The sequence below is a fragment of the Lethenteron reissneri genome, chromosome 71, assembly GCF_015708825.2.
Source record: "Lethenteron reissneri isolate LAM-NWPU_2019-01 chromosome 71, ASM1570882v1, whole genome shotgun sequence".
NCBI lineage: Eukaryota > Metazoa > Chordata > Hyperoartia > Petromyzontiformes > Petromyzontidae > Lethenteron > Lethenteron reissneri.
In genome coordinates, this window is record NC_083849.1 from 1,815,209 (window position 1) to 1,886,531 (window position 71,323).

General features: G+C 52.4%; 4 protein-coding genes across 5 annotated transcripts; 2 read left to right on the top strand and 2 right to left on the bottom strand.

The window, feature by feature from the left end:
* Window positions 1-1,968: 1,968 nt before the first annotated feature.
* Window positions 1,969-10,252, bottom strand: LOC133361189 (nephrin-like). Its single transcript, XM_061580073.1, has 8 exons — window positions 10,159-10,252; window positions 8,855-9,049; window positions 7,485-7,608; window positions 5,280-5,411; window positions 4,468-4,549; window positions 2,717-2,820; window positions 2,022-2,094; window positions 1,969-1,981 (listed from the first exon to the last, which is right to left on the bottom strand). Exons 3-8 carry the CDS (start codon window positions 7,567-7,569, stop codon window positions 1,969-1,971), a joined length of 489 nt encoding a protein of 162 aa, XP_061436057.1. The 5' UTR covers window positions 7,570-7,608; window positions 8,855-9,049; window positions 10,159-10,252.
* Window positions 10,253-23,423: 13,171 nt separating this feature from the next.
* LOC133361119 (cytochrome P450 2F2-like) lies at window positions 23,424-44,798 on the top strand. The gene is made up of 10 exons (XM_061579975.1): window positions 23,424-23,561; window positions 30,268-30,824; window positions 34,244-34,406; window positions 34,928-35,077; window positions 35,526-35,686; window positions 36,238-36,414; window positions 39,915-40,056; window positions 41,761-41,948; window positions 43,276-43,417; window positions 43,897-44,798. Exons 2-10 carry the CDS (start codon window positions 30,597-30,599, stop codon window positions 44,085-44,087), a joined length of 1,542 nt encoding a protein of 513 aa, XP_061435959.1. The 5' UTR covers window positions 23,424-23,561; window positions 30,268-30,596; the 3' UTR covers window positions 44,088-44,798.
* Window positions 44,799-48,991: 4,193 nt separating this feature from the next.
* LOC133361144 (uncharacterized) lies at window positions 48,992-49,757 on the bottom strand (the record flags this gene model as incomplete). Its single annotated transcript, XM_061580012.1, has 4 exons — window positions 48,992-49,125; window positions 49,199-49,238; window positions 49,300-49,336; window positions 49,474-49,757. Coding segments are annotated over 4 exons (495 nt in total), but the record flags the coding sequence as incomplete, so codon positions are not given.
* Window positions 49,758-55,411: 5,654 nt separating this feature from the next.
* LOC133361137 (proline-rich transmembrane protein 1-like) lies at window positions 55,412-67,370 on the top strand. 2 transcript variants are annotated; one of them, XM_061580007.1, is made up of 3 exons: window positions 55,412-55,595; window positions 64,387-64,835; window positions 67,030-67,370. In XM_061580007.1, exons 2-3 carry the CDS (start codon window positions 64,404-64,406, stop codon window positions 67,207-67,209), a joined length of 612 nt encoding a protein of 203 aa, XP_061435991.1. In that variant the 5' UTR covers window positions 55,412-55,595; window positions 64,387-64,403; the 3' UTR covers window positions 67,210-67,370. The 2 variants fall into 2 exon arrangements, with proteins under 2 accessions (XP_061435991.1, XP_061435989.1); XM_061580005.1 differs by having other exon boundaries at window positions 55,417-55,585; window positions 67,030-67,367.
* Window positions 67,371-71,323: the final 3,953 nt, after the last annotated feature.

The window sequence follows — 71,323 nt, forward strand, 5'->3', positions numbered from 1 at the left end:
GAGTGTAGATGAGTGTAGCGGTGAGTGTAGTGATGGTGAGTAGTCGTGAGTGTAGCAGTGAGTGTAGCGGTGGTGAGTAGTGGTGAGTGTAGTGGTGAGTGTAGTGATGGTGAGCGTGGCGGTGAGCGTGGCGGTGAGGGTAGAGTGTTGGGTGTAGTGGTGGTGAATTTGTGGTGGTGAGCGTGGCGGTGAGGGTAGAGTGTTGGGTGTAGCGGTGGTGAATTTGTGGTGGTGAGCGTGGCGGTGAGGGTAGAGTGTTGGGTGTAGCGGTGGTGAGTTTGTGGTGGTGAGCGTGGCGGTGAGGGTAGAGTGTTGGGTGTAGCGGTGGTGAGTTTGTGGTGGTGAGCGTGGCGGTGAGGGTAGAGTGTTGGGTGTAGCGGTGGTGAGTTTGTGGTGGTGAGCGTGGCGGTGAGGGTAGAGTGTTGGGTGTAGCGGTGGTGAGTTTGTGGTGGTGAGCGTGGCGGTGAGGGTAGAGTGTTGGGTGTAGCGGTGGTGAATTTGTGGTGGTGAAAATGGCGGTGAGGGTAGAGTGTTGGGTGTAGCGGTGGTGAGTTTGTGGTGGTGAGCGTGGCGGTGAGGGTAGAGTGTTGGGTGTAGCGGTGGTGAGTTTGTGGTGGTGAGCGTGGCGGTGAGGGTAGAGTGTTGGGTGTAGCGGTGGTGAATTTGTGGTGGTGAGCGTGGCGGTGAGGGTAGAGTGTTGGGTGTAGCGGTGGTGAATTTGTGGTGGTGAAAATGGCGGTGAGGGTAGAGTGTTGGGTGTAGCGGTGGTGAGTTTGTGGTGGTGAGCGTGGCGGTGAGGGTAGAGTGTTGGGTGTAGCGGTGGTGAATTTGTGGTGGTGAGCGTGGCGGTGAGGGTAGAGTGTTGGGTGTAGCGGTGGTGAATTTGTGGTGGTGAAAATGGCGGTGAGGGTAGAGTGTTGGGTGTAGCGGTGGTGAATTTGTGGTGGTGAAAATGGCGGTGAGGGTAGAGTGTTGGGTGTAGCGGTGGTGAGTTTGTGGTGGTGAGCGTGGCGGTGAGGGTAGAGTGTTGGGTGTAGCGGTGGTGAGTTTGTGGTGGTGAGCGTGGCGGTGAGGGTAGAGTGTTGGGTGTAGCGGTGGTGAATTTGTGGTGGTGAAAATGGTGGTTAGGGTAGAGTGTTGGGTGTAGCGGTGGTGAATTTGTGGTGGTGAAAATGGCGGTGAGGGTAGAGTGTTGGGTGTAGCGGTGGTGAGTTTGTGGTGGTGAGCGTGGCGGTGAGGGTAGAGTGTTGGGTGTAGCGGTGGTGAATTTGTGGTGGTGAGCGTGGCGGTGAGGGTAGAGTGTTGGGTGTAGCGGTGGTGAATTTGTGGTGGTGAAAATGGCGGTGAGGGTAGAGTGTTGGGTGTAGCGGTGGTGAGTTTGTGGTGGTGAGCGTGGCGGTGAGGGTAGAGTGTTGGGTGTAGCGGTGGTGAATTTGTGGTGGTGAGCGTGGCGGTGAGGGTAGAGTGTTGGGTGTAGCGGTGGTGAATTTGTGGTGGTGAAAATGGCGGTGAGGGTAGAGTGTTGGGTGTAGCGGTGGTGAATTTGTGGTGGTGAAAATGGCGGTGAGGGTAGAGTGTTGGGTGTAGCGGTGGTGAATTTGTGGTGGTGAAAATGGCGGTGAGGGTAGAGTGTTGGGTGTAGCGGTGGTGAGTTTGTGGTGGTGAGCGTGGCGGTGAGGGTAGAGTGTTGGGTGTAGCGGTGGTGAGTTTGTGGTGGTGAGCGTGGCGGTGAGGGTAGAGTGTTGGGTGTAGCGGTGGTGAATTTGTGGTGGTGAAAATGGCGGTTAGGGTAGAGTGTTGGGTGTAGCGGTGGTGAATTTGTGGTGGTGAAAATGGCGGTGAGGGTAGAGTGTTGGGTGTAGCGGTGGTGATCAGCGGTGGCGAGTAGCGGTGGCGAGTAGCGGTGGCAATCAGCGCTGGTGAGTAGTGGTGGTGAGTAGCACTGGTGAGTAGCGGCGGTGAGTGTCCTCACCTTGCTCCACTGCAGGGTGGCAAGGGGGTTGCCCCCCTGAGACTGGCACCGCAGGTTCAGACCGTCGCCCTCCCTCAGCGGGCGACCCTCCAACCCCTCCACCCAGGGCGGGCTCGGGGGGACTGCCGGGCAAGAGTGGACGGAGAGGTCAGCTCACCTGTACACTCCTCACCTGTACACTCACCTGTACACTCACCTGTACACTCACCTGTACACTCCTCACCTGTACACTCCTCACCTATACACTCACCTATACACGCCTCACCTGTACACTTACCTGTACACTCCTCACCTATACACTCCTCACCTATACACTCCTCACCTATACACTCCTAACCTGTACACTCACCTGTACACTCCTCACCTGTACACTCATCTGTACACTCCTCACCTGCACACTCACCTATACACTCCTCACCTGTACACTAACCTGTACACTCCTCACCTGTACACTAACCTGTACACTCCTCACCTGTACACTCCTCACCTGTACACTCACCTGTACACTTCTCACCTGCACACTCACCTATACACTCACCTGTACACTCCTCACCTGTACACTTACCTGTACACTCCTCATCTGTACGCTCACCTGTACACTCACCTGTACACTCCTCACCTGCACACTTAGCTATACACTCCTCACCTGTTCACACTCTCTCCCCCCTGTTCACTCTCTCCCTTGTTCACTCTCTCCCCTGTTCACTCTCTCCCCTGTTCAATCGTGGGGGTGGGGTGACTCACAGTGCACGTTGGCACGTAGCGAGGTGACGCGGGGTGCGTCCAGAGCCGTGTTGATCGCCGAGCAGGAGAAGGACACTCCGTTGTCCGTCGCCTTGGGCACGAACCTGGACACGGCCAGCACCGTCCATCAGCGTCGCCACGGCCACGGTCGTCATGGCCGCCATCGTCATGGTCGTCATTGTCATATGGCCATGGCTGCCGTCGCCAGCGGCATCTACATCTACAGAACGTGATGAACCAGTGCATCTACATCTGCATAACGTGAAGAACCAGCGGCATCTACATCTACAGAACGTGATGAACCAGCGGCATCTACATCTACAGAACGTGAAGAACCAGTGACATCTACATAACGTGAAGAACCAGTGGCATCTACATCTACAGAACGTGCAGAACCAGTGGCATCTACATCTGCATAACGTGAAGAACCAGTGGCATCTACATCTGCATAACGTGAAGAACCAGTGGCATCTACATCTACAGAACATGAAGAACCAGTGGCATCTACATCTACAGAACGTGATGAACCAGTGGCATTTACATCTACAGAACGTGAAGAACCAGTGGCATCTACATCTGCAGAACATGATGAACCGGTGGCATCTACATCTGCATAACGTGAAGAACCAGCGGCATCTACATCTACAGAACGTGAAGAACCAGTGGCATCTACATCTGCAGAACATGATGAACCGGTGGCATCTACATCTGCATAACGTGAAGAACCAGCGGCATCTACATCTACAGAACGTGATGAACCAGTGGCATCTACATCTACATAACGTGAAGAACCAGTGGCATCTACATCTACAGAACGTGCAGAACCAGTGGCATCTACATCTGCATAACGTGAAGAACCAGTGGCATCTATATCTACAGAACGCGATGAACTAGTGGCATCTACATCTGCAGAACGTGAAGAACCAGTGGCATCTACATCTGCAGAACGTGAAGAACCAGTTGAATCTACATCTGCAGAACGTGATGAACCAGTGGCATCTACATCTGCAGAACGTGAAGAACCAGTGGCATCTACATCTACAGAACATGAAGAACCGGTAGAATCTACATCTACAAAACATGAAGAACCAGTGGCATCTACATCTACAGAACGTGAAGAACCAGTGGAATCTACATCTGCAGAACATGAAGAACCAGTGGCATCTACATCTGCAGAACATGAGGAACCAGTGGCATCTACATCTGCAGAACGTGAAAAACCAGTGGCATCTACATCTACAGAAGGTGAAGCACCAGTGGCATCTACATCTACAGAACATGAAGAACCAGTGGCATCTACATCTACAGAACATGAAGAACCAGTGGCATCTACATCTGCATAACGTGAAGAACCAGTGGCATCTACATCTACAGAAGGTGAAGAACCAGTGGCATCTACATCTACAGAACGTGAAGAACCAGTAGCATCTACACCTGCAGAACATGAAGAACCAGTGACATCTACATCTGCAGAACGCGACCAACCGGTAGAATCTACATCTACAAAACATGAAGAACCAGTGGTATCTACGCCTACGCGAGATTATACAACTTTCAAAGTCATCCCCTGTGTTTAGTATACATGCCGTACAACGTTTTTAGAATCGAGTTGGACTTACAAACATTCGACTTACGAACAGACCCCTGGAACGTAATCCGTTCGTAAGTAGAGGAGTCCCTGTACTCGGACTCCTCACTCCCAGTGGCTCCCCGTGGCTCCCCGTGGCTCCCCGTGGCTCCCCGTGGCTCACCGGAGGATGGCGACCGAGTCGAAGAGCTTGGGCTGTGACCCCTCGGACACGGAGACCTCCACACCGGGCAGGGATTCCGCCCCTGGGACACACGCACAGACACGCACACACACATAAATATACATACATACATATACATACATACACACATACACACATACAATACTTATACACACACACACATACACACATACATACATACAATACTTATACACACACACACATACACACATACATACGCACATACATACACACATACACACACACACAACAACAACAACAACCGCCATTCGCCACTAAGTGGCGGTGACGTCACCACGACGCTTGTGCCAGGCCATGTGCACCTTGAGGCCACGTGAAGTGTCGAACGCCTGATGGCAGGAGGTCACGGGGCAGACCCAGCAGGTGCCACGGGTCGACTAACCGAGATGACCGAGATGACTGGCTGATGCACCACCTGTGCCCCCTACTGTGCCAACTTGCTGCGTTTTAGCCACCCAGCGCTCCGCTCGTTGTTGTGAGCGTCGCTCCTCCACCCTCCGTTGTTGTTGGAGGGCGACTGCCTGCAACTGCCCAGTAGCGTCCTTCACGAGCCTCCTCCACAGAGGCCGATCTTGACACCGCTGGTACCAGTCATCGGCAAGTCCACTCAGCTCCACGTCCTCCTGTACCACATCACTCCATCTCTTCTCTAGCCCGTGCCGCGCCCGTCTAGCCCCCTCGATCCGTCCGAACAAAAGCTGTTTAGGCATGCGGTGGCTGGGCATGCGGCCTACATGACCCACCCCACCCCACCCCCTCTCCACGCTCACCTCTCATCCACTGCACCTGTGCACGTGGCTTGGCATCTGTGGCCGTGCAGGTGAGCGTGACCTCGACCCCAGCAACCCAGGTCACGGAGTCGCTCCCCACGTGGTCCGAGATCACGGGACGCTGGGGTGGGACTGGCGCAGGGGTCGGGGGGGGGGGGGTACAGAGCCAGCGTCACTGAGCACACAACGCGCGCTCTCAGATGCTATATACACTACACTATACTACTATACTAGACACTACACTATAAACTACACAACATACTACACTACACTATAGTAGTCACTACACAACATACTACACTACACTATACACTACACTATACTACTATACTAGACACTACACAACATACTATACACTACACTATACACTACACTGCAACACACTACACTGCAACACACTACACTAGACAATAATAACGATACTATAATACACTACACTATACTACTATACTAGACACTACACTATGAACTACACAACATACTACACTACACTATACACTATAGTAGTCACTACATTATAAACTACACAACATACTACACTACACTATACACCACACTGCAATACACTACACTAAACAATACACAATACTATAATACACTACACTATACACTACATTGTAATACACCACTAGACAATAATACACGATACTATAATACACTACACTATACACTACACTACACAAGATGATAATAACGATACTATAATACACTCCACTATACATTACACTATACAATAATACCGATACTATATTACACTACAATATACACTACACTGCAATACACTACAGTAGACAATACACAATACTATAATACACTACACTATACACTACACAGCAATACACTACACTAGACAATAATACACGATACTATAATACACTACACTATACACTACACTGCAATACACTACGCTAGACAATAATACACAATACTATAATACACTACACTATACAATAATAACGATACTATAATATACTGCACTATACACTACACTGCAATACACTACACTAAACAATACACAATACTATAATACACTACACTATACAGTAATACACTACACTAGACAATAATACACGATACTATAATACACTACACTACAACACACTGCACTGTAATACACTATACACTACACTATACACTACACTACTATACACTACACTACACACTACAACACACTACACAGTAGCTCAGAAGGTGGGGCCTTTACACCTGGTAAAACACAAAAACAAGAGTTCAAACACTGCCACATGGGGTCCCCATAAGGGCAGCAGTGGTTTGCAGTTGTTACAAACATGCACAATATTAATAGCTACATAGCGTGTAGTGTATAGTGTAGTGTATAGTGTAGTGTAATAGCTACATAGGGTATAGTGTATAGTGTAGTGTATAGCGTAGTGTATAGTGTAGTGTATAGTGTAGTGTAATAGCTACATAGGGTATAGTGTAGTGTAATCACAACATAGGGTGTAGTGTATAGTGTCGTGTATAGTGTAGTGTAATAGCTACATAGGGTGTAGTGTATAGTGTAGTGTAACAACTACATAGGCTGCAGTGTATAGTGTAGTGTATAGTGTAGTGTATAGTGTAGTGTAACAACTGCATAGGCTGTAGTGTATAGTGTAGTGTAACAACTACATAGGGTGTAGTGTATAGTGTAGTGTATAGTGTAGTGTGTAGTGTAGTGTATAGTGTAGTGTAACAACTGCATAGGCTGTAGTGTATAGTGTAGTGTAATAACTACATGGGGTGTAGTGTATAGTGTAGTGTATAGTGTAGTGTAACAACTACATAGGCTGTAGTGTATAGTGTAGTGTAATAACTACATAGGCTGTAGTGTATAGTGTAGTGTAACAACTACATAGGGTGTAGTGTATAGTGTAGTGTATAGTATAGTGTAACAACTACATAGGCTGTAGTGTATAGTGTAGTGTAATAACTACATGGGGTGTCGTGTATAGTGTAGTGTATAGTGTAGTGTATAGTGTAGTGTAACAACTACATAGGCTGCAGTGTATAGTGTAGTGTATAGTGTAGTGTATAGTGTAGTGTATAGTGTAGTATAATAACTACATATGGCTTGATGAAACAAAGTAAGTTGCAACTCATTCATGTCTCGCAACTCTCCCCCCCCCCCCCCCAGAGAGAGGGGGAGGGGGGCACGAGCCAGACAGCCGAGCCGTGGGTGAGCCAGAGAGCCGTCTCACTCACTCAGCACGCTGAGCCACGCGGTTAGGCGAGGCGATGGGATGGCTGGAAGGGGATCGCCCCGCCTGGCACTGGAACCAACCATCATCCTCCAGCTCCACGCTCTCGATCTGGAGGTTAAACTGCCCTGGTGGGGGAGGGGGGGGGGGTGAGGGGAAGGGGGGGTCAGAGGTGTGTGTGTTAAGGTGTGTGTATGTGTGTAGCTGTGTGTGTGTGTCGATGTGTCGACCCGTGGCACCTGGGTTTTCAAGTTCATTTATTCAAGTTCAGGGGAGGGAGGGGAGGAGGGGGAGGGGAGGAGGGGGGGAGGAGGGGGGGGAGGAGGGGGGGGGAGGAGGGGGGGTGGTATGAAGGGGGGCAGGGGGTCAGAGATGTGTGTGTTAAGGTGTGTGTATGTATTCTAGATTTGAAGCTTTCGTGACTGCAAGGATTCATATTCTTAAGTCACGTAGGTAAAAAATTAGAAATTAAAATTAATAAAAGTAAAATAAAATAATTTTCATTTCTATTTTTTTACCGACGTGACTTTACCGAAAAAACCTAAGAATGTGTGTGTATGTGTGTAGCTGTGTGTGTGTATGTAGCTGTGTGTGTGTGTGTAGCTGTGTGTGTGTATATGTGTATATGTGTGTAGCTGTGTGTGTGTATGTGTGTATGTGTGTATATGTTTGTAGCTGTGTGTGTGTATGTGTGTATATGTTGTAGCTGTGTGTGTGTATGTGTGTATATGTGTGTAGCTGTGTGTGTGTATGTGTGTATATGTGTGTAGCTGTGTGTGTGTATGTGTGTATATGTTTGTAGCTGTGTGTGTGTATGTGTGTGTATGTGTGTAGCTGTGTGTGTGTATGTGTGTATATGTTTGTAGCTGTGTGTGTGTATGTGTGTATATGTTTGTAGCTGTGTGTATGTGTGTGTATGTTTGTAGCTGTGTGTGTGTATGTGTGTGTATGTGTGTAGCTGTGTGTGTGTAGCTGTGTGTGTAGCTGTGTGTGTGTAGCTGTGTGTGTGTGCGTGTCGGTGGTGAGCGGTAGTGTAGCGGTTAGCGCGGGGGGGGGATGGAAGAGGAGGGGGTGGAGGTGGGGGGTGGAGGAGGGGGGGGGGGGGTGGAGGGGGGGTGGAGGAGAGGGGGGGGGGTGGTGGAGGAGGGGGGCGGGGGGTGGAGGAGGGGGTGGAGGAGGGGGTGGAGGAGGGGGGAGTGTTGGAGTAGGGGGGTGGAGGAGGGGGGGGTGGCGGACAAGGGGGTGATGGAGGAGGAGGTGAAGGAGGAGGGGGGGGGAAGGCAGGTGGAGTGTAGTGGAGGTAGTGGCGGTATAGGAGTAGGATGAAGCTGATGACGATAATCATCATCATCCGCCTGCCACGACGGAGCTGACCGCTGGCCTGCGCCCCCATCATGGCGTATCTCGGGAAGCCCGGCATGTCTCGCTGCGGGCCCAGCAGGAGGCCGTCCTTGACCCACTGCACGGCCCCGGACGCGGCCTGCACCTCGCAGCGCAGGGTCGCCGTCGTGCCCTCCGGCACCGAGCTGTTTTCGGGTCGCACGCGAAACGTCTGTTGCCTGCACGAACCTTTACGGAGAGAGGGAAGGGGGGGGGGGGGTGGTGAGCCAGAGTTGAAAATACATGTATTCGTAACTATAGTCTTAGGTTTTTTCGGTAAAGTCACGTAGGTAAAATATTTTTAATTTATAAAAGTAATATAAAAATAAAATAAAAATCACGACGTTTCGGAGGCAAAAAAGCTTCTCTCATATTCTTAGGTTTTGTTCGGTAAAGTCACGTAGGGAAAAAAAATTTAATTTATAAAAGTAAAATAAAAATCACGACGTGTATCAAGTAAATGATTTTTATTTTACTTTTATAATTTTTTTTACCTACGTGACTTTACCGAAAAAAACCTAAGAATATGAATACTTGCAGTCACGAAAGCTTCAAGCTTCTCTCACTTGATACAGCTGTCGTGATGTGACTGTTCCACCTGAAGACGGAAGCTTGTGTTGCCTCCGAAACGTCGTGATTTTTATTTTATTTTTTATTTTACTTTTATTAATTTAAAATTTTTACCTACAAACGAGTGAACGAACGAACGAGTGAATGAAGGAACGAACGAGTGAACGAACTAATGAACGAATGAACGAATGAACGAACGAGTGAACGAACGAATGAACGAACGAGTGAACGAACGAATGAACTAACGAATGAACTAACGAATGAACGAACGAGTGAACGAACGAGTGAACGAACAAGTGAACGAACGAACGAGTGAACGAACGAGTGAACGAACGAGTGAACGAACGAACGAGTGAACGAATGAACGAACGAATGAACGAACGAATGAACGAACGAACGAACGAGTGAACGAACGAGTGAACGAACGAACAAGTGAACGAACGAGTGAACGAACGAACAAATGAACGAACGAGTGAACGAACGAGTGAACGAACGAACAAATGAACGAATGAGTGAACGAACGAGTGAACGAACGAATGAGTGAACGAACGAGTGAACGAACGAAGGAACGAACGAGTGAACGAACGAACGAGTGAACGAACGAGTGAACGAACGAACGAGTGAACGAAGGAACGAACGAGTGAACTAACGAGTGAACGAGTGGACGAACGAAACGAGCGAAACGACCAAAACGAAACGGACATCGATCTAGGACGTGGCCCGCTTACCCTGGTGCAGGGCGCAGAGCAGGGCGCAAAGCAAGGTTCGTGGAGCCATCCTCATCACCATCATCCTTCTCATCATCATCAACATCATCATCATCATCCTCATCATCATCCTCCTCCCACTGCCGCACGTCCGGCACTTGGAACGTCACCTGGGGGGTAAGGGGGGAAATAAACACAAACAAAAACAACCCTTCCAACCCAGGTTATATATATGCTCCAAGCACGTGGGCTGTTTCATTCAGACGCTGTCGCCTCGACAGACCTGGTCTTCATCTGAGGACGGCTGCTTGCGTTGTGGCCGAAACGTCGTGAGAATTGTATTTTATTATGTTTTATTTTTATTATTTTATTACTTCCCTTCTACGTGATGACTTTACCGAAAGAACCAAGAAGATGAATCCCTGCAGTCACGAAAGAAGCTTTAAATCGGAAAAAAACAGCAACCTAAAAATGTAACTAATTATTTTGTTATTTTATTTTTCAGAATCAGAATACATGTCTTTATTATTGCATGAGGAATCCGATGAGCTATGAAGCTATTTTTATTTCTAGATTGATACAGCTATTGTGCTGTGACGGTTCCACCTGAAGACAGAAGCTTGTGTTGCCTCCGAAACGTCGTGATTTTTATTTTATTTTTATTTTACTTTTATTAAATTTAATTTTTTAAATCCTTTATATTAAGTTCGCTTGCTTGCTTGCTTGCGTGCTTGCGTGCTTGCTTGCTTGCTTACGACCGTGCAAATCTTTCAGTCGTTTTTTAACCCACTTCCCGTGATCCAATCGAGCTGACATTTTACACACAGACTCGTTGTGCGAGACAATTAATGTTCGTGAAAAAATTTTTCCAAAATTTTACACTGTTTAGGGAAAACAAATTAAATATTTAATTACCAATTGCTTAATACTGGCAGACAATCATCTGACCCATAGGTGGCAGCCATCTCAAGCCAGAGGACGAGAGGACTCTAGCCGCCATGCATATAAAGGATTTATAGTGAAAAACTTTGTTTTTACGGGTTATACTTATTACCTACGTGACTTTACCTAAAAAACCTAAGAATATGAAGCTATTTTTACTCACGTGCCAGTAGGGGACACACGCGGTGTTTGTGTTGTGTGTGTCTCTCTCTGTGTGTCTCTGTGTTGTGTGTTTCTCTGTGTGTCTGTGTTGTGTGTCTCTGTGTGTCTCTGTGTTGTGTGTTTCTCTGTGTGTCTGTGTTGTGTCTCTCTCTGCTTGTGTTTCTCTGCGTGTGTCTGTGTTGTGTGTGTCTCTCTGTGTGTCTCTGTGTTGTCTCTCTCTGTGTGTCTGTGTTGTGTCTCTCTCTGTGTGTCTGTGTTGTGTCTCTCTCTCTGTGTGTGTCTCTCTCTGTGTGTCTCTCTCTCTGTGTGTCTGTGTTGTGTGTCTCGCTCTGTGTCTCTGTGTTGTCTCTCTCTGCTTGTGTATGTCTGTGTGTCTCCTTGTCTGTGTATTGTCTCTCTCTCTCAAGTGTAGTTCTACCTGATGACGGCTGCTTGTGCTGCAATCGAAACGTCGTACTCTATTATTTTATTTATTTTATTTCTACGTCACTTTACCGACAGAACCAAAGAGTATGGATCCCCATTCTGCCAGGCCAAGGCCCACTGACCTATTAACTTACTTTAGACGCCTTTCTGAAATGATAGCCAGCTCAACGAAGTGTCCGATTACACTGGTCAACGCACTTTTTCTGGCATAAGGTCTTACAACGGTTTTAAGGTTAATTTATGGGTGCTGATTCCACCAAATACAGCACCATATTTTAACACTAAAGCAGTCACTGACTCGCAACAACTTGCAATCTTAAGTGACAGAGTGAATTTCGGGTAAAATCAATGAAAATGGGGTATGCCGATAGCATAAAAATGAGATGTGATGGAGCAAATCTGAGACCAGATTTGGAATCAGCACCCTGAAATTAGTCTAAAACAGCTGCAAAAGTCCAGGCCAGAAAAAAATGTTTAGTTTTTTGTTGACCAGTGTAATCATCACCCTGTGTACATGTGCATGAGCAGACAACTCATTTACAGTAGCAGCCAAATACTCTGAATGCGCGAAGTTAATTCTATGGACTCGGAGGTCCAAAGTCCCACAGAGACCCACAGAGACCAATAATTATTATCAGAGACCCACAGAGACCCAGAGACTCATATTAGAAGCAGAGAGACCCACAGAACCCCAAAGAGACCCAAACTCCAAATATACAGCAGGCATTGTCATGGTCGGGATTGAACCGATGAGCCTCGTGCATTGCAGGCGAGGTATTCAACATCTCCTAGACACAGTGATGATGATGAGAAAAAAAGAGACGCATACTCCAAATATACAGCAGCAGGCATCGTCAGGGTCGGGATCGAACCCACGACCTCCTGTATACTCAGCGAGGTAGTCAACATCTCCTAGCCACCGTGATGATGATGAGAGAGAGAGACGCAAACTCCAAATCCACAGCAGGCGTCGTCAGGGTCGGGATCTAACCCACGACCTCCTGTATACTCAGCGAGGTAGTCAACATCTCCTAGCCACCGTGATGATGATGATGAGATAGAGACGCAAACTCCAAATATGCAGCAGGTGTCGTCAGGGTCAGGATCGAACCCACGACCTCCTGTAAACCAGGCGAGGTAGCCAACATCTCCTAGCCACCGTGATGATGAGAGACGCAAACTTCAAATATACAGCAGGCGTCGTTAGGGTCGGGATCGAACCCACGACCTCCTGCATACCAGGCGAGGTAGTTAACATCTCCTAGCCACCGTGATGATGATGATGAGAGAAAGAGAGACACGCAAACTCCAAATACACAGCAGCAGGTGTCGTCAGGGTCGGGATCGAACCCACGACATCCTGCATACCAGGCGAGGTAGTTAATATCTCCTAGCCATCTTCTTGGTTCTTTCGGTAAAGTCACGTAGAAGGGACATAATAAAATAATAAAAATAAAACATAATAAAATAATACAATTCTCACGACGTTTCGGCCACAACGCAAGTAGCCGTCCTCAGGTGAAGAACAGGTCTGTCGGAAAGACAGCGTCTGAATGAGCCGTCTGAATGAGCCTCATTCAGACGCTGTCTTTCCAACTTTACCGAAAGAACCAAGAAGATGAATCCTTGCAGTCACGAAAGCTTTAAATCGAAAAAAAACAGCAACCTAAAAATATAACTAATTATTTTGTTATTTAATTTTTCAGAATCCGAATAAATGTCTTTATGACTGCAGGAGGAATCCGATGAGCTATGAAGCTCTTTTTATTTCTAGATTGATATAGCTATCGTGCTGTGACGGTTCCACCTGAAGACGGAGGCTTGTGTTGCCTCCGAAACGTCGTGATTTTATTTTATTTTACTTTTATTAAATTTATTTTTTTACCTACGTGACTTTACCGAAAAAACCTAAGAATATGAAGCTCGTTTTACTCACGTGCCAGTAGGGGACTTCAATTGCAGATACCTACAGCGGTCGCTCCACACGAAGTACCGTCGGAGACGAACGCAGACAACGTTTCAAACCCGCAATGTGTCCTGGCTGCAATTGATTGAAGACCACGATGATGATGACGATGATCGGGCCGATGGGAAGTTGGGGAAAAGAGACTGCGATTGTGTGACTCAGTCGAATGTCATCACTTGAAGCCAAACTCCCACCACCACCACCACCCCCACCATCATCTCCACCACAACCCCACCACCCCCACCCCCACCACCCCCACCACCCCCACCACTATCTCCACCACCACCACCACCACCACCCCAACCACCACCATCTCCACCACCACCCCACCACCATCCCCATCACCACCCCCCACCACCACCACCCAACCACCACCATCTCCACCACCACCCCACCACCACCACCATCCCCACCCCCACCACCACCACCATCCCCACCCCCACCACCATCCCCACCACCATCCCCACCACCACCACCACCATCCCCCGCCACCACCACCACCATCCCCCGCCACCACCACCATCCCCACCACCCCCACCACCCCCACCACCATCCCCACCACCATCCCACCACCACCACCACCCCCCACCACCACCCCCACCACCACTACCATCCCCACCACCACCCCCACCACCATCCCCACCACCACCACCCCCACCCCCACCACCACCATCCCCACCACCACTACCATCCCACCACCACCACCCCCACCACCACCCCCACCACCACCCCCACCACCACCCCCACCACCACCCCCACCACCACCCCCCACCACCCCCACCACCACCCCCACCACCCCCACCACCACTACCATCCCCACCACCACCACCACCCCCACCCCACACCACCCCCACCACCATCCCCACCACCAACACCCCCACCATCTCCACCACCACCCCACCACCACCACCATCCCCACCACCACTACCATCCCCACCACCACCACCACCATCCCCACCACCACCACCACCACCCCCACCACCATCCCACCACCCCAACGCATCGCTCAGCCCGCTCACTTGATCAACCCCATCCCACCCAACTCATTCGCCCATCGAAACACTCCCACGCGCAACAAAGACAAAGATCCCCCGTGTAGCCTGAACAGACTGTAGGGGCAAGTGCTGTTAGCGAGCAGCAGCACCTATGAAGGCTACCGGCACTGTGGCACACGAGGGGGTGGGTGGTCAACACCACCACGCCCGGCCGCCTTTGTCTCCCCCAGTGGCGATGTTCTACTACACATCGCACCAGGTAACTCATTTGAGGCTGAGTCGACCTAGGGGAGGCCCAGGACCTGTTCAGATAATCGTCACTGGTGATGGCCGTGAGCGGGAATCGAACCAGGGTCGCCGGGTTTGTAGCGCAGCGTAGCGCTAACCACTGCATCACCGCTCCCCACACAGACACAGACACACAAAGACAAAGATTCCCCGTGTAGTCTGTGACAGACTGTTGGGGCAAGTGCTGTGAAGGCTACCGGCACTGTGGCACACACGAGGGGGTGGGTGGCCAGCACCACCACGCCCGGCCGCCTTTGTCTCCCCAGTGGCGATGTTCTACTACGCATCGCCACCAGCGAACTTATTTGAGGCTGAGTCGACCTAGGGGTAAGGGAACACAGGGACCGGTTCGGATAAAATCGTCACCGGGCGTTAGGTGGGAGTCGGACCTCGTGTCTCCTACACCCCCCCCCCTGGGTTCGTAGGGCAGCCGAGGCGCTAACCGCTGGGCCACCGCTCCCCACACACACACACACACACCCAGCCACACCTACACACACACACACCCAGCCACACCTACACACACACACACACCCAGCCACACCTACACACACACACACCCAGCCACACCTACACACACACACACACACCCAGCCACACACACACACAGCCACACACACACACCCAGACACACACACACCCACCAGACACCCACACACCCACCCACCCAGACACACACACACCCAGCCACACACACACACACACACCCCCACACCCCCCACACACCCCCACACACCTCCACATCCCCACCCACACACACCCACCCATCCACACACACACCCACCCATCCACACCTCCACACACCCCCACCCCCCCACATACCTCCACACACCCACCCAGCTACACACACCTACACACACCCAGCCACCCACACACACACAGCCACACACCCACACCCACCCAGCCACCCACACACACACAGCCACACACCCACACCCACACACCCACCCAGCCAAACCCAGCCACACACCCCCACACACCCAGCCACACACACCCATCCACCCATCTAATACCCCCCCACTCCCACACGCACAATCGCAATCACTCTCTGCCGAGTCGTTGTTTTGATTGGAGGTCGCGCAAACAAAACCGGGCGAGGATTGGGCCCAAAACGAAAGCGACAATTGGAGACCATCCAGATGGGGGTTTTTGTTTTTAAATCCTTTATATTAAATTCACTTGCTTGCTTACGACCGTGCAAACCTTTCGGTCGTATTTTAACCCACTTCCCGTGATCCAATCGAGCTGACATTTTGCACACAGACTCGTTGTGCCAGACAATTATTGTTCGTGAAATTTTTTTTCTCCAAAATTGTACACTGTTTAGGGAAAACAAATTAAATATTTAATTACCAATTGTTTAATACTGGCAGGCAATCATCTGACCCATAGGTGGCAGCCATCTCAAGCCAGAGGACGAGAGGACTCTAGCCGCCACGCATATAAAGGATTTAGAGTGAAAAACTTTGTTTTTACGGGTTATACTTATTTCAAAATTCCATTCCTCTAGACAATGAACCTTCCTCTCTGTCAACCAATCCGCTGCTGTATGAACGCCTCACCACCACACACAGGCAGTGTCTCTCTCAGTCATAGGGCCGTCCATAAATGCCGTCACGCGATTTTGGACGATGTTTGACCCCCCCCCCCCACCCCCTTCGTCACACGGCGTCACAAAAAGTCAGACCCCCCCCCCCCCCGTAAAATATGACGTCACAAAGCTCTGCCCCCCCCCCCCCAAACCATGCTCCTTCATTGAATAAATAAAAGGTGACCTTAGTAAATTTAAATAATCAAATAGTTAATAATGAAAATTTATCAAAATGAGTGTTGTTATAACAATTCTATTTAATTCATATTTATTTAAAGTTGCGCATTTTGATGTGACGTCACATTTCTCAACCCCCCCCCCCCCCCCCTCGTCACAAATGTCTGCCCCCCCCCTCCCCACCCCCCCCCCAGGTGCGAAGACACCGCCCTCTCTGGATGAGCGCCTCGCCTCTCGAAGCCACCCACAGCCTCCCAGCAATATCCAGGGTGCGCGAAATTTTTTGTTAACCAAAAATGTTGACACTTATATGGGACGATCGCTTTAAATGGCAAGGAAGGGACACTGCACTTGTGGCATGCTCACAAATGCGACGTTGATAGCTTCAATAAGTATAACCCGTAAAAACAAAGTTTTTCACTCTAAAACCTTTATATGCGTGGCGGCTAGAGTCCTCTCGTCCTCTGGCTTGAGATGGCTGCCACCTATGGGTCAGATGATTGTCTGCCAGTATTAAGCAATTGGTAATTAAATATTTAATTTGTTTTCCCTAAACAGTGTAAAATTTTGGAAAAAAAATTTCACGAACATTAATTGTCTCGCACAACGAGTCTGTGTGCAAAATGTCAGCTCGATTGGATCACGGGAAGTGGGTTAAAAAAACGAGCGAAAGATTTGCACGGTCCTAAGCAAGCAAGCGAACTTAATATAAAGGATTTAAAATATATTCGCCTGTGGAGGACGCAGGGATCGATCCCGCGACCTTTGGCATGGGAAGCGAGGGCGCTACCAACTGCGCTACTCCACCACGGCCTGTGGAGGGGTTACGCTCTGGGCTCTTACACTGTGACGTTCAGCCAAAGCCATGAATGAGTTCTATTTGAATATATGTAAAATATTTTTTTTTTGCCTAAAAAGTGTAAAATTTTGGGAATTTTTTTTCACGAACAATAATTGTCACGCACAACGAGTTTGTGTGCAAAATGTCAGCTCGATTGGATCACGGGAAGTGGGTTAAAAAACGACCGAAAGATTTGCACGGTCCTAAGCAAGCAAGCACGCACGCAAGCAAGCAAGCAAGCACGCAAGCAAGCACGCAAGCAAGCACGCAAGCACGCAAGCAAGCACGCAAGCACGCAAGCACGCAAGCAAGCACGCAAGCAAGCACGCACGCACGCAAGCAAGCACGCACGCAAGCAAGCAAGCACGCAAGCAAGCACGCAAGCAAGCAAGCACGCAAGCAAGCACGCAAGCAAGCACGCAAGCAAGCAAGCAAGCGAACTTAATATAAAGGATTTAAAAAGGCAGAGAGTTTCCCCACTTGTGGTCGCCATCGCTGTCCACACGTGCCCTGGGGTCCTCTCCAGGTGGTCTACAGAGCCCACAGGCGAGGAGGGGGGGGCAAGGGGGGGGATAAGGGGGGGCAAGGGGGGGCAAGGGGGGGGGGCAAGGGGGGGGACAAGGGGGGGCAAGGGGGGAGACAAGGGGGGGGGACAAGGGGGGGCAAGGGGGGGGACAAGGGGGTGGGGGCAAGGGGGGGGGCAGGGGGGGGACAAGGGGGGGGACAAGGGGGGCAAGGGGGGGGGACAAGGGGGGGGGGACAAGGGGGGGGGACAAGGGGGGACAAAGGGGGGGGCAAGGGGGGGCAAGGGGGGGGCAAGGGGGGGGCAAGGGGGGGGGCAAGGGGGGGGGACAAGGGGGGGACAAGGGGGGGGGACAAGGGGGGGCAAGGGGGGGGGGACAAGGGGGTGGGGGCAAGGGGGTGGGGGCAAAGGGGGGCAAGGGGGGGGGGGACAAGGGCGGGGGGGGGTAAGAGGGGGGGTACAAGGGGGGGGCAGTAGCTGCTTGTGGCTGGGGTCTTCCTCTCCTCGCCCTTCACAATGGTGTGGTGTTGTTGTTGGTGGCGTTGTTGTTGGTGTTGTTGGTGGTGGTGGCGTTGTTGTTGGTGGCGTTGTTGTTGGTGGTGGTGGTGGCGTTGTTGGTGGTGGCGTTGTTGTTTGTGGCGGTGGCGTTGTTGTTTGTGGCGGTGGAGTTGTTGGTGGTGGTGGTGGCGTTGTTGGTGGTGGCGTTGTTGTTGGTGGTGGTGGCGTTGTTGTCGGTGGTGGTGGCGTTGTTGGTGGTGGTGGCGTTGTTGGTGGTGGTGGCGTTGTTGGTGGTGGTGGCGTTGTTGTCGGTGGTGGTGGCGTTGTTGGTGGTGGTGGCGTTGTTGGTGGTGGTGGTGGCGTTGTTGGTGGTGGTGGTGGCGTTGTTGGTGGTGGTGGTGGCGTTGTTCTTGGTGGCGTTGTTGTTGGTGGTGGCGGTGGCGTTGTTGGTGGTGGTGGCGGTGTGGGGGTGGGGGTGCCGCTATTTATCGGCAGCTGTGCACACTCTCAGCTGTGATTGGCACCTTGTTTGCTGCTCCGCCTTTTTAAAAATTAATTTCCAATCACTCCCTGGGACACGTGGGGACCACGACTCCCACGTGACGACACACAGACAAAGGTCCCCCGTGTAGCCCGTGACAGACTGTCGGGGCAAGTGCTGTTAGCGAGCACCTATGAAGGCTACCGGCGCTGTGGCACACACAGAGGGGGTGGGTGGCCAGCACCACCACGCCCGGCCGCCTTTGTCTCCCCAGTGGCGATGTTTACTGCACACCGCACCGGGTACTCATCTGAGGCTGAGTCGACCTAGGGGAGGCCCAGGACCAGTTCAGATAATCGTCACTGGTGATGTTGGCCGTGAGCGGGTAATCGAACTCGGGTCGCCAGGTTGTTAGTGTGAATCACTACACTACCGCTCCCCACAATTACACAATTAAAGCCACGCACACACACAATAACAACCGCCATTCGCCACTAAGTGGCGGTGACATCACCACGACGCATGTGCCAGGCCATGTGCACTTAGAGGCCACGTGAAGTGTCGAACGCCCGCTGGCAGGAGGTCACGGGACAGAGCCAGCAGATGCCACGGGTCGACTGACTGAGACGACTGGCTGATGCACCACCTGTGCCCCCTACTGTGACAACTTGCTGTGCTTTAGCCACCCGGCGCTAAGCTCGTTGTTGTGAGCGTCTACAAGCCTCTCCTCAGCGTGCCTGGCAAGGTGATGTTGAATAATCCTTGCCAGGACCTTTCCCGGCACACTGATGAGTGAAATACCCCTGCAGTTGTTACAGTCTGTGCGGTCCCCCTTCTTAAAGAGGGGGACCACCAGGGCATCCTTCCAATCCTGCGGAACCCGTCCAGTGGTCCAGACTGTTGTTATGATGTCATGTAGGGCAGTATGTGCACAAACGCCACCCTCCCTCAGCATTTCGCTTGGGAGATCATCTCTGCCCGGTGCCTTTCCTGGTCTCAGACTCCGGATCGCCTTCAGTACTTCCTCAACAGATGGAACCTCAGCCAGCCACTCACAGGGGGTGACTTCTTCCAATATTTGAGGCACCGCAGCCTCAGCAGGGTCATCCCCACTTTGTTTGAGAGAATTCCCCTCCCCCAGGACCTCACAGAAATGATCAGCAAATCTGCAAACCTGTTCCTGGGGGTCGGAGATTGGATCACCGGTTTTTACCCTAATTATGGTAATAGTTGTGGCGCTGCAGGTTACTTTTTTGATGGAGTTAAATAGTGATTTGTGATCGCGGGCCATTCAAGCCAACTCCATCTCATCAGAAACCCGCGACCACCACCCATTCTTGCAGTGCCTCGCGGCTCTCCGAACCTCCGAGCGAAGGCTGCGGTAAACCTCCTCATTCTCTGACATGGGATGGAGTAGACGATGAGAGTGGGCCTGTCGCTTTTTCTCAGCCAGCTTGAACATCTCCTCTGTCACACAACCACAGAGTCGCACACAACCACAAAGACACACACATAGAGACACACACAAGCACAGAGACCCACACAACCACACACACAAGCACAGAAACACACACAGGCACCCACCCACAGAGACACACACACACCTACAGACACACACACACACTCACAGAGACACCCACAGAGACACACACACCCACAGAGACACACACACACCCACAGAGACACACACATACAACCAGACACACACAACCAGACACACACAACCACACACACAGAGACACACACACACACAACCACAGAGACACACACACACCCACAGAGACACACACACACCCACAGAGACACACACACACCCACAGAGACACACACCCACATAGACACACACACAGACACAACCACACAGAAACACACACACCCACAGAAACACACACACACATACACAAAGATCCCCCATATAGCCTTAACAGACTGTAGGGGCAAGTGCTGTTAGCGAGCACCTATGAAGGCCGGAATGGTACACGAGGGGGTGGTTGGCCAGAACCACGCCCGACCGCCTTTGTCTCTCTAGTGGCAATGTTTACACACCGCACCAGGTACTCGTTTGAGGCTGAGTAGACCTAGGGGATGCCCGGGACCGGTTCAGATAATCGTCACTGGTGTTGGCCGTGAGCGGGAATCGAACTCGTGTCGCCAGGTTCATAGCGCAGCGTAGCGCTAACCGCTGCACCACCGCTCCCCCCACACACACACACAGAGTCACACACACACAACGAGTCACACACACACAACCACACACCCACACCCACAGAGACACACACAGGTACCGACCCACAGAGACACACACACACCCACAGAGACACATACACAGATACACACACACACACAGAGACACACACACACAACCACACACACACACCCACAGAGTCACACACACACAACCACACACACACACCCACAGAGTCACACACACACACAACCACACACACACAACCACAGAGTCACACACACACACAACCATACAGAGACACACACACACAACCACACACACACAACCACACACACACACCCACAGAGTCACACACACACAACCACACAGAGACACACACACACAACCACACAGAGACACACACACACAACCACACACACACAACCAACACACACACCACAGAGTCACACACACACACAACCACACAGAAAACACACACCACAACCACACACACACAACCACACACACACACACAGAGTCACACACACACAACCACACAGAGACACACACACACAACCACACACACACAACCACACACACACACCCACAGAGTCACACACACACAACCACACAGAGACACACACACACAACCACACACACACAACCACACACACACACCCACAGAGTCACACACACACAAACCACCACAGAGACACACACACACAACCACACACACAACCACACACACACACCCACAGAGTCACACACACACAACCACACAGAGACACACACACAACCACACACACACAACCACACACACACACCCACAGAGTCACACACACACACAACCACACAGAGACACACACACACAACCACACACACACAACCACACACACACACACACAGAGTCACACACACACAACCACACAGAGACACACACACACAACCACACACACACAACCACACACACACAACCACAGAGTCACACACACACAACCACACAGAGACACACACACAACCACACACACACAACCACACACACACACCCACAGAGTCACACACACACAACCACACAGAGACACACACACACAACCACACAGAGACACACACACAACCACACACACACAACCACACACACACACCCACAGAGTCACACACACACAACCACACAGAGACACACACACACAACCACACAGAGACACACACACAACCACACACAACCACACACACACACCCACAGAGTCACACACACACAACCACACAGAGACACACACACACAACCACACAGAGACACACACACAACCACACACACACAACCACAGACACACACCAAGGAGGGAGGGCCTTTAATTTGAAGCGGAGATCCGTGGTGGGGGGGGGGTGTTCGAATGAGCTGTCGCCTCTCCTCCCCCTGTTAATAACGCGGCTGGAGTGGGGGGCACGGGGGGGGGTCCCGGTCACCTCCTACTCAGTGGTGAGCAGCAGCTATGAGGCACAGACAAAAGGTGCCCCGTGTAGCCTCTAGCAGGCTGTTGGGGCAAGTGCTGTTAATGGGCAGCAGCTATGAGACACAGACAAAGGTCCCCCGTGTAGCCTCTAACAGGCTGTTGGGGCAAGTGCTGTTAGTGAGCAGCAGCTATGAGACACAGACAAAGGTGCCCCGTGTAGCCTCTAACAGGCTGTTGGGGCAAGTGATGTTGGAAAAATAAAACAAAATAGGTGTTAAGATGTTAAAACATCCAACTGAAACCTTTTACATGGAATCGTGTCTGCGTTAACCACAATATTTGTGGTCGGAATGCAAACAAAAAACATACTCTGATAAATTTCGATTTAAAGCTTTCGTGACTGCAGGGATTCATCTTCTTGGTTCTTTCGGTAAAGTCACGTAGAAGGGAAGTAAGAAAAATAAAACATAATAAAATACAATTCTCACGACGTTTCGGCCACAACGCAAGCAGCCGTCCTCAGGTGAAGAACAGGTCTGTCGGAAAGACAGACGCTGTTATTTTATTGTTTAATTTTTATTATTTTATTATTTCCCTTCTCCGTGACTTTACCGAAAGAACCAAGAAGATGAATCCCTGCAGTCACGAAAGAAGCTTTAAATCGAAATTTAATTGGCCAATGTTTAATTCCACTGGCCCAGTTTGCCCCTTGCCCTGCCTTGTCAATGTTTACTCATCGATAACCGCTCCAATACAACTGATACTCGCTCTCTGGCTCTCTGGCTCTCTCTCTCTTTCTCTCTCGTGGTCAGCCAGACCTCTCGTACCGCGGCCAGCTTTGGCTCCTGAACTAATCGCTGCCTTCCGCCAAAAGGGGAACGTAGGAAAACAGCCGCTGGGCAAGCCGCAGCGGATCGAGGTAAGGGGTTTGACTCGGGCGCTGTGTCGCGAAAAAAATTAACCCGTAAAAACAAAGTTTTTCACTATAAATCCTTTATATGCGTGGCGGCTAGAGTCCTCTCGTCCTCTGGCTTGAGATGGCTGCCACCTATGGGTAAGATGATTGCCTAGCAGCATTAAGCAATTGGTAATTAAATATAAAAAAAAATTCCTAAAAAGTGTAAAATTGTGGAAAAATGTTTTTACGAACATTAATTGTCACGCACAAAGAGTCTGTGTGGGAAATGTCCGCTCGATCGGATCACGGGAAGTGGGTTAAAAAACGACCGAAAGATTTGCACGGTCGTAAGCGTGCAAGCAAGTGAACTTAATATAAAGGATTTAAAAATGAGTCGCATTTTGATGGAGGGGAACAAAAACCCCACAAACACACAAACAATTCGGGACATTGAAATGTGGCCGTGTCTGGCTACTGATGGACACAGCCCATCCACTACTTTGATCGTGATTGCTTATCCAGATATTTGCCCGTCTTGATGTTTTTTGTTGTTGTACATTTTGTCGCTATAAGTTATTTGAAGTATGAGAAGAGGCTTTACCCTATTTCTGGCAACAAACAGCTGTGTTAAGATGTTAAAACACCAAACTGAAACCTTTCACAAGGAATCATGTCTGCGTTAACCACAATACTTGTGGTCGGAATGCAAAAAAAAACATACTCTGAAAAATTTCGATTTAAAGCTTTCGTGACTGCAGGGATTCATCTTCTTGGTTCTTTCGGTAAAGTCACCGAAAGAACCAAGAAGATACTCTGATAATATATGCATTGTCTTGATTGGTCCACACCAGAGACGGCTTTCTTTTGAGCCGAGAGGACACCAAAAGGCGTACGTATATTTGGAGTTTGCGGTGTCTCTCTCATCATCACCATCATCACGGTGGCGAGAGGATCACTTCGTCGCCTGGAATGCAGGATGTCGTGGGTTTGATCCCGACTCTGATGCCTGCTGTACATTTGGATTTTTTGTGTCTCTCTCATCATCACCACGGAGGATAGGGGATGTTAACTACCTCACCTGGTATGCAGGAGGTCGTGAGCTCGATCCCAACCCTGATGCCTGCTGCTGTATATTTGGAGTTTGCGTGTCGCTCTCTGTCTCTCTCATCGTCACGGTGGTGAAATGTTAACTACCTCGCCTGGTATGCAGGAGGTCGTGAGTCCGATCCCTACCCTGATGTCTGCTCTATATATGTGGAGTTTGCGTGTCTCTCTCTCTGTGTGCTCGCGTTAATTTTCTCCGGGTCCTCCGGTTTTACCCTCCCCATGTAGACTAAACGTCACGTGTTTAGAGTATCTTATTTAGAACTGCTTCTTGTTGTTGTTGTGTTTAGTTTGTTGTCTTTCCCCCGCACCTCCGAGTAGCAACGGTTGGCTACGTACGGTGCGAAAGAAGTTTAACATATGAGAATAGGTTTTCCCCTTTTTTCTTGCAACAAAACAGTTGTGTTAAGATGTTAAAACACCCAACTGAAACCTTTCACAAGTAATCATGTCTGTGTAGTGGTGGTATTGACGTGCGCCGGCAGTGATGGATCACGGGGCGCGGGGTTGGGCACGCGGTGTGGGCGTGGCATGGACGCGCGCGCCGGTGGTGAGGCGCGCTCACACAAGCTGGGAAAAGAGGATCGTAGCGAGTGCGCAGTGATTGGTCAGATAAGTGAGTACTCTCAGCGACGTCCGCAGGAGGGGTATAAAGGGGGACGCGCGAGAGCACTCGTGGTCAGTGTTAACCAGTTGAAGACCGAAGACGGGGTGGAGGAGGTAGGGGCCCTGTGTGGCTCGGAGCCGAGACTGGGGGGACCGTAGTCCGACGCCCGTGTGGGTCGGGACGGTGGTACCCAGAGCCGAGACGGGCACCCCGGCTGGGTGTGTCCCGGAAGGCTACAGGGCGTAAGAGCCCGTGTCAGTACAGCTGAGTGGGTGTTGGTCACCCGTGTAGCTGAGTGGGTGTTAGTCACCCGTGTAGCTGAGTGGGTGTTGGTCACCCGTGTAGCTGAGTGGGTGTTGGTCACCCGTGTAGCTAAGTGGGTGTTGGTCACCCGTGTAACGAAGTTGTAGCTGAGTGGGTGTCCGTCACCCGTGTAGCTAAGTGGGTGTTGGTCACCCGTGTAACGAAGTAGGGTGTTAGTCATCCGTGTAACTACAAGTTGGTGAAAATAAAGAGTGTGCTACCCGTGAAGTCGTCTCCTGCCGAGTTACTACTTTACAACTGGCGTCAGAAGTAAACCTGTCTTCAAGGAGAATGGACACAAGGAAGACTTCTCGTTCCCACGTGCAAGACCGGGGAGACGACGACGTACCGGTGACACCACCCTCGGGAGGAGAGGACGAGGAGTTGCCGCCGATGCAGCACTTCGCGGAAATGGCCGATGCTCCGCCCGCCTCCGACACCAGCCTGCAGGACGCACACTCCCGCCTGGCGGAGTTGCTGCTCGCCGCCGCTGCGATCTTGGCGGAGATCTCCGTTCCAGCGGCCGGTGGAACGCCTGCGGGGTTGGAAGAGGCGGCGCGGCTGGAGGGTTCCCGCCATAAGGCGTTTCGCGCCAAAAGTTTGGGAGTTGGCGCCATTTTTGAGGGTCCGCCTCCGGTTGGCGGGAAACGCGGACACCACGTGGCCAGAGGTCTCCACACAGCGCAGCCCGCGTCATCGGCGAGCGCCGGAGCTCTCCATTTTGCGCCTGCAGAGGGAGCCGACATTTTCTACAACCACAGCGGCGCGCGGGAAAATCGTTCCAACGACGACGACGACGATCGAGTTCTCCAGCAACGATTGCCCGCGCTGTCGGTGTTCAAGGCGGACGGGGGCGACTGGGGAGCCTTCCAGCGACGGTTCATTGCGCATCAAGAAATGTCGGGGTGGTCCGACACCACTGCCCTGCGCGCGCTGCCAGCGATGCTCGACGACGACGCGCTTGCGGCCTTCACGTCTGCCCCGAGGTCGTCCCGCTCAACGCTCCAGGCCGCGCTGCACCTGTTGGCCAAGGTGTTCGGGCCGCCCTCGACCTGTCGCCACCAATTCTACGATCGGCGGAAGGTGGTTGGAGAAACAACGCTCGCCTATCGCACGGCGCTGCTCGCCCTGGCGGATTCAGCTTTTCCCCGCATGGACAAGGAGGGGAAGGACGCCATGGTGACGGAGCAGCTGCTGGCGCTGGCTCACGGATTGGGAGTTCCCATTAATACGGCGGACGAGATGGACATCTGCTCCCTGGGGATTGCCACGAGTATCCACGCTTACGAGGTCCTACAGCGGAAGCCGACGGTCGTCTGCGCATCGGTGGAGAACGGGGCACCGGCCGCCACGATCATCGGACCTCAGCCTGCTGTGCCTCGGGAGGAGGCCTTCGCTGGTTCGAGGCCGGGGGAGTGGAGAACGGGAGGTCGTTCGCCCACACGCTCCTCCCGCAAGCTGGAGCAACCGAAACCTACGACGTCCCTCGTCGTCTGCTACAACTGCGGCCTTCGGGGCCACGTCGCGTCCGGGTGCCGGGCCCCGCGTCAACGCACCGCGGGACCACGTCCGGACGACGACCAGGGACTCAAGACATCCCAACTGAACCCGGTGTCTCGGACCTGACGGCTGTTGACCGTCGGGAACCGGAACCCCGCGGCTCGCACGGAGCCCCGATGCCTGGCCCATGCCTTCCTGAACTGCCGGCGCCGCCGGATGGCCAACTGCGTCCTGTGCCGTACGACGGTCCGGCAAGGCGGACTCGGTCAAGGACGCAACACTTTTCATGAAAAAAAAAAAAAAATCTTTTTTTGTTAAAGCCCGACTTCGTTGCCGGCTTCCCCCTCTGCCGGGGTAATGTCCCGTTCAAGGGACGCTCGGACATTGGGACGCTGCATGAGTCGGAGAGAAAAGAAGAGAAAATGATTAAAGAAATTTTTTTTATTGTTACTCTTTCCGCATACACAGTATCGTTGCCACTCGCTGGATTGTGCATGTTGTTCTTGTTGCGGGTGTGGCGGTTGCTGGGTTTTGCGGATTGCGGTGTTCATGTTGTGTTGTTAGGGTTTGTGTTATGTTACGGGGCACACATGGGGGTGAAGGGGTGTTGTATGTTTTATTAGCAGCCGGGTCGGCTGCGAGCTATGTGGTAGGGGGTGATGTAGTGGTGGTATTGACGTGCGCCGGCAGTGATGGATCACGGGGCGCGGGGTTGGGCACGCGGTGTGGGCGTGGCATGGACGCGCGCGCCGGTGGTGAGGCGCGCTCACACAAGCTGGGAAAAGAGGATCGTAGCGAGTGCGCAGTGATTGGTCAGATAAGTGAGTACTCTCAGCGACGTCCGCAGGAGGGGTATAAAGGGGGACGCGCGAGAGCACTCGTGGTCAGTGTTAACCAGTTGAAGACCGAAGACGGGGTGGAGGAGGTAGGGGCCCTGTGTGGCTCGGAGCCGAGACTGGGGGGACCGTAGTCCGACGCCCGTGTGGGTCGGGACGGTGGTACCCAGAGCCGAGACGGGCACCCCGGCTGGGTGTGTCCCGGAAGGCTACAGGGCGTAAGAGCCCGTGTCAGTACAGCTGAGTGGGTGTTGGTCACCCGTGTAGCTGAGTGGGTGTTAGTCACCCGTGTAGCTGAGTGGGTGTTGGTCACCCGTGTAGCTGAGTGGGTGTTAGTCACCCGTGTAGCTGAGTGGGTGTTGGTCACCCGTGTAGCTGAGTGGGTGTTGGTCACCCGTGTAGCTAAGTGGGTGTTGGTCACCCGTGTAACGAAGTTGTAGCTGAGTGGGTGTCCGTCACCCGTGTAGCTAAGTGGGTGTTGGTCACCCGTGTAACGAAGTAGGGTGTTAGTCATCCGTGTAACTACAAGTTGGTGAAAATAAAGAGTGTGCTACCCGTGAAGTCGTCTCCTGCCGAGTTACTACTTTACATCTGCATTAACCACAATGCTTGTGGTCGGAATGCAAAAAAAAACATACTGATTATCTTTGCATTGTCTTTGAAAGTGATTGGTCCACACCAGAGACAGCTTTCTTTTGAGCCTAGTCCCAATCGGTGTTAGACCAGGGGACGCCAAAAACCTGTTTTGTTGCCAGAAAAAAGGGGAAAATTGGTACCGGGACAGACCCAGATGCCACGGGTCGGCTGAGATGACCGGTAGATGCACCACCTGTACCCCATTACTGTGCCATCTTACTGTATTTTAGCCGCCCGGCGCTCGGCTCGTTGTTGTGAGCATCGCTCCTCTGCCCTCAATTGTTGGAGGGCGACTGCCTCAAACTGCCCAGTAGCGTCATTCACGAGCCTCCTCCGCGGAGGCCGATCTTGACACCGCTGGTACCGGTCATCTCAGCTCCACATCCTCCTGTACCACATTACTCCATCTCATGCCTAAACAGCTTTTGTTCGGCCGGATAGAGGGGCTATCCAGCCGAACAAAAGCTGTTTAGGCATGCGGTGGCTGGGCATGCGGGCTACATGACCCAGCCAACGCAGCCTTGCCTGCCGGTGGAGCTCAACGATGGGACTTTGTCCAGATCTTTCAAGGATTTGTGAGCTCCTCACAAAATCCAGGCCGCAGGTTAGAACCCAGGATGGATCGACAGGCAGGCCAGCCTAAATGTGTCTAACCGGCGAAGATGTTCCAGATGTAGGGGTTATTACGGGAGAAACGGCGGACAACAAACACAGGGCTGTCGGCACTCACATACACGGGTGGTCACACCGACGTCCGCATCAGTTATTGCCCACGCCCCCAGCCCTCGGAGGCGATCCCTATAAAAGGTGGAGACCCAAAGAGCTCGAGTTCAGTTCGACACGAAGCTGACCAGTGAAGATCCAAGACTCGGAGATTAGGCCCTGGGACTCCCCGGTCTCGCCGTCCTTATAAGGGCCGAGCCGGGTAAGCCAGCGGCGCGGCCCAAGAGCTTCCAGACCGCTGCCCTTATCAGGGCAAGGCTGGTTAGCTAGTGCCGAGATCTGTGCTTGCCAGGGCCAGATCAGTCAGCCTCCCGTAGCCCAGTAGAGGAGGACTGGGGGACAGGACAGAGGGCTTAGGACTAGGGTGGGTTTCCCATAGTACGGGTGAAGGGGCCGATACCCCTTCAACTATTGTGCCTGTCCCGGAGTTAATAAACAGTGTGTCCCAACTTCGATATCGTCTCCTCGAACTTACTACACAGACACAAAAACAAAGACCCCCCCCGGAAAGGCCTTTAACAGACTGTTGGGGCAAGTGCTGTTCGCGAGCACTGATGAAGGCCGGAAGTGACCACGCGCACACACGCACAATACATCTTCGAACGATTTGAATGTTTTCCCTTTTTCTAAAATGCGCCTTTCTTTTTTAAATCCTTTATATTAAGTTCACTTACTTGCTTGCGCGCTTACGACCGTGCAAATCGTTCGGTCGTTTTTTAACCCACTTCCCGTGATCCAATCGAGCTGACATTTTGCACACAGACTCGTTGTGCGTGACAAGTAAATTTGACACTGTTTAGGGAAAACAAATTAAATATTTAATTACCAATTGCTTAATGCTGGCAGACAATCATCTGACTCATAGGTGGCAGCCATCTCAAGCCAGAGGACGAGAGGACTCTAGCCGCCACGCATATAAAGGATTTAGAGTGAAAAACTTTGTTTTTACGGGTTATACTTACTTGTAACTTACACAGATTTTAAAATCCGTCTCCTCCCCTTTACCACTTCTTCCCAGCACGCGGTGGAACTCTCAGTCCCTCTGCAGCCCACCACCGCCACCACCACTGCCTCCACCGCCACCACTGCCACCACCGCAGCCTCCACCGCCACCACCGCCGCCTCCACCACCACCATCACTGCCTCCACCGCCTCCACCTCTGCTTCCACCGCCACCACCACCGCCTCCACCGCCACCACCGCAGCCTCCACCGCCACCACCGCCGCCTCCACCGCCACCACCGCTGCCACCACCGCCACCACCGCCACCTCCACCGCCACCACAGCCGCCTCCACCGCCACCACCGCCGCCGTTGATCAATCGGCTACCCACACCCGCCGGCCGTCATGTCCTCGTCGAACGCCCTTCCTGCCCCCCCCCGCCTCGCATGGGGGCCCTCGACGTTGCCGATCGCCGGCGCCGCCGCCCTCCTCCTGCTGGTGGCCGTCGCGTCCCGGTGGGCCCGCGGAGCCGACCGCCACCGGGGCCTCCTCCCGCCCGGGCCCCGCGCGTGGCCACTCGTCGGGAACCTCCTCCGGATTAACCACAGAGCGCCCTACGACGACTTTGTGAAGGTAGTGGACCACGGAGACCCACAGAGAGCCATAGAGAACCACAGAGACCCATAGAGAACCACAGAGAACCACAGAGACCAACAGAGACCCACAGAGATCCACAGAGACCAACAGAGACCCACAGAGACCCACAGAGACCAATAAAGACCCACAGAGACCCACAGAGACCCACAGAAACCCACAGAGACCAACAGAGACCAACAGAGACCCACAGAGACCCACAGAGACCCACAGAGACCCACAGAGACCCACAGAGACACATAGAGATCAATAGAGACCCATAGAGAGAGACCCATAGAGACCCATAGACACCCACAGAGAGCCATAGACACCCATAGAGACCCACAGCGACCCATAGAGACTCACAGAAACCCACAGAAACCCACAGAAGCCCACAGAGACTGACAGAGACCCTTAGAGACCCACAGGATTTAATTGAGAACCACAGAGACCAACAGAGACCCAACAGAGACCCACAGAGACCAACAGAGACCAACAGAGAACCAACAGAAACCAACAGAGACCCACAGAGACCCACAGAGAACCAACAGAGACCCACAGAGACCCAACAGAGACCCAACAGAGACCCATAGAGACCCACAGAGAACCACAGAGACGCACAGAGACCCACAGAGATCCAACAGAGACCCACAGAGACCCAACAGAGACCCACAGAGACCCAACAGAGACCCACAGAGACCCACAGAGACCCACAGAGACCCAACAGAGACCCACAGAGAACCACAGAGACCAACAGAGAACCAACAGAAACCAACAGAGACCCACAGAGACCCACAGAGACCTAACAGAGACCCACAGAGACCCACCAAGACCAACAGAGAACCAACAGAAACCAACAGAGACCCACAGAAACACTCCTCCCAACAGAGACCCACAGAGACCCAACAGAGACCCACAGAGACCCAACAGAGACCCACAGAGACCCACAGAGAACCACAGAGACCAACAGTGAACCAACAGAAACCAACAGAGACCCACAGAGACCCACAAAGACCCACAGAGACCCAACAGAGACCAACAGAGACCCACAGAGACCCACCGAGACCAACAGAGAACCAACAGAGACCCACAGAGACCCACAGAGACCCAACAGAGACCCACAGAGAACCAACAGAGACCCAACAGAGACCCACAGATACCCCACAGAGACCCACAGAGACCAACAGAGAACCAACAGAAACCAACAGAGACCCACAGAGAACCAACAGAGACCCACAGAGACCCAACAGAGACCCAACAGAGACCCACAGAGACCCACAGAGAACCACAGAGACGCACAGAGACCCACAGAGATCCAACAGAGACCCACAGAGACCCAACAGAGACCCACAGAGACCCAACAGAGACCCACAGAGACCCACAGAGACCCACAGAGACCCAACAGAGACCCAACAGAGACCCACAGAGACCCACAGAGAACCACAGAGACCAACAGAGAACCAACAGAAACCAACAGAGACCCACAGAGACCCACAGAGACCCACAGAGACCTAACAGAGACCCACAGAGACCCACCGAGACCAACAGAGAACCAACAGAGACCCACAGAGACCCACAGAGCCCCAACCGAGACCCACAGAGACCCACAGAGAACCACAGAGACCAACAGAGAACCAACAGACACCCACATAGACCCACAGAGACCCAACAGAGACCCACAGAGACCCACAGAGACCCACAGAGACCCACCGAGACCCAACAGAGACCCACAGAGACCCCACAGAGACCCACAGAGACCCACAGAGACTCAACAGAGACCCACAGAGACGCACTGAGACCCAACAGAGACCCACAAAGACCCAACAAAGACCCACAGAGACCCACAGAGACCCACAGAGACCCAACAGAGACCCACAGAGACCCACAGAGACCCACAGAGACCCACAGAGACCCACAGAGACCCAACAGAGACCCACAGAGACCCACAGAGACCCACATAGACCAACAGAGACCCACAGAGACCCAACAGAGACCCACAGAGACCCATAGAGTCGCACAGAGACTCGTAGAGACCCACAGAGACCCACAGATACTTATAGAGATGCGTAGGGACCCACAGAGACTCACAGAAACCCATAGAGACCCACAAATACCCCCACATTTTATATTACCAGGTAAGGCTCAAGCGAGCTGTGTTGTAGCTCGTTTTTTAGAAGCCACCTAGCTATCACAAACGATAGCCCAGCAAAATTGGGGTATCATCATCATCGCGTGGAAATTTATAGGAGCAGTCAAATACTCGAGACGCATAGAGACGCATAAACTAAAATATTGTTTTTACCAGGCAAGGCCCACTCGGCTGCTGCTGTGTAGCTTGTTTTCAGAAGCGACCTGGCCATCACAAATGATGGCTCAGCGAAGTGGCTTATCATCATTATTATTATCAACATCAGACTGTGTCGTCCGGTTCAATGTTGGCATTGAACTAGAACGTGACCTGAGCTCCACTTGTTGTCGAGTCAATTCCCCGGCGTGAACTCTACGAGTCAGCATTCCTCCAATCCACTGCCCAGCACCCGCCCCCTCCCAAAGACTTCAAATCTAAATGAATTCACTGACCGTCGTTGTTCTACTTTTTGCCACGGCATCGTCATAACAAATTTGCTGTCCATTTAATTCCAGATTTGAAGCTTTTGTGACTGCAAGGATTCATACTCTTAGGGTTTTCGGTAAAGTCACGTAGGTACAAGTATAACCCGTAAAAACAAAGTTTTTCACTATAAATCCTTTATATGCGTGGCGGCTAGAGTCCTCTCGTCCTCTGGCTTGAGATGGCTGCCACCTATGGGTCAGATGATTGTCTGCCACCATTAAGCAATTGGTAATTAAATATTTAATTTGTTTTCCCTAAACAGCAAGCAAGCACACAAGCAAACAAGCGAACTTAATATAAAGGATTAAAAAAATAGGTGAAATTCCTCCCCCTCTACGACTTTACCGAAAAACCTAAGAGTATGAATCCTTGCAGTCACGAAAGCTTCAAATCTAGAATTAATACCCGCCTACGGGGAGGAATTTCACCTATTTTTAAAATCCTTTATATTAAGTTCGCTTGCTTGCTTGCTTAGGACCGTGCAAATCTTTCGGGCGTTTTTTATGCCACTTCCCTTGATCCAATCGAGCTGACATTTTCCACACAGACTCGTTGTGCGTGACAATTAATGTTCGTGAAAAATTTTTTCTAAAATTTTACACTTTTTAGGACAAAAATATTATATTTAATTACCAATTGCTTAATGCTGCCATGCAATTATCTGACCCATAGGTGGCAGCCATCTCGAGCCAGAGGACGAGAGGACTCTAGCCGCCACGCATATAAAGGATTTATAGTGAAAAATATTTGTTTTTACGGGTTATACTTGTTTGTTTGCTGTCCATCGTTGTTCACACTCCCCAAGCTGTCCCGGGAGTACGGGCCGGTGTTCACCGTCTACCTGGGCCGGTCGCCGTTCGTGATCCTGGTTGGCTACAAAGCCGTGCGGGATGCCCTGGTGCACCAGGCCATCGACTTCTCGTTCCGCCCGTACGTGCCGGTCTTCGACTGCTTGGAAATGTATGATGGTAAGGCAGGAGGTCCTTTTGGCTAACCGTCGAACAGAGATGGTCACTTGTATCGCACGCTTTCAGATGTACTATACGCTACACTGTACGCTACACTGCACACTACACTGCACTCAACACTGTACTCTACACTATATGCTACACTATACACCATACTACACTATGTACTACACTAATCACTACACTATTGGAAAGCCATCAAACAAAGATGCTTACTGCATTTTGCACGTTTCAGATGCCCTTCTGCGGCCATCTGGAACGCTCTTACCTTGGGAGCTATGCAACTTTTAAATCATCATCTAGATTGACGAATTTTTTTTTTAACAGAATGGCTTCATGTTGTGTTCAGTTTGTGGTTCTTTCCCCCGCACCTCCGATTCATATTTGTACGCGCATACCACATGCCTGTGTGTGTTCTCGCGTTCCATGTCTTGGTGGCGAACGGCTGTTGTTGTTGTTGTTGTACGCGCGTTCCAAGTGTTTCACGTGAGCCATGTACACGTGTCCCCCCCTCTCCACAGGCATCACGATGGCGCACGGCAACAACTTCATTTTGAAAAAACGCTTCAGCCTTAGCGTGCTCAAGAGCTTTGGATTTGGCAAGCAGAGGTTCCATGATAAGATTTTCACCGAGGCCGGCTTCCTCGTCAAGCACGTGGCTGACACAAAAGGTACAACCATTGGAACCTCATTTGCCAGTTAAAAATATGATAATTGTTTTTTTACCCTTCTATCTGGCAACAAAACTGACACTTTTTTTACAAGGAGTCATGTTTGCATAGACCGCAATACCTGCAGTCATAATGCAAACAAAAAACATAACTCTGATAATGTATGCACTGTCCTTGAAGTTGATTGGTCCACAACCGAGACAGCTTTCCTTAGAGCCTAGTCTCACATGGTGTTGGACCAGATGACGCCCACTCCCCTCCACACACCTCTCTAAACACGGGGGAAAAGGAGTTTTTATTTATTTTAGCGACGGTGAGTGGTGTGGTGTGGGGTGGCGATGACGACGACGCCTCTCTCACCGATGACCCCTCTCTCACCGATGACCCCTTTCTCACCGATGACCCCTTTCTCACCGATGACCTCTCGCTCCTTGCTCCAACCGCGCAGGGCAAGCCTTCAATGTCAGCAACCTGCTGGTGTTCGCCGTCTCCAACGTCATCTGCTCCGTCGTGTTCGGGGAGCGCTTCGAGGACGGTGATCCGCAACTGCTGAAGCTCGTGCATTGCCTCGACGACGTGGCGAGGCTCGTTGGAAGCCCATGGATACAGGTGACGACTGACGGACGCAGGTGACAGACGGACGGATACAGGTGTGGGACTTTTGCTGCCTTTGCCCAAGCGTAGGAATTGGTGGTGTACTTCAGGGCCGTGTTATCCAATATGCCACTGTGCCTAGGGTCTAGGCAAACTAAACGTTGACCATGTTTTTTTGTTTGTATGTATGATAAAAAAAATGTAACCAAGCTATCTCCTTGAAAACATCTTTATATATATTTAGCAAGTGTAGTGACACAGAATAGTAATGTAGCAGCATAGCGCTATCTGCTGGCGAGGAAGGGGATCTGTGGCTTACAGCAGCCCTGACGTCAGCAGGCCACGTGAGGTGGTGGTGATGGTGGCGGTAATGGTGGTGTTGGTGATAATGTGGGTGTGTATGTTGAACTTCTTTCACACGGTACATAGCCAAACCGTGTGCCGAAATATAGAATCATCCCAATGATGTTTTTAGTTTTTTGACCATAACATTTTCCCAGACGGTGTTGCACTGATGGTCCCCCCCCCCTTCCTCCCCCCGACCTATGCTGCATTTGGCTCGGCAGCTGTACAACGCCTTCCCATCGGTGATGAAGCACCTGCCAGGCACACACAACCTGCTCTTCGAGAAGAAGAGGATGCTCATAGAGCACATCCAGATGATCATCGACAACCACAAGACGGCGTGGGTCGCCCAACAGCCGCGCGACTACATCGACGCGTTCATGGACAAACAGCAGCAGGTAGGGGAGGGCACCACGGTGGCTATAAGATGTTGACTACCTCGCCTGGTGTACAGGAGGTCGTGGGGACGATCCTGACCATGACGCCTGCTGTTGTATATTTGGAGTTTGTGTGTCTCTCTCTCTCATCATCACGGTGGCTAGGAGATGTTGACTACCTCGCCTGGTGTACAGGAGGTTGTGGGTTTGAACCTGACCATGACGCCTGCTGCTGTATATTTGGAGTTTGCGTGTCTCTCACTCCATCACAGTGGCTATGAGATGTTGACTACCTCGCCTGGTGTACAGGAGGTCGTGGGGACGATCCTGACCATGACGTCTGCTGCTGTATATTTGGAGTTTGTGTGTCTCTCACTCCCCGTGGTTGTCGCGTGGATTTTCCCCCGGGTCCTCCTGTTTTTACCGCCACATTTAATAATCAACATCACACATTTAGAGTATTTGGCTACTGCGATACATTTCCATATGATCATCATGATTATGATAAGCCACTTTGAGCTGCTATCATTTGTGATATCGCCATACCGCTTAGTGGGTCTAACCTGGTCACGTAATAAGTATAACCCGTAAAAACAAAGTTTTTCACTATAAATCCTTTATATGCGTGGCGGCTAGAGTCCTCTCGTCCTCTGGCTTGAGATGGCTGCCACCTATGGGTCAGATGATTGTCTGCCAGTATTAAGCAATTGGTAATTAAATATTTAATTTGTTTTCCCTAAACAGTGTAAAATTTAGGAAAAAATTTTTCACGAAAATCAATTGTCACGCACAACGAGTCTGTGTGCAAAATGTCAGCTCGATTGGATCACGGGAAGTGGGTTAAAAAACGACCGAAAGATTTGCACGGTCGTAAGCACGCAAGCAAGCGAACTTAATATAAAGGATTTAAAAATAGTTAAATGTAAGCTAATTAATCGTGATTTGCTTACCTTTACTATACTTTGCACTCCTGTCGTTATCTTCGTATTCTGTATTGTTGTTGTAACTTTCTGAGACTCCCGTACCCCCTGGGTGGACCAATCTGCAAAGTTAGAAAGCTAAATAACAAAGGGGCTTCCCGTAGCGCAGCGGATTTATCCAGTCCCGTAGAGTAAAGATTCGCGTTCCTATTTCACCCGAGCCGGCGTTTAGTGGGCAATGTCTCTCACAAACTCTGTGGCTGTTTCCTGATGATAGCTGGTTGTTGTTGTTGATGCTGGTTGCTGCAATTACCTGCGCAACGTCACGGCTACTCGAGTTTGTAAATGGTGCGTTGTGGGTTTTACTTTCCAAACAACAACAACCGCCATTCACCACTAAGTGGCGGTGACGTTACCACGACGCTTGTGCCAGGCCATGTACACCTTGAGGCCACGGGAAGTGTCGAATGCCCGCTGGCAGGAGGTCATGAGGAAGACCCAGGTGCCACAGGTCGACTGACTGAGATGACTGGCTGATGCACCACCTGTGCCCCCTACTGTGCCAACTTGTTGTGCTTTAGCCACCCGACGCTCCGCTCATTGTTGTGAGCGTCGCTCCTCCGCCCTCTGTTATTGTTGGAGGGCGACTGCTTCCAACTGCCCAGTAGCGTCCTTCACGAGCCTTCTCCACTGAGGCCGATCTTGACACCGCTGGTACCAGTCATCGGCAAGTCCACGTCCTCCTGTACCACATCACTCCATCTCTTCTCTAGCCCGTGCTGCACCCATTTAGCCCCCTCTATCCGGCCGAACAAAAGCTGTTTAGGCATGTGGTGGCTGGGCATGCGGACTACATGACCCAGCCAACGCAGCCTTGCCTGCCGGAGGAGCTCACCGATGGGACTTTGCCCAGATCTTTCAAAGATTTGTGAGCTCCTCAGCGTTACGCAACCGATAAAAAGATATTGCCACTCGACTGATTCGGAGTGAGACCTCTGCTGTTAAACTGGAGCCGGTCATGAGCACACTGCCCAGGTATTGGGAACTCTCCATTCTCTCCACAACTGCCCCATCACCGATTGAGAGTTGTGTGGGTGGAGTGTCCGATGGTACAAAATACCCAGGCAGGTGCTTAATTTTGGTGGGGCTGATGGTAAGGCCCCACCTCTTCGTGGCACGCTCCAGTTTCAGCAGCACCTTCTCCAACTCCTCCTCTGAATGAGCAGCAATTACCAAATCATCGGCATACATGACGTGGTTGACCAACAGTGATCCATCCCTTGACCGCACCTGGGCATCGATCAGCCTCCCATTATATCTGTACCAAATGGAAATTCCCCCGGTACAGCTATTGAAGGCTTCACGAACTCGTGGTCAAAATAGATGTTAAATAATATGGGAGCCAGAGGACATCCTTGTCGCACCCCAAGGTGTACAGGGAATGGCTCTGACTCCCGGCCATGTAGTTTTACCTGGGCCCGCTCGCCATCATGAAGGTCCTTAATGATCGTAAGCAGAGGGTCAGGGACTCTGAAAGCAGGAAGAACAACCCAGAGCCCATGCCTACTGATGGTATCACAGGCCTTAACCAGGTCAATAAAGCAGAGATGTAGGTCTTGTGGGAATTCCCTACACCTCTGCTGTAGCAGACGGACAGAAAATATGGCATCCGTGCAGGACCGCCCTTTCCTGAAACCGCATTGGGGCTCCGCAAGCCTCTCCTCACCGTGCCTCGCAAGGCGATGTTGAATAATCCTTGCCAGGACCTTTCCCGGCACACTGAGGAGTGAGATGCCCCTGTAGTTGTTACAGTCTGTGCGGTCCCCCTTCTTAAAGAGGGGGCCACCAGGGCATCCTTCCAGTCTTGTAGAACCCGTCCAGTGGTCGTTGTTATGATGTCATATAGGGCAGGTTGTGCACAAACGCCACCCTCTCTCAGCGTTTCGCTTGGGAGATTTATGCCTGGTGCCTTTCCTGGTCTCAGACTCTGGATCGCCCTCAGTACTTCATCAACAGATGGCACCTCAGCCAGCCACTCACAGGGGATGACTTCTTCCAATATTTGAGGCACCCCAGCCTCAGCAGGTTCATCCCCACTTTGTGCCACGATGTTTTCCTGGCTGAGGGATTTCCCCTCCTCCAGGACCTACTTTCCCAACGCACACGCACACACACACAACGGGTTGGCGTGTGACGAAACTAGTGAATTAAGTGGCCACTTTGTATTGACGCGACCCAAACCTCTTAACCGACTGGGCTATGTCGTGGTGGTGGTGGTGGGCTTAACAACGACAACAACATTGATATTTCACACAATCTAAACCAAAGAAAACAAAAGAACCTCTTTATTATTATTAACTAGTAGAAGTACGCGGCTTTGCCCGGGGGAAATATACATTTCAAAAACTTGCCTGCTCTTAACCTCACGTGTACATACACAAATACTAAGCCCATGTGAAAGCCCGGCATTGCGTTTGTCCGTTAACACAATTACTAGAGGCTTGCAGAACTCCCAGGTCAAAATAAGTGGTGGTGGGGGGGGGGGGGAGGTTAAATAGTTGATCTAAAAGTTTCCAAAAAATTGCTCCTCGTGTCGAACAGGAGTCTGCCAACCCGGACAGCCCCTTCCACGCCAAGTCGCTCGTCGCCTGCACGCTCAGCTTGTTCATGGCCGGCACGGAGACGCTGTACGTGTCCCTCCGCTGGGCCCTGCTCCTCATGATGCACCACCCCGATACGCAGCGTGAGTGACTCGCGCAGCGAGACTGAGGACTCATCGTGAAAGTTCTTTCGGTAAAGTCACGTTGAAAGAAATTAAATAATAATAGAATACGATGTTTCGATTGCAGCACAAGAACCAAAGAGTAATTCCTGCGGTCACGAAAGCTTCGAATCTACTCTTTGGTTCTTTCGGTAAAAGCCACGTAGGTAGAAAATTAAGGTAAATCACGACGTTTCAAACGCAACACAAGCATCCGTCATGGTGACGGACGCTTGTGTTGCATTCGAAACGTCGTGATTTATTTTATTCTCTACCCACGTGGCTTTACCGAAAGAACCAAAGCGTATGGATTCCTGCAGTCACGAAAGCTTCAAATCAAGATTTCATTGTAAAAAAGGTTTTTACTTTAAACGTTCGTGACTGCAGGAATTCGTATTCTTGGCTCGTTCAGTACAGTCATGTAACAAAAAAAATGACATTTAAAAAATAATATTTCTATTAAAAAAACCCACGTGACCACCACGTGAATGAGAGAGTGCAGTCGTTTTAACACGCATTAGGCTTTCGCGACCAATATTATCTATCTATATAAAAGTCAAAAATTGTGTGTGGGTTTGTGGCGGGGTGTGTGGGTTTGTGTGTGGTCGCGCGCTTGGCTCTCCAACGGTGGGGTTTACCTAAAAATAAAATACAGCTACCACGCCGTAAGCCCCGCGGGTGAGCAAGCGCTCTTCCTTTTCACTTCCGTCAACTTTAAATTAGTTTAAATAGCGATTTAGTGCGATTTGTGTGCGCTTCCCTTTTAATTTATTTATGACGCGCGCACGACCATACCAACTCACGCGCCTTTGGTGGGGGAGACGGCCCATGCCAAGTCGCACACCTTTGGTGGGAGTGAGGGGGACATTTTATTTCGCGTAAAAAATTCTACAAAATTACACTAAACGCTCAGGTAAATTCTTCACTGTATGATGCCCCCCCCCCGACCCCAATGCATGCAGTTATTACTGCTATACAGTCGCTAGATGCTACCACTATAGACCGTAAATATTACTGCAGAGCGGCCGGGGAGATCGTGGCTGGGGGGGGGGGGTCAGAGGTGGCAACCCAGCCTGCCAAGGTGCCACCTCGGCCGGCTGGACAATCTAGGCGAGGCCGGAGGCTCTGCACGGGACTAGGCCTCACCACGCCACTCTGTCAGGTGAGTACTTTGTGCTATACAGTCGATAAATACTGCTATAGAATCAGCATGTACTGCTGTAGTGATAGCAGGTACCACCACAGTCAGTATGCACTGTTACATAGTTTTGAAATATTTTTAAGAACCGTTTTGCATTAGATCGCGTAAATATGTGTCTAAACCCTCCACCACCCGACACGACCAATCAATCGGTAAGCGATTTGTCATGTAAACAAAACGCCAAATAGTTACTACAATTGTGGCAAATCGCCCGATGATGTCGGATGTAACTACCAGCGAAACGTCGCACTACTCAAATTGTAAATGTTGTGGATTTGCTCTTCAACCACGCCTGTGGGCTGAAATAGTAAACTACACTACACACTACACTATTAACTATTTGGAGTTTTGTTTATGTGATAAATCCCTTACCGATTGGCCGTGGAGGGTTTCTTATGGAGGATCGTTGAGTCGACGGTTTACAAAATCACGACTTGAGTCACCTCGCCCAGGCCTGCCTAAACCCACCCCCCCACGTCCTTTAGGGCGCGTCCAGGAGGAGATCGACACCATCGTGGGCCGCCACCGGATGCCTGTCTACGCCGACCACACTTCGCTGCCCTTCACCAACGCCGTGGTGCACGAGGTGCAGCGCTACGCCAACATGCTGCCCTACAGCTTCCCGCATGCCACGCCGAGTGACGTCACCTTCCGCGGGTACCTCATCCCCAAGGTGAAGGCCACCGCCCCCCCCCCCCCCCCCAGGTGTCCGGAACGCGGTGCCTTTTCGCATTTGGAGTTTGTTGGAACAACATTTTGCTAGTAATTGCTCGAATTGGAAACTGTTGTGAGTGGTCATCTTCTTGGTTCTTTCCTACGCATTTCACAAGTAGTACTAATCGCATATCTGCATTTCCCATAAATATGCTAAATTCCTCTTGATATGCAATTATTTTGTCAAGGCGCCCTTCCCCCCTCGATCCCAGCTTAAATAGTCGCTCCAAGCCTGGAGTGTGTCATTCAGACTCTGTCTACTCGACAGACCTGCTCTCCACCTGAGGACGGCTTCTTGCGTTGTGGCCGAAACGTCGTGAGAATTATTTTATTATGTTTTATTTTAATATTTTTATTATTTTATTATTTCCATTCTACGTGACTTTAACGAAAGAACCAAGAAGATGAATCCCTGCAGTCACGAAAGCTGTTGTTAGTGGGTTTAACTCTCCAACACACAACCGGCTCGAGCTCTACCTCGTAAAGAAATTGGCCACGTTTCGTTCGCACGACACAAGCCTTTTGTCGATTTGGCCGTGTCGGGTCGGCGTATTCACTGACGCATTTTGATACGAACACGATCTAACGCAACCAAAAAACCCCACCTCTATTGCAAGCAATATTGGTCGCGAAAACTCTCACTGCATCTCGACTTAAAGCTTTCGTGACTGCAGGAATTCATATTCTTTGGGTCTTTCGGTAAAGTCACGTAGAACAAATTTGTTTTACAAACTATCGCTGCGATCGAAGACGTCGTAGTTTTTTTGTTTGTTCTACGTGGCTTTACCGAATGATCCGAAGAGTATGAACTCCCACTCCATGTCACATGCCTTTTTGATTGCTTTTTTAAATCCTTTATATTAAGTTCGCTTGCTTGCTTGCGTGCTTGCTTGCTTGCGTGCTTGCTTGCTTGCTTACGACCGTGCAAATCTTTCGGTCGTTTTTTAACCCACTTCCCGTGATCCAATCGAGCTGACATTTTCCACACAGACTCGTTGTGCGAGACAATTAATGTTCGTGAAAAAAAATTCCCAAAATTTTACACTGTTTAGGGAAAACAAATTAAATATTTAATTACCAATTGCTTAATACTGGCAGACAATCATCTGACCCATAGGTGGCAGCAATCTCAAGCTAGAGGATGAGAGGACTCTAGCCGCCACGCATATAAAACATTTATAGTGAAAAACTTTGTTTTTACGGGTTTGTATTATTTAACATTCGATTTTACTACTAATGTGATGTCACCAAATGTCTGCGTGGACCCGCCACCCCTCCCCCTACAGGGAATGCAGGTTATCCCCGTGTTGGGCAGTGTGCTCAAGGACCCCTCCATGTGGGAGACGCCCGACGACTTTAACCCGGGGCACTTCCTCGATGCCGCCGGGCAGTTCCGGCAGCGCGAGGCCTTCATGCCCTTCTCTGCAGGTACATTGTGGCTGACGCGAGTGGGCGAACGATCATTGGGTTTGCTTGCTGGGGCTGAGAGTGCGCGATTGTAAATCCGCGTTACAGCAACGCTCGCGTTCCTCTCGACAACACATCGCTAAGTAGTAACTAATTGGTGCGTTGCTTACGTTGAAAATGGCCGTGTCGGGTGGCGGAAGGGTAAGACAACATTTTTATTCTTTGTGTCTTTCGGGAAAGCTTAACCGAACGACCGAAAGAATTTAAATTACTGCAATCACGAAAGCTTTAAGGTCAAGATACAACATTTATACACGATCCAACCCCAAAAACCTTCATTATGCATTTTGTATGTTATGCTTTGCCGGGGTACCGATGCTTTCGTTGATGAAACCCGATGTTCCACAGCTTCTGAGCTCACGGGGTTTACGATAAACATGAACTGACGCCGATCTGAAGCGCTCCCCGCGCCATCTCTTCCCCCCTCGCGACCTCGCCAGGTCGCCGCCTGTGCCTCGGGGAGTCTCTGGCCAAGACGGAGCTCTTCATCTTCTTCTCGTCCCTGATGCACACCTTCACCTTCGCCCCTCCGCCCGGCTGCCCGGCTCCCGCGCCCGTGAGCCCGGCGACGTTCATCCACTCGCCGCCCCAGTACCACGTGTGCGCCCTCGGACGCACTCCGATCGCCTGAGCGTGCGAGGAGTGGGGGAGGCATGAGGAGTGGGGAGAGCAGGAAGATGAGTGGAGGACGAGATGTGGAGGGAAAGGGGAGGAGGGGGGATGAGGAGGGGGAGGCTCGCAAAGTCTTCGCACTCTCTCTGCTCTCACGCCGACGAGGTCTGTGTACCGTGAGAGCAACTCCCCTCGAAATCTACGGTGGCTCGGAGATGTTAACTATCTCGCCTGGTATACAGGAGGTCCTGGGTTCCATCCCGACCCTGTGACGCCTGCTGCAATATTTGGAGCTTGCGTGCCTTTTTCTTTCATCATCATCATGGTGGCTAGATGTTAGCGAAAGTGAGGGGAAAAAGTATTTGATCCCCTGCTGATTCTGTACGTTGGCCTAGCCAGTCTACAGACCTTAATCCCACAGAAAATCTGTGGAGGGAGCTGAAGGTTCGAGTTGCCAAACGTCAGCCTCGAAACCTTAATGACTTGGAGAAGATCTGCAAAGAGGAGTGGGACAAAATCCCGCCTGAGATGTGTGCAAACCTGGTGGCCAACTACAAGAAACGTCTGACCTCTGTGATTGCCAACAAGGGTTTTGCCACCAAGTACTAAGTCATGTTTTGCAGAGGGGTCAAATACTTATTTCCCTCATTAAAATGCAAATCAATTTATAACATTTTTGACATGCGTTTTTCTGGATTTTGTTGTTGTTATTCTGTCTCTCACTGTTCAAATAAACCTACCATTAAATTATAGACTGATCATTCTTTGTCAGTGCTCGCTAACAGCACTTGCCCCTACAGTCTGTTAAGGCTATATGGGGGATCTTTGTGTGTGTGTGGCCACTGGGGAGACAAAGGCGGTCGGGCGTGGTGCTGGCCACCCACCCCCTAGTGTGCCACAGTGCCACCATTCGTAGCTGCTGCTGCTCGCTACCAACAGCACTTGCACAAGCAGTCTGTTAAGGCTTACACACGGGATCTTGGTCTTTTTAACGTGTAGCTGTGTGTACGTGTTAGGTTCACAATATAAATACGACTAACGGGAAGTACCCGGCGTTGCCCGGGCGAAAAAGACACACACACGTCGACCTACACACAGACACACACGGACCCACGCACACATCCACTTACACGCAGACATATCGACGTACACACAGCGACTCGCACACATCTGACACGGACTCGCGCACACACCCACCTCGTCTTAGACACACAGACATCGACACACACACACACACCTCGCCTTAGACACACAGACATCGACACACACACACACACCTCGCCTTAGACACACAGACATCAACACACACACACACCCCCACCTCGTCGTAGACACACAGACATCGACACACACACACCCACCTCGCCTTAGACACACAGACATCGACACACACACACACCCACCTCGTCTTAGACACACAGGCATCGACACCCACACACACACCTCGTCTTAGACACACAGACATCGACACACACACACACCTCGCCTTAGACACACAGACATCGACACACACACACACACACACCTCGTCTTAGACACACAGACATCGACACCCACACACACACCTCGTCTTAGACACACAGACATCGACACACACACACACCTCGCCTTAGACACACAGACATCGACACACACACACACCCACCTCGTCTTAGACACACAGGCATCGACACCCACACACACACCTCGTCTTAGACACACAGACATCGACACACACACACACCTCGCCTTAGACACACAGACATCGACACACACACACACACCTCGTCTTAGACACACAGACATCGACACCCACACACACACCTCGTCTTAGACACACAGACATCGACACACACACACACCTCGCCTTAGACACACAGACATCGACACACACACACATGGAACTACGCACACACGGACTGACAGACACAGCGCACACGGACGTACACAAACACAGCGACTGTCACACACACACACATATGGACTCGCACACATGGACCCACGCGCACTCTAACTCTTATATGGACTAAATAAGTTTGTAAATAGTTTTCTATGTACGTGACTTTAGCGAAAGAAGGGAGAGGGGAAATGCACGCGCGCGTACAAGTAACTAGGATTGACCACGAGGGTGTTCCGCCATTTTGTGCAAACATTTGCCGCGAGCAATGGCGGCAAATGAAGGCCAACGAATAAACAAGTAAACCTGTAAAAACAAAGTTTTTCACTCTAAATCCTTTATATGCGTGGCGGCTAGAGTCTTCTCGTCCTCTGGCTTGAGATGGCTGCCACCTATGGGTCAGATGATTGTCTGCAGTATTAAGCAATTGGTAATTAAATATTTAATTAGTTGTCCCCAAACAGTGTAAAATTTTTGAAAAAAAATTTCACGAACATTAATTGTCTCGCACAACGAGCCTGTGTGCAAAATGTCAGCTCGATTGGATCATGGGAAGTGGGTTAAAAAACGACCGAAAGGTTTGTACGGTCGTAAGCAAGCAAGCAAGCACGCAAGCAAGCAAGCACGCAAGCAAGCAAGCGAACTTAATATAAAAGATTTAAAAATGAACCCAACCTACCTCTAACTATGAGCAGATGCGCACAAAATCAAGCGTCATTGACATAACGTCACCGCTTAACCCAGGGGCGGTTTCTTCATTAGGGCGATTGGGCGACGCACCACCAATGTCATTCAACCACAGAGTCACGCTAGCCATCACTGTGCCTCTGGATATAGTCCAATCAGCGTCATGTCACGTTCTGTGGAGTACCACCTCTTTTTGGGCGATTTCCCTCCGGCTGAGAATCGCCCCGAGTGGCCCCATAGACTTACATTCAAAGATTTTTTTTTTCGACCGGGGGGCACTGCAATGCATTCTCTATGGCTTCCGGGAGGGCTCGCCCTAACGTGCTTACGTCATCATACGTAAGCACGTTTCATCCAACAATATAATTTGTCGCCACCTAGTGGAATCTTTAATAAAAGAAACTTGAGTGGATTGTATTAATAGTGAGTATAGAAACAAACAAGATGTATTGTAAAAGTCACTTTATTTTTCATTAATATTAAATAAGTGAAGTTGCCTTTACATGCTTAAGCTGTTAATTTATCCATTACATGGGTGGACCTTATCCTTATCAATCATCCAGACATTTGCCCCCCCTGAGAGATTTTGCAGGAGCCGCCACTGGTTCCAAGCACCACCTCAGGATGATCAGCTTCCTTCCTCCCCACACAGACTGGACTCCAAGTTCAAGTTCATGTATTAGGTGTAGCCCTGTGAGCCATTCGGCTCTTGAATCGGGTGCAACCGCAACAAACAGAAAACTAAAACATGAACAAAAAAACATTTTGTAGTGACTATGTGACTGAGTGCAAACAGAAAATCCAAGAAAAGACAGTAAAATATTGCAGAAAAAGCACCGTACACAAAAATGTGCAAACATCCCAGTGGGATGCAAGTCAAACAACAACAACCACAAGACAACTTAGATTAAGGCCATCAGTCTAACTCTGTACTTCAACAAACAACAACAACCACAAGACAACTTAGATTAAGGCCATCAGTCTAACTCTGTACTACAACAAACAACAACAACCACAAGACAACTTAGATTAAGGCCATCAGTCTAACTCTGTACTTCAACAAACAAACATGGCCAAACCAAAAAACGTATCGAAAATCACCAAAATAAAGCCATGAAAGCAAAGAAACAGTGATCATAGGAACTGTGACCGAATTTTCACAATCAACGACGGAAACAACATGTACCACCAAAACTCTGCAGCCATAGCTGCCTGCATGAGTCACTCCACAACAGCAGCAGGAGCATCAGTCGGAGTATCAACATTATCCAAGACGATAATTGCGGAGACGACCCACTGGTGAATGGACCAGCCGTCCACTGCAGAACCCCAGTCGATCACGTCCACCAAGTGGTCATCACCCACAGGGTGGACTCCAAGGGGATGATGGTTGCGGTGCCGACTCACCAACACGGCTGGCTCATCAGGCCGTGGACGAGGAGAGGGTTTCCCCGTGTATGTCAGTCTCACGTCTCCAGCAACAGCAGCCGCGTGGAAACCCATAAAAATAGCAGAATGGAATCGCCACCCCCTCCCCCATAGTTCCCCCACCCCCACCCCTCCCCCCACCCCACCCCCACCCCCAACCTCCCCCCACCCCTCCCTCCACCCCTCCCCCCACCCCTCCCCCCTCCCCCCACCCCTCCCCCCACCCCCACCCCCCACGGTTCCCCCACCCCTCCCCCACCCCCCAACCCTCACCCCACCACCCACCCCCCGCCCCCCACGGTTCCCCACCCCTCCCCCCACCCCCCACTGTTCCCCCACCCCCACGGTTCCCCCACCCCCCACCCCTCCCCCCACCCCTCCCCCCACCCCTCCCCCCACCCCTTCCCCACCCCCTCCCCCCACCCCTCCCCCCACCCCTCCCCCCACCCCCTCCCCCCACCCCCCACGGTTCCCCCACCCCCCTCCCCCCACCCCTCCCCCCACCCCCCCACTGTTCCCCCACCCCCCACGGTTCCCCCACCCCCCACCCCTCCCCCCACCCCTCCCCCCACCCCTTCCCCCACCCCCTCCCCCCACCCCTCCCCCCACCCCTCCCCCCCACCCCCTCCCCCCACCCCCCACGGTTCCCCCACCCCTCCCCCCACCCCTCCCCCCACCCCCCCTGTTCCCCCACCCCCCACGGTTCCCCCACCCCCCCACCCCTCCCCCCACCCCTCCCCCCACCCCTCCCCCCACCCCTTCCCCCACCCCCTCCCCCCACCCCCTCCCCCCACCTCTCCCCCCCACCCCTCCCCCCACCCCTCCCCCCACCCCCTCCCCCCACCCCCCACGGTTCCCCCACCCCTCCCCCCACCCTCCCCCCACCCCCACTGTTCCCCCACCCCCACGGTTCCCCCACCCCCCACCCCTCCCCCACCCCTCCCCCCACCCCTCCCCCCACCCCTTCCCCCACCCCCTCCCCCCACCCCTCCCCCCCCCACCCCTCCCCCCACCCCTTCCCCACCCCCTCCCCCCACCCCTCCCCCCCACCCCCTCCCCCCACCCCCTCCCCCCACCCCCCACGGTTCCCCACCCTCCCCCACCCTCCCCCCACCCCCCACTGTTCCCCCACCCCCCACGGTTCCCTCCCCCCCCACCTCCCCCACCCCTCCCCCCACCCTCCCCCCACCCCCTCCCCCCACCCCCTTCCCCCACTCCCTTCCCCCCACCTTTCCCCCACCCCTCCCCCACCCCTTCCCCCACCCCTCCCCCCACCCCTCCCCCCACCCCTCCCCCAACCCCCTCCCCCACCCCTCCCCCCACCCCCTCCCCCCACCCCCTTCCCCCACCCCCCACGGTTCCCCACCCCTCCCCCACCCCTCCCCCCACCCCCCACTGTTCCCCCACCCCCCACGTTCCCCACCCCCCACCCCTCCCCCCACCCCTCCCCCCACCCCTCCCCCCACCCCTTCCCCCACCCCCTCCCCCCACCCCTCCCCCACCCCTCCCCCCACCCCCTCCCCCCACCCCCCACGGTTCCCCCACCCCTCCCCCCACCCCTCCCCCCACCCCCACTGTTCCCCCACCCCCCACGTTCCCCCACCCCCCACCCCTCCCCCCACCCCTCCCCCCACCCCTCCCCCCACCCCTTCCCCCACCCCCTCCCCCACCCCTCCCCCCACCCCTCCCCCCACCCCCTCCCCCCACCCCCCACGGTTCCCCCACCCCTCCCCCCACCCCTCCCCCCACCCCCCACTGTTCCCCCACCCCCCACGGTTCCCCCACCCCCCACCCCTCCCCCCACCCCTCCCCCCACCCCTCCCCCACCCCTTCCCCCACCCCCTCCCCCCACCCCTCCCCCCACCCCTCCCCCCACCCCTCCCCCCACCCCTCCCCCACCCCTTCCCCCACCCCCTCCCCCCACCCCTCCCCCCACCCCTCCCCCCACCCCCTCCCCCCACCCCCCACGGTTCCCCCACCCCTCCCCCACCCTCCCCCCACCCCCCACTGTTCCCCCCACCCCCCACGGTTCCCCCACCCCCCACCCCACCCCCCACCCCTCCCCCCACCCCTCCCCCCACCCCTCCCCCCACCCCTCCCCCCACCCCTTCCCCCACCCCTTCCCCCACCCCCTCCCCCCCCCCTCCCCCAACCCTCCCCCCCCCCTCCCCCCACCCCTTCCCCCACCCCCTCCCCCACCCCCCCCACCCCTCCCCCCACCCCCCTCCCCCACCCCTCCCCCCCACCCCTCCCCCCACCCCTCCCCCCACCCCTCCCCCCACCCCTCCCCCCCACCCCTTCCCCCACCCCTCCCCCCACCCCTCCCCCCACCCCTCCCCCCACCCCTCCCCCCCCACCCCTCCCCCCCACCCCTCCCCCCACCCCTCCCCCCACCCCTCCCCCACCCCCTCCCCCACCCCCCCCCCCACCCCTCCCCCCACCCCCTCCCCCCACCCCCCACGGTTCCCCCACCCCTCCCCCCACCCCTCCCCCCACCCCCCACTGTTCCCCCACCCCCCACGGTTTCCCCCACCCCCCACCCCTCCCCCCACCCCTCCCCCCACCCCTCCCCCCACCCCTTCCCCCACCCCCTCCCCCCACCCCTCCCCCCACCCCTCCCCCCACCCCCTCCCCCCACCCCCCACGTTTCCCCACACCTCCCTCCCCCCACCCCTCCCCCACCCCCCACTGTTTCCCCCACCCCCCACGGTTCCCCACCCCCCACCCCTCCCCCACCCCCCTCCCCCCACCACCTCCCCCCACCCCTTCCCCACCGCCTTCCCCACCCCCTCCCCCCACCCCCTCCCCCCACCCCTCCCTCCCACCCCCTCCCCCCACCACCCCCACGGTTCCCCCACCCCCTCCCCCCACCCCTCCCGCCCAGCCCCCCACTGTTCCCCCACCCCCCACGTTTCCCCCACCCCCCACCCCTCCCCACCACCCCTCCCCCCCCCTCCCCCCACCCCTCCCCCACCCCATCCCCACCCTCTCCCCCACCCCCTCCCCCCACCCCCCTCCCCCCACCCCTTCCCCCACCCCCTCCCCCCACCCCTCCCCCCACCCTCCCCCCACCCCCCACGGTTCCCTCCAGCCCCTCCCCCCACCCCTCCCCCCACTCCCCCACTGTTCCCCCCCACCACCCCACCGGTTCCCCCCCCCCCACCCCTGCCCCCACCCCTCCCCCCACCCCTCCCCCACCCCTTCCCCCACCCCCTCCCCCCACACCCCCCCCACCCCCCCCCACCCCTTCCCCCACCCCCTCCCCCCACCCCTCCCCCCACCCCTCCCCCCCACCCCCCCCCCCACCCCCCACGGTTCCCCCACCCCCCACCCCTCCCCCCACCCCTCCCCCACCCCCTCCCCCCACCCTTCCCCCACCCCCCCCCCACCCCCCCCCACCCCTCCCCCCCCCCCCACCCCTCCCCCACACCCCCTCCCCCCACCCCCCTCCCCCACCCCTCCCCCACCCCCCTCCCCCCAACCCCCCACGGTTCCCCCACCCCCCCCCACCCCCCCCCCCCCCCCACCCCCACCCCCCACCCCCCACGTTCCCCCACCCCCCACCCCCCCCCCACCCCCCCCCCACCCTCCCCCACCCCCCCCCCCCACCCTCCCCCCACCCTCCCCCCACCCCTCCCCCCACCCCCTCCCCCCACCCCCCACGGTTCCCCCACTCATTTTTCACCGACGTGACTTTACCGAAAGAACTAAGAGTAATGAATCCTTGCAGTCACGAAAGCTTCAAATCTGGAACGTATCATCGACAGCGGTTAACATCGCACGCCTCGCCAAAGAGAAGCAGTTCCAGCCATCGCATTCGGGGCGAGCTAATGAAACGTTTGACCAAATTTCACGGGGAAATTTTTAAGTTGATAATTTTGTATGGGCCCGCAAATGATGTTATATAAATATCCAAATAGCCCTTGGCAGAAAAAAGGTTCCCCACCCATGCAGTTTAGGGGGTGCTAAGGCAATGACGAAATAGGCAAAACGTTTACGCACTTGGAATAAGCCTTGCGGCCAATTCAAATTTCAAATTTACATGCCGACGTGATGTCACTGTAGGAGCTGGTGGTGGCAGACGCTGTCTCCCCGACAGACCTGTTCTTCACCTGATGACCTGTTCTTCACCTGAGGACCTGTTCTTCACCAGAGGACCTGTTCTTCACCTGAGGACCTGTTCTTCACCTGAGGACCTGTTCTTCAACTGAGGACCTGTTCTTCACCTGAGGACCTGTTCTTCAACTGAGGACCTGTTCTTCACCTGAGGACCTGTTCTTCACCTGAGAACCTGTTCTTCACCTGAGGACCTGTTCTTCACCTGAGGACCTGTTCTTCACCTGAGGACCTGTTCTTCACCTGAGGACCTGTTCTTCACCTGAGGACCTGTTCTTCACCTGAGGACCTGTTCTTCACCTGAGGACCTGTTCTTCACCTGATGACCTGTTCTTCACCTGAGGACCTGTTCTTCACCTGAGGACCTGTTCTTCACCTGAGGACCTGTTCTTCACCTGAGGACCTGTTCTTCACCTGAGGACCTGTTCTTCACCTGAGGACCTGTTCTTCACCTGAGGACCTGTTCTTCACCTGAGGACCTGTTCTTCACCTGAGGACCTGTTCTTCACCTGAGGACCTGTTCTTCACCTGATGACCTGTTCTTCACCTGAGGACCTGTTCTTCACCTGAGGACCTGTTCTTCACCTGAGGACCTGTTCTTCACCTGAGGACCTGTTCTTCACCAGAGGACCTGTTCTTCACCTGAGGACCTGTTCTTCACCTGAGGACCTGTTCTTCACCAGAGGACCTGTTCTTCACCTGAGGACCTGTTCTTCACCTGAGGACCTGTTCTTCACCTGAGGACCTGTTCTTCACCTGAGGACCTGTTCTTCACCTGAGGACCTGTTCTTCACCTGAGGACGGCTGCTTGCGTTGTGGCCGAAACGTCGTGAGAATTGTATTTTATTATGTTTTATTTTTATTATTTTTTATTTCCCTTCTACTTGACTTTACCGAAAGAACCAAGAAGATGGCTAGGAGATGTTGACTACGTCGCCTGGTACGCAGGAGGTCGTGGGTTCGATCCCGACCCTAATGATGCCTGCTGTATATTTGGAGTCGTGAGAATTATCTAATATGTTTTATTTCTATTATTTTATTATTTCCCTTCTACGTGACTTTACCGAAAGAACCAAGAAGATAGATTCTTTATTTTACCCAATAAAAAGTTAAGGCCTCCCCACTCCACGCTGAGTAGCTCTGGAGCAATCGCTCGCTCTCTCTTTGTCAGAAGCGATCTCTGGCTGTCACTGATGATGGTTGCTCAGCGAAGTTGTGACTCATCGTCGTTATTCTCGCGTGGGGAATTCACAGCCGCAGGCAAATACTCGAAAGTCGTGGCGATGTTGAATGTTAAAGTGGAGGGGGTGGGGGTGGAGACACCACACAGAGAGAGAGAGACGCAGACTCCAAATATACAGCAGGCGTCATCAGGGTCGGGATCGAACCCACGATCGCCTGTGTACCAGGCGAGGTAGTCAACATATCCTAGCCACCGTGATGATGAAAGATAGACGCAGCCTCCAAATATACAGCAGGCGTCGTCAGGGTCGGGATCGAACCCACGATCGCCTGTGTACCAGGCGAGGTAGTCAACATCTCCTAGCCACCGTGATGATGAAAGATAGACGCAGACTCCAAATATACAGCAGGCGTCGTCAGGGTCGGGATCGAACCCACGATCGCCTGTGTACCAGGCGAGGTAGTCAACATCTCCTAGCCACCGTGATGATGAGAGAGAGACGCAGACTCCAAATATACAGCAGGCGTCGTCAGGGCCGGGATCGAACCCACGACCTCCTGCGTACCAGGCGAGGTAGTTAACATCTCGTAGCCACCGTGATGATGATAGAGAGAGAGACGCAGACTCCAGATATACAGCAGCAGCAGGCTTCGTCAGGGTCAGGATCGAACCCACGACCTCCTGCGTACCAGGCGAGGTAGTTAACATCTCGTAGCCACCGTGATCATGATGATGATGAGAGAGAGAGACGCACAGCCTCCAAATATTCAGCAGGTGTCATCAGAGCCGGGTTAGCACCTCCGGCCCTCCCATGTACCAGGCGAGGTTGTCAACATCTCATAGCCACCGTGATGATGATAGAGAAATAGAGAGAGACACAGACTCCAAATATACAGCACCCATCATCAAGGCCGGGATCGAACCCACGACCTCCTGTAGACCAGGCGAGGTCGTCAACATCTCCTAGCCACCGTGATGATGATGATAGAGAGATAGAGAGAGACACAGACTCTAAATATACAACAGCCATCATCAGGGCCGGGATCGAACCCACGACCTCCTGTAGACCAGGCGAGGTCGTCAACATATCCTAGTCACCGTGATGATGATGATGAGAGATAGAGAGAGACACAGACTCCAAATATACAGCACCCATCATCAGGGCCGGGATCGAACCCACGACCTCCTGTAGACCAGGCGAGGTCGTCAACATCTCCTAGTCACCGTGATGATGATGATAGAGAGATAGAGAGAGACACAGACTCCAAATATACAGCAGCCGCCATCAGGGTCGGGATCGAACCCACGACCTCCTGCGTACCAGGCGAGGTCGTCAACATCTCCTAGTCACCGTGATGATGATGATAGAGAGATAGAGAGAGACACAGACTCCAAATATACAGCAGCCGTCATCAGGGTCGGGATCGAACCCACGACCTCCTGCGTACCAGGCGAGGTAGTCAACACATCGTAGCCACCGTGATGATGATGAGAGAGACACGCAAACTTCAAATAGGCGTCGTCAGGGTCGGGATCGAACCCACGACCTCCTGCGTACCAGGCGAGGTAGTTAACATCTCGTAGCCACCGTGATCATGATGATGATGAGAGAGAAAGACGCACAGCCTCCAAATATTCAGCAGGTGTCGTCAGAGCCGGGTTAGCACCTCCGGCCCTCCCATGTATCAGGCGAGGTAGTCAACATCTCATAGCCACCGTGATGATGATGATAGAGAGATAGATAGAGACACAGACTCCAAATATACAGCAGCCATCATCAGGGTCAGGATCGAACCCACGACCTCCTGTACACCAGGCGAGGTCGTCAACATCTCCTAGTCACCGTGATGATGATGATAGAGAGATAGAGAGAGACACAGACTCCAAATATACAGCAGCCATCATCAGGGTCGGGATCGAACCCACGACCTCCTGCGCACCAGGTGAGGTCGTCACCACGTGACCACCTCGTCAACACGTGGCCACCGCGTCACACCTGCTTACAAGCCCCGCCTCATTGCGTGCCTCACCTCTCACACGTGACGCGTCGCTTGCAGAAGCCGCCCCAAGCGATAAATGTGACCCAGTGAGATTCCTACCCGTATCGTTCTCCAGATGTGTTAGTGTACGTGTGTGTGTTTGTGTGTCTATCTATATATACGGGACGAAGCGAGGGCCCCATCCAAAACAGAGGACTTCCTGCGGCTGGTTTCTACGCTTCGTAAAGGTGGCGGATAGTCAGTCTTAACCCACGTTCTTATCACTGACCACGATCTGTAGGACTTTTCTCTCTGTGTCTCTCTTTGTCTGTCTCAGTGTGTCTCTCTCTGTGTCTGTGTCTCACTCTGTGCGTCTCTCTGTGTGTGTCTCTCTGTGTCTCTCTTTCTGTCTGTATCTCTCTCTCTCTGTGTCTCTCTTTATCTGTGTCTGTATCTGTGTGTCTCTCTCTCTGTGTCTCTGTGTCTCTGTTTCTCTGTCTCAGTGTGTCTCTCTCTGTGTCTGTGTCTCACTCTGTGCGTCTCTCTGTGTGTGTGTGTCTCTCTGTCTCTCTTTCTCTGTCTGTATCTCTCTCTGTGTCTCTCTTTCTCTGTGTCTGTCTCTGTGTGTCTCTCTCTGTGTCTCTCTGTCTATCTTTGTCTGTCTCAGTGTCGCTCTCTCTGTGTGTGTCTCTCTCTGTGCGTCTCTCTCTGTATCTGTGTCTCTCTGTGTCTCTCTTTCTCTGTCTCTGTGTGTCTCTCTCTGTGTCTCTCTTTCTCTGTGTCTGTCTCTGTGTCTCTTTCCCTGTGTGTCTCTCTATGTATCTGTGTCTCTCTGTCTCTCTTTCTCTGTCTGTATCTCTCTCTCTCTGTGTCTCTCTTTCTCTGTCTGTATCTCTCTCTCTGTGTCTCTCTCTGTGCGTCTCTTTCTGTATCTGTGTCTCTCTGTGTCTCTCTTTCTCTGTCTGTATCTCTCTGTGTCTCTCTTTCTCTGTCTCAGTGTCTCTCTCTCTGTGTGTGTCTCTCTCTCTCTCTGTCTCACTGTGTCTCTGTGTCTCTGTCTCGCTCGCTCTGCGTCTCTGTCTCTCTGTGTGTGTCTCTCTCTCCGCCTCTCTGTATGTGTCTCTCTCTCTCTGTCTCTCTCTGCCTCTATTTGTCTCTGTGTCTCTCTGGCCACGCGTCAGTGCCGTGTCCTGTCTCACAGCGGTCGAGCAAGCCGCGTAGCCCGAGCTCTTCCTCGTGATACTATCACTTGCTTAAGTCTGCCGGCAATGTTAGGCTGTGGCCAAATATTAAGTTCCACGCCTGGTATGCAGGATGCTCGTGGGTTCGAACCCGACCCTGGCGCCTGCTGTATATGTGGAGTCTGCGTGTCTCTCTATCATCATCATCACGGTGGCTAGGATATGTTAACTACCTCGCCTGGTGTACAGGAGGTCGTGGGTTCGATCCCGACCCTGGCGCCTGCTGCTGTATATTTGGAGTCTGCGTATCTCTCTGTCATCATCATCACCTTGGCTAGGATATGTTGACTACCTCGCTGGTGTACAGGAGGTCGTGGGTTCGATCCCGACCATGACGCCTGCTGCTGCTGCTGCTGTAGATTTGGAGTTTGCGTGTCTCTCTCTTCGTGCTCGCGTGGATTTTTTTCCGGGTCTTCCGCGACGTGTCCCCTCCACGTTTAGAATCGACATCACCACCATCACCACCATCACCACCATCACCACCATCATCACCACCACCACCACCATCACCACCACTATCACCACCACCATCACCATCATCACCATCATCACCACCACCATCACCACCATCACCACCACCACCATCACCACCACCACCATCACCACCACCATCACCACCACCACCATCACCACCACCATCACCACCATCACCACGACGCGTTCAGCGCGTTTGGCTTCTGCTGTAAATCCCCACGTGATGATGGTGGTGGTGGTGGTGATGGTGGTGATGGTGGTGGTGAGGATGATGTTGGTGGTGATGGTGGTCGTGATGGTGATGATGGTGGTGATGATGATGATGGTGGTGATGGTGGTGATGATGGTGGTGGTGATGATGATGGTGATGATGGTGATGATGGTGGTGATGGTGATGATGATGGTGATGATGATGGCGATGATGATGGTGATGAGCCGCGATCATTTGTGATCGCCCAGGTCGCTTCTGAAAGAGAGCTACTCAGTAGGGTCTTACCGGATTTTATTTTTTAAATAAAATACATAGTATAGTGTAGTCTATGGCCAATGTTAATCTACGGGCTGTGATTGCCACTGTAATGCGAGTCTGTGGGCAATGTTAATCCATGGGTTATGATATTGGCTGTGTAACGGGAGTGCGCTAGCAGTGGATCAATAACCGGTTCGAATCCAGAACCGGTTAGAATATCACGTCAATACGAGCTTGATTTTGCGAATGTGCCAGCCACCGCATGCCAAAGCTGCTTCTGTTTGGCCGGAGAGATGGGTGGGTCGGGGGGGTGGGGGCTGAACGGGCGCGGCACAGATTTGAGAAGAGATTTGTTACTTAGATGCGGTACAGGAGGATGTGGAGCTGAGTGGACCTGAAGGTGACCCGGTACCAGCGGTGTCGAGATCGTCCTCTGTGGAGGAAGCTCGTGAAGGACGCTGCTGATGCTGCTACTGGGCAGTTGCAGGCAGTCGCGCTTCGAGTAACAGCGGAGGGCGGAGGAGCGACGCTCACAGCAACGAGCGGATTGGCAGACGGATGAAACTAATTTCCGTAGAACTGCTTTTTCTGTTTGCTTTGGCACGGTTGGCCACGTACGGTGCAAACGAAGTTCAATAGAAACATCCCTGTCCATAGACTCAACACTGCCCATAGACTCAACTACTGCCCATAGACTCAACATTGCACCATAGACTCAACTACTGACCATAGACTCAACACTGCACCATAGACTCAACACTGCCCATAGACTCAACACTGCCCATAGACTCAACACTGCCCATAGACTCAACACTGCCCATAGACTCAACATTGCACCATAGACTCAACTACTGCCCATAGACTCAACACTGCACCATAGACTCAACACTGCCCATAGACTCAACACTGCACCATAGACTCAACACTGCCCATAGACTCAACACTGCCCATAGACTCAACACTGCACCATAGACTCAACACTGCCCATAGACTCAACACTGTCCATAGACTCAACACTGCACCATAGACTCAACACTGCCCGTAGATTCAACACTGCCCATAGACTCAACACTGCACCATAGACTCAACACTGCCCATAGACTCAACATTGCACCATAGACTCAACTACTGCCCATAGACTCAACACTGCCCATAGACTCAACACTGCCCATAGACTCAACTACTGCCCATAGACTCAACACTGCCCATAGACTCAACACTGCCCATAGACTCAACACTGCACCATAGACTCAACACTGCCCATAGACTCAACACTGCACCATAGACTCAACACTGCACCATAGACTCAACACTGCCCATAGACTCAACACTGCCCATAGACTCAACACTGCACCATAGACTCAACACTGCCCATAGACTCAACACTGTCCATAGACTCAACACTGCCCATAGACTCAACACTGCACCATAGACTCAACACTGCCCATAGACTCAACACTGCACCATAGACTCAACACTGCCCATAGACTCAACACTGCACCATAGACTCAACACTGCCCATAGACTCAACACTGCCCATAGACTCAACACTGCACCATAGACTCAACACTGCCCATAGACTCAACACTGTCCATAGACTCAACACTGCACCATAGACTCAACACTGCCCATAGATTCAACACTGCCCATAGACTCAACACTGCACCATAGACTCAACACTGCCCATAGACTCAACACTGTCCATAGACTCAACACTGCACCATAGACTCAACACTGCCCATAGACTCAACACTGCACCATAGACTCAACACTGCCCATAGACTCAACACTGCACCATAGACTCAACACTGCCCATAGACTCAACACTGCACCATAGACTCAACACTGCCCATAGACTCAACACTGTCCATAGACTCAACACTGCACCATAGACTTAACACTGCCCATAGACTCAACACTGCCCATAGACTCAACACTGCACCATAGACTCAACACTGCCCATAGACTCAACACTGCACCATAGACTCAACACTGCCCATAGACTCAACACTGCACCATAGACTCAACACTGCCCATAGACTCAACACTGCCCATAGACTCAACACTGCACCATAGACTCAACACTGCCCATAGACTCAACACTGTCCATAGACTCAACACTGCCCATAGACTCAACACTGCCCATAGACTCAACACTGCACCATAGACTCAACACTGCCCATAGACTCAACACTGTCCATAGACTCAACACTGCACCATAGACTCAACACTGCCCATAGACTCAACACTGTCCATAGACTCAACAGTGCACCATAGACTCAACACTGTCCATAGACTCAACACTGCCCATAGACTCAACACTGCACCATAGACTCAACACTGCCCATAGACTCAACACTGTCCATAGACTCAACACTGCACCATAGACTCAACACTGCCCATAGACTCAATACTGCACCACAGACTCAACACTGCACCATAGACTCAACACTGCCCATAGACTCAACACTGTCCATAGACTCAATACTGCACCACAGACTCAACACTGCCCATAGACTCAACACTGTCCATAGACTCAACACTGCCCATAGACTCAACACTGCCCATAGACTCAACACTGCACCATAGACTCAACACTGCCCATAGACTCAACACTGTCCATAGACTCAACAGTGCACCGTAGACTCAACACTGCCCATAGATTCAACACCGCCCACAGACTCAACACCGCCCATAGACTCAACACTGCACCACAGACTCAACACTGCCCGTAGACTCAGCACTGCCCGTAGACTCAACACTGCCCGAAAAACTCAACACTGCCCGTAGACTCAACACTGCCCATAGATTCAACACTGCCCATAGACTCAATACTGCACCACAGACTCAACACTGCCCGTAGACTCAACACTGCCCGAAAAACTCAACACTGCCCATAGATTCAACACTGTCCATAGACTCAACACTGCCCATAGACTCAACACTGCACCATAGATTCAACACTGCCCATAGACTCAGCACTGTCCATAGACTCAACACTGCCCATAGACTCAACACTGTCCATAGACTCAACACTGTCCATAGACTCAGCACTGCACCACAGACTCAACACTGCACCATAGATTCAACACTGCCCATAGACTCAACACTGCACCACAGACCAAATGGTACAGATACAATGGGAGGCTGATCGATGCCCGGGTGCGGTCAAGAGATGGCTTACTATTGCTCAACCACGTGATGTATGCCGATGATCTGGTGATTGCTGCTCACTCAGAGGAGGAGTTGGAGGCGCTGCTGCTGAACCTGGAGCTTGCCACCAAGAGGTGGGGGCTGACCAAAACTAAGCACCTGCCTGGGTATTTTGTACCATCTGACACTCCACCCCCACAATTCCCAATTGGTGATAGGGCAGTTGTGGAGAAAGTGGCGAGTTTCCCATTCCTGGGCGGTGTGCTCATGACCGGCTCCGGTTGAACAGCAGAGGTCTCACTCCGAATCAGTCGAGCGGCATTATATTTTCATCGGTTGCGTAACGCTGTGTGGAAGCTACCTGGTCTGTCGCTCAACACGAAGCTTCAGGTCTTCTCGGCCACGGTCATTCCCTCCCTTCTCTACACTTGCGAAACGTGGACCCCCTTAATGGCACATCTTCGCCGGTTAGAAACATTTAGGCTGGCCTGCCTACGATCCATCCTGGGTTTAACTAGGCTGGATTGTGTGAGAAGCTCACAAATCCTTGAAAGATGTGGACAAGTCCCATTGGTGAGCTCCTCCAGCAGGCAAGGCTGCATTGGCTGGGTCATGTAGCCCGCATGCCCAGCCACCGCATGCCTAAATAGCTTTTGTTCGGCGGAGGATCAACGCTCACAACAACGAGCAGAGCGCCGAATGGCTAAAGCGCACAGCAAGTTGGCACAGTAGGGGACACGGGTTGTGCATCAGCCAGTCGTCTCAGTCAGTCGACCCGTAGTACCTGCTGGGTCTGCCCCGTGACCTCCTACCAGCGGGCGTTCGACACTTCACGTGGCCTCAAGGTGCACAGCCTGGCACAAGCGTCGTGGTGACGTCACCGCTACTTAGTGGCGAATGGCGGTTGTTGTTGTTGTGTGTGTGTCCAGTTGTGTGTACAGGTGTGTGGGGAGTGGTGGTGCAGCGGTTAGCGCTACACTGCGCTAACAAACCTGGCGACCCGGGTTCGATTCCCGCTCACGGCCAACACCACCAGTGACGATTGTCTGAACCCGTCCTGGGCCTCCCCTAGGTCGACTCAGCCTCAAATGAGTACCTGGTGCGGTGTGTAGTAAACATCGCCACTGGGGAGACAAAGGCGGTCGGGCGTGGTGTTGGCCACCCACCCCCTCGTGTGTGCCGTTCCAGCCTTCATAGGTGCTCGCGAAAAGCACTTGCCCCTACAGTCTGTTAAGGCTACACGGGGGATCTTTGTTTGTGTGTGTACAGGTGTGTACAGGTGTGTGTAGGTGTGTGTGTAGGTTTGTGTGTACAGGAATGTGTAGGTGTGTGTGTAGGTGTGTGTGTACAGGTGTGTGTAGGTGTGTGTGTGTGTGTACAGGTGTGTGTAGGTGTGTGTGTGTATCGTTGCGTGTGTACAGGTGAGAGTGTGTACAGGTGGTTGTTGGCCTGGCACAAGCCTCGTGGTGACGTCACCGCTACTTAGTGGCGAATGGCGGTTGATGTTGTTGTGTGTATAGTTGTGTGTACATGTTTGTGTGTGTGTAGGTGTGTGTGTAGGTGTGTGTGTGCATGTGTGTGCGTGCCGCTCGCTAACTTCACTTGCCCCTACAGTCTGTTAGAGGCTACACGGGGGATCTTTGTTTGTGTGTGTACAGGTGTGTACAGGTGTGTGTAGGTGTGTGTGTAGGTTTGTGTGTACAGGAATGTGTAGGTGTGTGTGTAGGTGTGTGTGTACAGGTGTGTGTAGGTGTGTGTGTGTGTGTGTACAGGTGTGTGTAGGTGTGTGTGTGTATCGTTGCGTGTGTACAGGTGAGAGTGTGTACAGGTGGTTGTTGGCCTGGCACAAGCCTCGTGGTGACGTCACCGCTACTTAGTGGCGAATGGCGGTTGTTGTTGTTGTGTGTATAGTTGTGTGTACATGTTTGTGTGTGTGTAGGTGTGTGTGTAGGTGTGTGTGTGTGCACCTGTATGTGTGTCAAACTTGTTTCACACCGATTATAGCCAACCGCGCTTATCGGAAATGCGGGATGGGTGGGGGAAGACAAACACACTTAAATACAACAGCAAGCGGTTCTAAAGAAATTCGTTTTCAGTTTAGTATAGTGGGGTAGTGTAAAGTGTATTGCGTATGTGTGTTGAACTTTTCGATTTAAAGCTTTAGTGACTGCAGGGATTCATCTTCTTGGTTCTTTCGGTAAAGTCACGTAGAATGGAAATAATAAAATAATAAAAATTAAACGTAATAGAATAATTCTCACGACGTTTCGGCCACAACGCAAGCAGCCGTCCTCAGGTCATTCAGACTCTGTCTACTCGACAGACCTGCTCTCCACCTGAGGACGGCTGCTTGCGTTGTGGCCGAAACGTCGTGAGAATTGTTCTATTATGTTTTATTTTTCTTTTTTAAATCCTTTATATTAAGTTCGCTTGCTTGCTTGCTTACGACCGTGCAAACCTTTCGGTCGTTTTTTAACCCACTTCCCGTGATCCAATCGAGCTGACATTTTGCACACAGACTCGTTGTGCGAGACACTTAATGTTCGTGAAAATTTTTTTCCTAAATTTTACACTGTTTAGGGAAAACAAATTAAATATTTAATTACCAATTGCTTAATACTGGCAGACAATCATCTGACCCATAGGTGGCAGCCATCTCAAGCCAGAGGACGAGAGGACTCTAGCCGCCACGCATATAAAGGATTTAGAGTGAAAAACTTTGTTTTTACGGGTTATACTTGTTTATTATTTCCATTCTACGTGACTTTACCGAAAGAACCAAGAAGATGTGAAGTTATTTCGCACTGTTCGCAGCAAACAGGTCCAAAGAAATTCGTTTTCAATGTAGTATAGTGGTGTAGTGTATAGTGTAGTGTAAAGAAGCGTAGTACGTATGTGTGTTTCACTTATTTCGCACCATACGTAGCCAAACGTGCTTATCAGATGTGGGGGGGGGGGTGGGGGGAGATAATAAACAAGAATACAGAGCAGTCCCACATACAGTAAACGCGTTTGACAATCTCGAGGATGATGATGTAAAAGTGCAGTTCGCATGACCATGGTTTGTCACCTGGACGAGACACGGCACGTGCTGGGTGTTCCACCCCCCTCCCCTACCCCCCTCCCCTACCCCCTACCCCCCTCCCCTACCCCCCTCCCCCCCTACCCCACTCCCCTACCCCCCTCCTCCCCTACCCCCCTCCCCTACCCCCCTAACCCTACCCCCCTCCCCTACCCCCCCTCCCCTACCCCCTTCCCCCCCTCCCCTACCCCCCCTCCCCTACCCCCCCTCCCCTACCCCCCTCCCCTACCCCCCTCCCCTACCCCCCCTCCCCTACCCCCCTCCCCCCCTCCCCTACCCCCTCCCCCCTCCCCTACCCCCCTCCCCCCTCCCTTCCCCCCTCCCCCCCTTTCCTCCCAACTACCTCGCCTGGTATACAGGAGGGTCGTGGGTTCAATCCCGACCCTGACGCCTGGTGTTTATTTGGTGTTTGCGTGTCTCTCTCTCTCTCATCATCATCATGGTGGCTATGAGATGTTAACTACATCGCACTGGTACACAGGAGGCTCGTGGGGTCGAACCCGACCCTGACGGGGCCCGCCTTATATACCGAACATCTGTGGGAACAAAGCTTCATAATCTCATCGGATCCCTCCTCCTCCTCCTGCAGTCGAAATAAACATTCCGATCCTGCTCCCGATTTTGTCCCAGGACCACCTCTCTGCGCGATGGACGGAAAGTTCAAGCCGGAAGACTTCCCACATTTCCCGCCTCCCTACAGCGTGCCGGACGAGCCGGGGCACGCCCAATACCCAACTCAGCCACCGCCTGCCTACCAACTGGAACTGCCACCTCCACCAACCTACCAGGCCCAGCCGCCGCCGCCCGCGTACCAGACCCAGCAGCAGCAGCAGCCGCTGCCGCCCCCGTTCGGCTACCCGTACCCACGGGGCGGGCACTGCGGCGGCGCCGCTCCGGGCTACGTGACGGAGATCGGGCCTGGCGAAGCCTACCGGGCACAGCACGTGATAGTGCTGGAGCACGGGCCCGGGTTTGGGCAGCGTCGGCAGGGACCACAGGACTACCTCAGCTGGTCGCTGATCACACTCCTCTGTCTGTTCTGGCCGCTCGGCATCCCGGCGCTGTTCTACTCCTTCAGGGTGAGTGGGACAGGGAAGGATTTCTTCTTGTTCTTCTACTACTTTTTATTCTTCGTCTTATTCCATCTTCTTCTTAATCCGTCTTCTTACTTCGTTATCCTCCTCCTCCTCCTTTTTCTTGATCTCCCTTCGTCCCTCATCTTCTTATTCTTTCGCAGAGGTCGCAAACGGGTTTTGATTCCTTACCCGTACCCGTACCCGGCCGCACCAGGGTCGCAAATGGGTACCCGTACCCGGCCGGGTACGGGTACTCGTTCCCTACCCGTACCCGTACCCTACCCGAAATGAGTGACAAACGGTTACTCACCAGTGACTCTTGGCCTACCCGTACCCGTACCCGGCCGTACCAGGGTCGCAAATGGGTACCCGTACCCGGCTGTACCCATACCCTACCCGATACCCATACCCTACCCGTACCCGGCCGGGTACGGGTAGGGTACGGGTATCGGGTACCCGATTGCGACCTCTGGGATGAAGCCATGTTGCAGGCGCGGGTGGGTTGATTCTAGGAACTTGAATTGTGAGAAGAGACAAGACGTTGGGAAATGAGTGACAAACGGTGACTCACCAGTGACTCACGGCCTACCCGTAACCGGCCGCACCAGGGTCGCAAACGGATACCCGTACCCTACCCGATACCCGGCTACCCGTACCCGGCCGGGTACGGGTAGCCGGGTATCGGGTAGGGTACGGGTATTGGGTACCCGATCGCGACCTCTGTTCTTTCGTAAGGTTAACGTAAATTAACTCTAAAAGTATAAACATTTTTGTTATGGCGAAGAGGTTCGGTCCGTATGTACCAATATTAATAATAATAAACCAAGGTTTGTGGGGGTGGGGGGTAGCACGGTGGTTAGAGCGGCACTGCGCTACGAACACGGCGACCAGAGTTCAATTCCCGCTCACGGCCAACACCAGTGACGGTTATCTGAACCATTTTTTTCATTGTTACCAGGCCCCCACCACTGAGGGGCCGTCCATAAATGACGTCACGCACCTGGGGGGGAGGGGAGGGGGGTCAGACATTTGTGACGATAGGGGGGGGGGGGGTTTGAGATATGTGACGTCACATCAAAATGCTTTAAATAAATCTGTCTGCTAATATGTCTGTCTATAGTTTTCTGGTTAGATTTTATGTCGCTATTTCATTATACCTGATGATGATTGCTTGTGTTGCAATCGAAATGTCGTATGCTATTATTTAATTTAATTTATTATTTTATCTTTAGATGTGACTTAACCGAAAGAACCAAATAATAATTTACTGCAGTCACGAAAGTTCTAAAATTAAGAATGTAGACAACACGTTCTACTTAATTAAATATACTTTTTGATAAATGTTTTCTCCTACAACAGCAGAGTGCAGCGACACATTAAATACGCACTACAATGACATTAGTTTAAAGCGATTTGAAGCATGTTTATATTTTTTGGGGGGGGGGGGGGGCAGAGCTTTGTGACGGCATATTTGAGGGGGGGGGGGGGTCTGACTTTTTGTGACGCCGTGTGACGAAGGAGGGGGGGGGGTCAAAAAATCGTCCAAAATCGCGTGACGTCATTTATGGACGGCCCCTGAGCTGCTGTGTAACTCACAAATGGTGGCTCAACCAAGTGACTAATCATCATCATCATCATCGTCACGTGGACATTTATTGCAGCAGCCAAATACTCTAAACGCGTGACGCTGATTCTAAAAGTGGAGGGGAAAACGGGAGGACCCCTAGAAAAATCGACGCGACCATGGGGAGAGAGACACGCAAACTACAAATATACAGCAGCCATCATCAGGGTCAGGATCGAACCCACGACCTCCTGCATACCAGGCGAGGTAGTTAACATCTATCCACCGTGATGATGATGAGAGAGAGACACGCAGACTCCAAATATACAGCAGGCATCGTCAGGGTCTGGATCGAAGCCACGACCTCCTCCATACCAGGCGAGGTAGTTCCTCTGTGATGATGATGATGAGAGAGAGACACCACAAACTCCAAATATACAGCAGCCATCATCAGGGTCCGTATCAAGCCCACGACCTCCTCCATACCAGGCGAGGTAGTTAACATCTCCTAGCTATCCCATGGGTGCCCTCACCTTTTCGAAATAAAAAAAGGAGGATATAAAAACAACAAGATCTACCGTGCAAGTGACGTTTCTCCTTCCCCCCCCCCCTCCCCGTGCCCCCCGTTGGCAGGTGCGCGACGCGCTGGCGACTGGGGACCTCGAGCGAGCCTCCAAGTACTCCGCCACGTGCCGCAACCTGAACATCGCCGGCATGGTGCTGGGGATCATGAGCCTCGCCCTCATCATCATCGTCGTCCCGATCGTCTTCCTTTCCAACTCGTACACTGGCCACTACTCCTTCTACCCCTAGGTGAGCAGCGTAGGTCAAAGACGCTGGTTCTTCATCGTCGTCCTCTTCTTCATCGTCACCTTCTTGATCGTCGCCTTCTTCTTCATTCCCTTCTTCATCGTCGTCACCTTCTTCATCGTCACCTTCTTGATCGTCGCCTTCTTCTTCATTCCCTTCTTCATCGTCGTCCTCTTCTTTCTTATATTTTTCTTCCATCGTCGTCATCGTCGTCGTCTTCTTCTTCTTTCACATGTAGGCTGATGTAGTGGCTGCAGAGCAACAACAACAAGGTAACAACAGTCTGGAACGATATCCCTCTGCATATTCGCAGCATCACCTCAATCGCCTCCTTCAAGAGAGACTTAAAAACTCACCTCTACAAACCACGGCGCTTTCGAGCGACTCTGAGCTTGGCTCCGCGCCTCTGAGTTGCGGCCATTACGTCCGCAAATTTGCGCGCGTTATACATTTAACTATTATTATTATTACAATGTCACATTCAGTTGGTCAAAGCCCAGGTAACCTGTGTCAGGAGCAGTAGCGGAGTAGTGGTGTCTCATTATCATCATCATCATCATCATCGCCGCTGTGATGTCTCCTCCTTTGTATTTGTGGATCGGGGCATTGCGTCGTTACGCGTTATACGACAGCCTGTTGTAGGGGTAGTGATCAGGGTGGAGGTAGGGATAGGGGTAGAGGTAGTGATAGGGGTAGTGATAGGGGTAGTGATAGGGGTAGTGATAGGGGTAATGATAGGGGTAATGATAGGGGGTAGTGATAGGGGGTAGTAATAGGGACAGTCATAGGAGTTGGGGTAGTGATAGGGGTAGTAATAGGGAAAGTGATAGGAATTGGGGTAGAGGTAGTGATAGGGGTAGTGATAGGGACAGTGATAGGAGTTGGGGTAGTGATAGGGGTAGAGGTAGGGATAGGGGTTTGTGGTAGTGATAAGGGTAGTGATAGGTAGGGGTAGTGATAGGGACAGTGATAGGAGTTGGGGTAGTGATAGGGGTAGAGGTAGGGATAGGGGTTTGTGGTAGTGATAGGAGTAGTAATAGTGGTAGTGATAGGGACAGTGATAGGAGTTTGGGTAGTGATAGGGGTAGAGGTAGGGATAGGGGTTTGTGGTAGTGATAAGGGTAGTGATAGGTAGGGGTAGTGATAGGGGTAGTGATAGGGCTAGAGTTCGTAGTGATAGGGGTAGAGGTAGTGATAGGGGTTTGGGGTAGTGATAGTGGTAGTAATAGGGACAGTGATAGGAGTTGGGGTAGTGATAGGGGTAGAGGTCGTAGTGATAGGGGTAGTGATGGCTGTTGTCTCTTCCGATTGGCTGACGTAGTTGCAGAGCAAACAGCTACCATGTGACATTCAGGTGGTCAAGTCAAGGTAACTGGAGCAGTAGCGCAGTAGCGGTGTCTCATCATCATCGCCGCTGTGATGTCTCTTTCTTCGTATTTGTGGATCGGGGCATTGCGTCGTTACGCATTGTACGACACTCTGTTGTGGGGGTAGTGATAAGGGTGGAGGTAGGGATAGGGGTTTGGGGTAGTGATAGTGGTAGTGATAGGGGGTAGTGATAGGGGTAGTAATAGGGACAGTCATAGGAGTTGGGGTAGTGATAGGGGTAGAGGTAGGGATAGGGGTTTGGGGTAGTGATAAGGGTAGTGATAGGTAGGGGTAGTGATAGGGGTAGAGGTAGGGATAGGAGTTTGGGGTAGTGATAGTGGTAGTGATAGGGGGTAGTGATAGGGGTAGTGATAGGGGGTAGTGATAGGGGTAGTAATAGGGACAGTGATAGGAGTTGGGGTAGTGATAGGGGTAGAGTTCGTAGTGATAGGTGTAGAGGTAGTGATAGTGGTTGTCTCTTCCGATTGGCTGACGTAGTTGCAGAGCAAACAGCTACCATGTGACATTCAGGTGGTCAAGTCAAGGTAACTGGAGCAGTAGCGCAGTAGCGGTGTCTCATCATCATCATGGCCGCTGTGATGTCTCCTTCTTCGTATTTGTGGATCGGGGCATTGCATCGTTACGCGTTGTACGACACTCTGTTGTGGGGGTGGTGATAGGGACAGTCATAGGAGTTGGGGTAGTGATAGGGGTAGAGGTAGGGATAGGGGTTTGTGGTAGTGATAGGGGTAGTGATAGGGGTAGTAATAGGGACAGTCATAGGAGTTGGGGTAGTGATAGGGGTAGAGGTCGTAGTGATAGGGACAGTGATAGGAGTTGGGGTAGTGATAGGGGTAGTGATAGGGGTAGTGATAGGGACAGTGATAGGAGTTGGGGTAGTTATAGGGGTAGTGATAGGTAGAGGTAGTGATAGGGGTAGTGATAGGGGTTTTGGTAGTGATAGGGGTAGTGATAGGGGTAGTGATAGGGACAGTGATAGGAGTTGGGGTAGTGATAGGGGTAGTGATAGGTAGGGGTAGTGTTAGGGGTAGTGATAGGGGTAGAGGTAGTGATGGCGGCTGTCTCTTCCGATTGGCTAACGTAGTTGCAGAGCAAACAGCTACAATGTGACATTCAGGTGGTCAACTCAAGGTAACTGGAGCAGTAGCGCAGCAGCGGTGTTTCATCACCGCCGTCGCTGTGATGTCTCCTTCTTGTGGATCGTGGGGGGCATTTGCGTCACGTTACACTTTGTACTGCGTTGCAACACGCAACACACGCACCGCAGTTGATGTTGACGGGCCTTCATGGGCCCGAGATTTGCATGGGGGGGGGGCCCAGTGACCTTTTGGCTAAACTTGTAAAACCAGAATTTCGGCCGCTAGAGCGTACAAAAAAAATGCAGGCACAGCTATACGGCATGCACAAAGATAAAGATCCCCCGTTTAGCCTTAATGGACTGTAGGGGCAAGTGCTGTGAAGGCCAGAACGGTACACGAGGGGGTGGGTGGCCAGCACCACGCCCGACCGCCTTTGTCTCCCTAGTGGCAATGTTTACACACTGCACCAGGTACTCATTTGAGGCTGAGTCGACCTAGGGGAGGCCCGGGACCGGTTCAGATAATCGTCACTGGCGGTGTTGGCCGTGAGCGGGAATTGAACCCGTGTCGCATGCAACAACAACAACAACCGCCATTCGCCACTAAGTGGCGGTTACGTCACCACGACGCTTGTGCCAGGCCATGTGCGCCTTGAGGCTACCACGTGAAGTGTCGAACGCCCGCTGGCAGGAGGAGGTCACGGGGCAGACCCAGCAGGTGCCACGGGTCGACTGACCGAGATGACCGAGATGCACACACACGCACACACACACACGTACGTACGCAACTTTACACGTGTACAGCTGTCGGCTTTCGCAATCGGTCTTCAGGATGTAGGCGGCGCGATGTGCACCATCGGAATGCAGAGTGTCTTCATGTTGAACTCCTTGGGCAGCGCACGTTAGCCGACCGCGGCTAACCGGAGGAGCGGGGTGGGAAAGACAAACAAACTAACACACAACAACAACGAGTTGTAATGAAATTAATTTTTCCATTTAGTATAGTGGTGTATTGTGTAGTGTAGTGTGTAGTGTAGTGTGTAGTGTAGTGTGTAGTGTAGTGTGTAGTGTAGGTGTAGGTAGTGTAGTTGGTAGTTTAGTGTGTAGTGTAGTGTAGTGTGTAGTGTGTAGTGTGTAGTGTGTGTAGTGTATGTGTAGTGGTAGTGTAGTGTGAGTGTAGTGTGTAGTTTCGTGTATGTAGTAGGTAGTGTAGTGTGTAGTGTAGTATGTGTGTAGTATGTAGTGTAGTGTGTAGTGTAGTGGTAGTGTCGTGTAGTTTGTAATGTAGTGTGTAGTGTAGTGTAGTGTAGTGTATGAGGTATGTACGTATGTTGAACTTCTTCGCTGTGTGCGTGGCCAAACTAAACACAACAAAAGCAGTTCAAATGAAGGAGTTTTCAGTCTTGGCATACGATGTAGTGTGTAGTGTAGTATTTAGTGTATAGTTTATAGCGCAGTATGTAATGTTGTGTTTAGTGTATGTAGAACTTCTGTCGCGCCGTAGGTAGCCAACCATTGCTGATGCGGAGGTGACGTCACCCCCCTCGTCACGTGACGTCACCCCCTCATCACGTGACGTCGCCCCCCCTCGTCACGTGACGTCACCCCCTCGTCACGTGACGTCACCCTCATCACGTGACGTCGCCCCCT

Coding starts and splice junctions, on each gene's coding strand:
- LOC133361137 (XM_061580007.1), top strand. CDS start 64,404: ATGGACGGAAAGTTCAAGCCGGAAGACTTCCCACATTTCCCGCCTCCC. Junction 64,836..67,029: donor CGCTGTTCTACTCCTTCAGG/GTGAGTGGGACA, acceptor CCCCGTTGGCAG/GTGCGCGACGCGCTGGCGAC.
- LOC133361119 (XM_061579975.1), top strand. CDS start 30,597: ATGTCCTCGTCGAACGCCCTTCCTGCCCCCCCCCGCCTCGCATGGGGG. Junction 35,687..36,237: donor TTGGAAGCCCATGGATACAG/GTGACGACTGAC, acceptor TTGGCTCGGCAG/CTGTACAACGCCTTCCCATC. Junction 36,415..39,914: donor TCATGGACAAACAGCAGCAG/GTAGGGGAGGGC, acceptor CGTGTCGAACAG/GAGTCTGCCAACCCGGACAG.
- LOC133361189 (XM_061580073.1), bottom strand. CDS start 7,569: ATGATGGTTGGTTCCAGTGCCAGGCGGGGCGATCCCCTTCCAGCCATC. Junction 4,550..5,279: donor ACAGGTGCAGTGGATGAGAG/GTGAGCGTGGAG, acceptor CGTGTGTCCCAG/GGGCGGAATCCCTGCCCGGT. Junction 2,821..4,467: donor GACTCGGTCGCCATCCTCCG/GTGAGCCACGGG, acceptor GGCCGTGTCCAG/GTTCGTGCCCAAGGCGACGG.